This window comes from Peromyscus maniculatus, chromosome 21 (genome assembly GCF_049852395.1).
Source record: "Peromyscus maniculatus bairdii isolate BWxNUB_F1_BW_parent chromosome 21, HU_Pman_BW_mat_3.1, whole genome shotgun sequence".
Lineage (NCBI taxonomy): Eukaryota > Metazoa > Chordata > Mammalia > Rodentia > Cricetidae > Peromyscus > Peromyscus maniculatus.
Window position 1 is genome coordinate 64,446,138 of NC_134872.1, and position 72,089 is coordinate 64,518,226.

Here is a 72,089-nt window from a genome sequence, read left to right on the forward strand (position 1 = left end):
ATGAGTGGGGTCTCTGATTCTTGTGACTTCTCTTTGGCTCTTTACCTTCTGTTGGTTTGCCTTGTCCAACTTAGATGTGATGGTTTTTATTTTGCATTATTATATCTTATTCTGTTATGTTTTGTTTTTATCTCTTAGAAGTCTGTTCTTGTCCAATGAGCGACAGAAAGGGAGTGAATCCAGATGGGAGTGGAGATGAAGAGGCACTGAGAGGAGTAGAGGGGAGGGAAATTGTAATTGGGATATATTGTATAAGAAAGTAATCTATTTTTAAATAAAATGGGAAAAAGAAACAAAATTAGTATAAACATACATAAATAAACCTAATGTTTCAGAGAGTTTCAGAGAGAGAGAGAGAGAGAGACATAAAGAGAAAGAGAGAGAGAAAGAGAGAGAGAGAGAGAGAGAGAGAGAGAGAGAGAGAGAGAGAGAGAGAGAGAGAGAGAGCTTCCTGATTTCAAGGTAAGAGGTCCAGACAGTTGGCTCAGCAGTCAGTGGTGCTTCCTACTCTTGAAAAGAATCCCAGGTCACTCCCCAGCACACATATTGGGGAGGTCACAGCAGCCTGTAGTTCAGATACAAGTCATCAGACACCAACTGCACATAGAAATACAAACATATACAAAAATAAGAATAAATAAAATAAGAGTTTTTCCAGTATAAATTTGACTGTTTGTGTAGTTCATATTCACAAAAAAGTGTTTTCACAAACATTATGTTAATAATTGTGTTAATAATAAAGAGTTTTCAAACTTTTTATTCCATTATTTTGCTGTCATTTTGTTTATTATAATTGGCATTGAGTGTTATTAATACTCTGTATAAAAGGGACAATTCTTGTAAGTATAGTATTTCCAGTGTGTTTAGATTTTTTTATTTTGTTTAGCATGATACATGCATGCCACATGAATATATTATAGAGATTCAGCTGTGTATTAAAGCTATATACTTTGAACGGCTAAAGGTCTGTCCAAAGACAAGCCATTTATTATGGAATATTTGGTGTTATCCAGATTTTATATTTCAGCTATCTTTTGCTGTGAAAGTCTTGTGTGCCAAGATACTATAGACCATTTGGAAAACAGCTGAGCTTCTCAAACACTGTTCCACTAGGTACTAACTCCCCTGCTGAGCCTAGAAGACCAGCAGGCTTCTATATACATAGCTTTGTTTCTTGTGAAAATGAAGCTCATACCATACCCTTCCTCCTTGCCTAGGGGCTTGGCAGAGAGATTGACTGAGGGACAATAGGGTGTTTTACATAACCAAGTACAGTAAGGACTGGAGTAGAATTCCAGGGGCAGACATAATATCTATCGCATGGCCAGAGAGAGAAGAGGAAGAGTGAAGGGAACAGAGGACATGGAACCGTGTGGCCAGAGAGAATTGAGGAAGGCAGAGGTTCTGTAGAGGGTAAAGGAGATCTCTTGTAGAGTTTATCGGGGCCATGGTTAAGGAGCCAGGAAGGATATAGATGGAGAACCAAGAAACAGTGGACAAAGATCAGGTCAAAAGCATAGGTGCTTACTAAAACTATGAGGACAGGAAAACTGGACACAGAGAGGAGCTGAGTGTGAGGACAGAGCTGAAACTGTGTAGATAGAATTGACTTAGACAAATAATGCAAATGGACTAAAGAACTCAGTGTGCTTAGATTCATTTGATATCCCTCAGATTAGTATCCTTAGCTGCTTGTAGCATCTGTTCTGGACCCTGGTAGAAATCTCCTCAAGGCAGGCACTTTTTGGAATTCATTAGCTACTGGAATTTATTTAAGCTTTTATGAAAAGCAGCAGTTAATTTGTGGTCCTGAGGACTGAATGTAGTAACTCTTTATTTTGCAGTTGACAGGAAGCCTGATATAAACTGTCTTATATCTGTCTTTTCTGTTTAAAAATATTTTTCCTTCTCTCTTGGGAAAGCATTTAAGAATTTAGTAGACAAACAAGGAATACATAGTGTTCTTTCTCATAATTTTCAAGGTGGTTTTTACAAATTTATAAGCCTTCATAAAATGAATTAAAATTTCAGGGTTTCCACAGCACTGCCAACATTTTACCTCCCCTGTAAAGTTTCTGTTACTTATGTAGGTGATTTTAATTTTAACAATTTCTCAGATTCCTAAGGCTCCTTTGCAAGGTCTTTTGGATGTTATGCCTGTTGAGTTTATTTTGTTTTAATTTTGATGGACTTTTTCTTTTCTCTTTTATCATTAATGTGGTTGCCTTTCCTAATCTGTCTTTGTTCAGTTTCTTAAACATGTTCTTTCACATTTCCGTACTTTTAGGAGGTTTTTGTTTTTTTTTTTCATAGTAATACTGAAATTCCCTTTTATTCAGGATGAGTTTATCATATTTTTGCAACATTAGTTGAAAAATATTCCTTTTCTTTCTGAATTCCTTTGGTCTTTTTGTAAAAAATATATACATATATGTATGTAACAACAATTAATGGGGAAAAAAGGCTACATATTTGAAATGGAGCAAGTCAGGGAACATGGAACAGTTGGAAAGAAGAAAATGAAGGAGGGTGATGTGTAGTGGCATTCCTGCTGAGCTGGCTTGGCTCCAGAGAGCAGCACCTAGCCCTAATCCTTCCTTTGTTTAACCACACCTTTCATTTCTCTTACCTTTTGTTTCTTTTATCAGCCTATGTGAATCTTGTTTGAGAGTCAAGGATCAGAGAGTCCCCCAAGGATCAAAGGGATATACAAAACTTGGTCCAGGAAACCCGGAAAACCGAGGTGGGGCCTCAAATGTAGCTGTGTGGTCACTACATGAGTGTGTGGGTTCACGCGGATCCATGGAATGAAGACACAGAGGCATCTTAAGAATGAATCTAGCCTATCATGGCTGCAGGGGGTCCAGCCTGGAAGGACTGAAGCACTCTTCCCTTCACCTAGGGCATATTTATTTACTCTTTTTTTAAAGTTTAGACAGTTAATTTCCATACCTTCAAAGCAACCCAAAAGGAGCTCCCAGAGACCAAATGCCGGGTGCAATTTACTTGAATTATCAGGTACCTAGGTTTTCTGGTTTCCTGGACCAAGTTTTGCATAGGCCTTTGATCCTTGGGGGACTCTCTCATCCTTGACTATCAGACAAGAAATAACATAGGGTGATAAAAGAAACAAAAGGTGTGGCTAAACAAAGGAAGGATTAGGGCTAGGTGCTGCTCTCTGGAGCCAAGCCAGGAGCTCAGCAGGAATGCCACTACAGTGATGCAGTTATATTATAATCTCAAAAAAAAAAAAAAAAAGAAAAAGAAAAGAATAAAAAAATCATTACTGTTGTGCCCAGATCGTAATCCCCAGAGAGACCACCAAGGATGAGCATAGCAGAATGCAAAAGCAAGGTTTACTCATCTCAAGCCATCTCAAGTGAGGAGGGAAGAGTTACTCTTTCTTGGGGAAGTTAGTTTTTATAGACAAAACCCATAAAATTTCTTAGAGGGGAGGGGGTTAGTACGGGTCCATCCTTGATTGGTCCAGTTTTTCCCGGGCCTGGACTTTATCTTATTCTAGCTTATTTGTTTGCCCTGTCAGGAGTTTTACAACTCATCTCCGGGGTCTGGTCATGTTATCTCTGGAGAGGGGCATCTTGTGGTTAATTGGTTACCATCAGACATCCTGACTTTGTTCTTTTGAGTTCCTGGGGCTGGCGCCATCATTTCTGGGGACTTGAAACTGGCCTGGGTCTATCTATATTGAGATATCTTTGTCTAAGGCCCCCTTTTTGAGACAATAGAGTGAGGGTCTTGTGCCTAGATCGCGTTCCCAAAGCCGCCACTGGAGACTTTAGGTACAGAATTCAAAAGTAAGTTGTATTCTAAGTTTACGAGCTTCCAGGGAGGCTCTTCCAAATCTCTCACTCACAGCAGGGAGGTTGGAAGGAGCGCTTCCCTTTCTTTGTGAGGCTAGTTTTTAATGGCACATACCATATAATTTATTTTAACCCGCCTCCCTTTTTTAAGTCTTTTGGTTGGATATCCTGACTCTGTGTTTTCCAAAGTCCCTGTAGCAGATACAGCCACCTGGGGAAAAGGGGTCTAGGTTCTTATCTACACTTAGGAATCCTGGTTTAAGCTTCTCTTTGCCTGTAGGGGATAGAATGGGGGGTTTCACTGAGGTATCACAGTGACTATTAGGTCATGATGATAACAGTTTGTATGAATATATACTGAATTTTATCCTGTTGTTTTTAGTTCATTTTCAACACAGTTGTTGTTATACCCTTCTAAAGTATTGTTTTACATGGTAACATTCAAATTTATTTTCTGCAAATTTGTGTTTCTCATCATCCTTTTCCTCCTCTCTATTATGATTCTTTCTCCATGTATTATATATATACATGTGAGAGTATAGTAAGATATGAATATATGTGAATCTCAATAAAATGTGATTATCTGTTACTTTGTATTTCCACATTGATTTCACAATTATATTATCTACTAAGGGTGTGTGCTACCTGAGTTCTTGTTTACTTAAAATGGCTGGCCTTTCCCCCCTAATCTCCAGGCAAGCTTTTTTTTTTATTAACATACAAATAAAATATCACCACATTTCCCCTTTTTTGTCTAAATGTCTAATAAAAGTTAAAAATGTTATAACTAATATAAGAAAATCCTTATGCAATAGGTATAATAACTCTATACAATATATATAAACAATAAATATATGAACAATGTCTAGTCTATTTGCATTGACAAATTCAGAGAAAATATTCCATTATCTATCTTATTTGGGTGAATAAAAAATGTACCTAATTCACTTTCTATTCTATCTTATATTACCAACAGAAAACTATCTTATAACATCTTTCAAACTTACACACTTTACACCTTCTTAGTGAGTTTCTTTCCTGAAATTCTTTTTTTTTTTTTTTTTTTTTTTTTTTTGGTTTTTTCGAGACAGGGTTTCTCTGTGTAGCTTTGCGCCTTTCCTGGAGCTCACTTGGTAGCCCAGGCTGGCCTCGAACTCACAAAGATCCGCCTGGCTCTGCCTCCCGAGTGCTGGGATTAAAGGCGTGCGCCACCACGCCCGGCTACTTTCCTGAAATTCTTAACAAGGAAAATTGTTACTACAGCTATCTAATCTTCAACTCCCTCAGAAACCAAAGATGGAAATAATATTACCTAGTAAAACAGAAAGGGCAAAGAAGTGACTTCCAAAAAAATGTGAGTTGACAGAAACAGCCAGCTGCCTGGACGGGTAACCCAAGGTATCTCTGAACCATTTTTGGCTTATGGGCTTAGCATATCTGACAGACTCATTTGTGAAGTATACAAGGCCTACAGTTTGACATCACATTCGGTGAGAGTAGTCCATGTACCAGATAAACTTGTAGTTTATCTGTCCTGTCATGATTCAGGATTTTAAATTCTGGGAATTGCTGGTGTTTTTGGAGTCTGGCTGCCCATTCTTCTCAGTTTGTGGGTGGCTTCATCTCAGCATCCCATTCTTCTTGGCTTATGAGTGGCTTCATCTCCTTATTAAATGACAGTCTACCATTGAGAGGTTAGACTCAGTCAGCCTAGTTACTCGTACAAGAATAGCTGCTCTAGCTACTCTTCTGCTGCACACCAGAAGCCATCGATTTACTGCCTATTCAGCTGTCTTCAAAGAAAGGGCACTGTATGTTTGGGGGATTGCAAAGCCATTTTAGCAATGGTATCATACTGTCCTGGCCTGAGAGGACACCTGTTGCCAAAGCTGCAACCACACTTGTCTTGGCAAAGATCGGTAGTCCTTTGTTTTGTGTCCTGTTTGTCCATTTTGGATAGCATACTCTCTTCAGTTGATGAGAGGGCACTTTGTTGCCCAGTGGCTAACTTTTGCCACAACAAAAGTTAACTCCATATGCATTTTTCTCAATGCCCATATCTTCTCTGAAGTACTGAAGTAGATTGGTGCTGCCTGGGTAGACCTGTCTCATAGTCATTAAAAAAAAAAAAATCATGCAACAGTCAATCTCCACCATCACTTGGCTCGGTCGGGGAGGGGGGAATGGACCTGCCTGGACTGAGTCTACCAGGTCAACCCCGGTCCTCGGGGGAGACCTTGATCTGGAGGAGGTGGGAATGGGGGGTGGGCTGGGGGGAGGGGTGGGCGAGAGGGGGAGAACAGGGGATTCTGTGGCTATTATGTTGAACTGAATGGTGTTGTAAAATAATAATAATAATAATAATAAAAAAACCAAAAAAAAAAAAAAATCTGTGTTACTAAAACATTTTAAATGCCATAATCTATAGATCTCTGAAGAGTTTGAAGATGACCTATCCATCTAAAATATATCTCTGCTTGATCTGGAAAACATTGCTAATATGACAACAAGTTCAATTGTAATGTCTAACTACTAACTTTCATTTCTTTATATCCTAATAGTTGGTAATAATAACATTCAAGGATTAGCAAATTACATTGTTAAATGAACTGTATAGGTACAATATCCTGAACAACATTAGAAATATATGTACAGCATTTTCTAACAGTATCAATATCAATATATATAAATTGTATACAACATTTGAAAATCCAATCCAATGTAAATATTTAAAACAAGTAGTTACTTTACAAAACTAGATTCAATAATCTACCTTTTTCTCTTATCATATCCATATTCTCTCTTTTTTCTTTTCTGAGTAGATTAAAAAAATCTACCTTTTATCTTACATTTATATATCTTCCCTTTTTTCTTTTCAGAGTAGATTCAATAATCAACCCTTTTATGCTATTATTCTATATCTTTTTATTTTTCAGAGTTGATTTAAATCTACCTCTTATCTATATCCTCTTTTTTCTTTATCTTTTTTTTAAAAAACAAGAACCCTGAATCTAATCTCCTTGTTTTAAATCTTTTTTTTTTGACCATTAACCATAACAACTTGTTTTGTTTATTAAATGACATCCTAAACAAGGACAGTATCCATGACTCATTAAACAACCAAAAACACACACCTCACCTCTTAGGAATGAGGGTGTCATGTTCTTAAAATTACTTCTTGTTGTTTGGGGATGAAGGCATCTTTAGGGGATCCTGAAAAGAAAAATTTTGGTTAAATAGTCAAGTCCTGGGAAAGATAACTGCATCATTTGTTGTCCAGTCTCTGCATAAGGCAAAAATGCAAGGCTTGTTTCAAGTCCTTGCTTGAATTTTCTGAGAATCTGGATCATCTCAGCTAGCCATCTTGTAACTGTTCTGAGCAGTTTGCTGTCCAAAGCTGATCTTGGGTGATATTTGTCATTTAGTGGTATTATTATTGTCCATCTGGAATTGTCATTGTGGGGCCCCATCATCTTTATGGAGACTTCAAATTCGCTGTTAAGCCTGGTCATGATTTCCTACAGAAAACTGATAGAGACTCCAACACAAAAAAAAACATGTATAGGCAACTAAATGAAACCCTTTTTCTAGAATTTGTTAGTATTCTATATGACCATTAATATCATAAAAAGTTATATTTATATATATATATATATATATATATATATATATATATATACATATACACACATATATATACTAGTCTTATAAATTTTGATATAAAATTCATACCCTAAGAAAAGTTTAAAAAACCAAAATAGAATCAAAGAATTGAGATTAGTGGCAATACAATAGTCCTTTAATTTTTTGGTTTTCTTCTGTCCCATTTCAGATGACTCTTTCTTCTGACATGATACAGAGATTTTGCATTTTCTTTTTAACAACATGCTTTGGTTTAGAGAAGGAGAGAGCCATTCTCCAACTCCAAAGCCAGCTTTAATTTTTAACTGAACTGGGACTACATAAAGAGCATTTGTTTTAAGTTTCTGTAGAAAAGAGCAGAAACAAACATTTAGGAAGACTTACAAAATTTTATGTGTCATATACCAGTAGGCCAATTTACTCTTTTTCTTGGGACACTTTTTTCTAGATGATTTGTCCTTTTTCTTCAGATGTCTTATTTGTTCAGTGTCCTTCAGATTCTTTAGCCTTTATTCTCCTGATAGACAAAAACAAAAACCCTTCCCCAAGCCTAACTTTGGGGAGGTTCACTTTTGGCAAGCATTTGTTAGTGGTATAAGTTAGTTTAAATTGGATGGTCATGGTGGTTGATGAAATATTACCTCTTCTAATTAAGAGGTCTCTCTTGTTCAAATCAAACATTTATCAAATTTGATGGTATCCACTGCTTATCTTCTCCTGTAGAAACAAAACTATACAAATCCTAGACTGACGTATATTTTTATTTATATTTACATTCAACCTGTGTGTATATATATATATATATATATATATATTTACATACACATATATGTGTATATGTATATATATGTTGAAAAGAATTTACAAGTTCTCAAATTGTTTATAAAGTGTTTCTAATAACCACATGACACATTTATTTAACTTCTTCAATGTATTTCATTTTTAGTGTATAATTTAGTAATTTAATATATAGCCAATTATTCATGTATATTTACAGTTTTTATAAAGATGTTTATGCTATTTTATCTAACAAAATTATTTTTAAATCAATATTTTGCATGAACAAAATAATAATTGTTTTCCCCAAGAAAAGAATAAAAATGAAAACTATAGAAACTCAATTAAAGAAAGAGACCTTATTGCAAAATCAAATGTTATATTTCATGATTCCTAAAATATTGAATATTATTTATAATCTACAAAAATTAAAAAGTGGACAGAAATCAATTTGGTCTTCACTAGATTGCACTAACAATGCCATATAACATTAATGACTTAATTCATAAGGTAAGATGTTAGGTATTTTGTTATCAAGGAAGAAATCCACTACTTTAACATTGCATATTAACTCTTGGTATCATGAATGATGTATGTGCAAACATATAAATTACTTTAATTTGGGTTACCATAAAAGAGAAATGACTAGGAAAAAATGATCAAGTCTTATTATTAATAAAAATTTATTTATGAACGAGGATTCAATGTCTGGATTGGAGAAATGGCTCAGTGGCTATGAACACTGGCTTCTCTACTAGAGGACCAGAGTTCCACTCCCAGGACACAGGGCAGTTTACAGTTATCTGTAACTCCAGTTCCAGGCAATCCCATGCCCTCTTTAGTTTCTGTAGGTAACAGGAGTGTACATGGTACAAAAGCATACATCAAAGTAAAGCATTCATACAAATAAAAATAAGGTCTTTTTAAAAAATGGAAACAAGATATTCATTCACAAGTGGTGAACAAACCTAAATGTGATACAGGTTTTTCTTTGCAATAAAGAATCAGTGGTCATCCAAACCATGCAGCCTGGTCTGCAGTGTAGCCTAAAATGAGAATATCATGACTTTGGCCAAGTCCTATCCTATGGTTCAAGCTTTGCAGAGTGCTTTACAGAGACAATGTTAATTGAGAGTATGAATTTTAAAATGCCATTTCCAAATTAAAATTATTAAAATGACCATAATTCATGATGTTTAGTTGTTACTGTTGCTCACAAAAACAATAGGCATGTGCTTGACATAGGTGTGTGCTTGACATGGCATGTGTATGAGGAGAGAATACATCTTATTTACAATATAAAATTATTTATTTCATAATTCATATTTGCTATTGGGAAGTGTTTTTCTTGCTCAACTTCTATGTGGTTTCACAGATCGAAGTCAAGCAGTCAGGCTTGCAAAGCAAGGACTTTCTCTACCCACTGGCCCAGCTCACTGGCCCTTATTTATGTTTAGAACATCTTAGTGATAACATGGGATTCAATTATCAATATCATGTATTATTGAAGGATACATTTTAAATATCAGATTATCAAACTAAAATATCATAGTTTTATATACTCTACATTTTGAATACCATGACATCTGCTTTGCTTGTAAATATGAAGATTAAATATCTGAACTTTGTTGTAAAGGAAACATGGATACAATGGGCAATAGTTGATAATGTGGCTTAGAGATTTCACTACACTCTGGAAACAAGAAACAAAATAGATCAAATATTATGTATTAAATGTAGCAAGTGCATCCATAAAATAACAGAAATATTTCACATAGGGTTTTTTGTTTTTGTTTTTTGGTGGTTTTTTTTTTTTTTTTTTTTACTAATATGGTGTTGAATTAACAATGACAGAATGTATTGCTTCTTCTAGATTCACAACTAGGTTTCTGTCCAAGATCAAGCCTTCCTCTGAGCTATACAGAAGTAAGTAGCCTTAAGTGGCTTGACTCTAGTCCCCAATCTTTTTATTTGGAACTACAACAAAACGTTTTAGGTATCTGTAGGGTACAGATCATATGAAGGCATAAGAAATTTGAGTGCAGATTTACTTTGTGTGCAAAAAATAAGTTGGTGAGCCAGGCAGGGAAGGTTGAATGCTTGGAAGGATGGAAAGGAAGGAAGAAATGATTATCTACATTGTAATCTTAAAATTAATAGAAAAACTACAGAAAAACCCTATGTACATTACTTAAATAGATGCACACATCATGAATCCCAGCACTTAGGTCGTCGAAAAGGCAGGACAAACCATGTGAGTTCAAATTCAACTTGGTTTATCTATTTCCAGACCAGCCAGGGCTACACAGTGAAACCTTTTCTCAAAAAGAAAATAAAACAACAATAGCAAACAAAGATTGAAGAAAATTATTGTATTTTTGTTAACATAAAGTTATTTTAAATTCTCTTCTGTGATTATGAATTTTGTGAATATAACAGATTAATTTCCAGGAAGCAATATAAGTTTTCTTTGACAAGTGAGAAATCACTTCATAAATTTTGAGTACATATTCAATCTAACATCTTAAATTGCCTGACAAAATTGTCAAACAAGTCTAACCATTCCATGTGAATGATAATTATAAGTTTGTGTGTTCTAAGTTATTACACATAATGAATGAGCAAAGATAGGTAAACTATTCTTTTAAAATGGAAATATAGAGCTTACAAAAATATAAACAATAGCAAAATCTTCATAAACAGATGCAATTAATTCTTCATTTTGTTTTCAATGGTTACATTTATTTTTAATGTAAACACTTGTCAAGTTGTTATATGCATTTTATTTGTTTTTATTTTTATGATAGGAGCTTTTGAGAAATTTTTAAAATTGTAGGACGAAGAGTAATAAAAAAGAAATGATTTCTAGATGCTGAAGAAATATATAATTGTAATTAGGGCTGCATATTTTGTTATTATTTCCTTGCTTTTATCCATGAGATTGATTATTTCTTCCCATTAAATCTGTTATGGCATTATTTCTTCATGTCTTTCTATATTTCAAGTGTTTCATTAGATAATTAATATGAGATCTCTCAAGTTTTCAATATAGGAAATTAGTGCTGTGAACTTGCCTCTGAAAACTGCTGTCATTGTGTCCCACAAGTTTAGATATGCTGTGTTTTCAATTTCATTCAAGTAAAAAAAAATAAAAGTTTTAAATTTCAAATTGACCCAATTTTTGTTGAGTAGTAAGTAGCTCAACTTCCATGAATTTGTATGCTTTCTGCTGTTTCTGTGGTTGATACCCAGCTTTAAACTCCCGTGGTCATGTAGGATGCATAGTGTCATTCCAATTTTCCCATATATGCTGATACTTTGTTTCCTAATACATGGGAAATTTTGGAGGAAATGTCATGCTCTTCTAAGAATAAAAAATGTCCTTCAGTGTTTTGGTGGAGTCTTCTGTAGATATATGTGTATTATTTTACTACAGCTTTTTTCTGTTTAGATTTTGTCTGGCTATCCTGTCTATAGGTGAGTGTGAGGTATTATAGTCATCCGGCATCATTGTCTTAAGGTCAATATGTGATTTTAGCTGCAGTATTTCTTTTATACAGTTGGTTGTCCTTGGGTCAGGTGTATAAATGCTTAGAATTATAATATCCTCTAGATAGATTTTTGAAAAATTAATATTCATACATTCTCTTAGATTTTGATGTTATCTCTTAGAAGTGGATGTTAATGCTTCAGATTTACATATATTACTTCATTCAGAATAAGCACAGAAATTAGGTACCTTGTAGAGGATGAGGTGGGAAGACATTATCTTCCATGGAAAGGATAAGAAAATACAGTGTTCTAAAGAGATAAATGGAAAATTAGAGAAGGGGGATTAAATAAAGAAGGAATGATATGGCAGGAAACTCAGGGGAAGGGCTCCTAACTCTAAAGTGCTTAAAGTAAGTATGGATACCTTCTATTGTAGCAGCTTACCAAATTTTAAAATTATATGTATGTTATATTATTATAATATGCAATATGTGTATATTGAAATGGGTGAAGCATTGTCATAACATCTTATGTCACCAAGTAAAACCTCATTAAAATAATGGTTTAAATTTTCTTTAGTTGTTGGCCAAAGGAGTTCCCACCCCTAACCCTCTCAAACATCACAGGTAATTTGTTATTCCTCACAACCTGGCTATACGACCTTATTGCTAAGTGGCCTTATATATTTACTTTGGTCGTTGAATATGAAGAAATTGAGTTGTTATCCAAACAATATTCAAACATTACCCATACTGACTAAATTTCATGAACTGTAACATGTTTTACTATGTAGGTGGTAGATTACTCCAAGGTAAAAGCATCTTTCAAACACAGCAGGGCTGATACAGATATTAACTCTCAGAGACTGTGACAGCATGCACAAGACCTGAATAATTTCAAAGCAGACAAAAATCTTAGCATTGAGAATTCAGAAAAGTACACAAAATCCCACTACAAATCAACTAACTCTTTGCAATTGATTCCTATAAGAAAGAGAAAAGTAGTTTTCCTCAATGGAATGTCACTGGGTATGTCAACCATACTCCAGGACACTCATGCCAAGAAATAGTTAGCCATAGGAAGTAGACTATTTTAGTTGTTGATAACATTTTGTTTTGGTAATTTTGTGTTTTATAGCAATTGCTTTTGCTGTTATTTGTTTGATATGACTTTAGGTTTTAGATTTTTTTGGGGGTGCATCTGAGAGACACACAGAGAGAGAAAGAGACAGAGAAAGGACTTAAAGGTAGCTGGGCATGGAGGTTGATAGGATTTGACATTAGTTAGGCAAGAGGAAAGAATATCATAAATAACATTGCATGAAAATAATTTAATTACAAAAAAGCATATAAGTAAAACCAAAGCAAATAATAAATTATAAGCCAAGAACATTTTTATGTTTGAGATTGTCTTACTGTGTAGTTAACACTGGACTGTAGCTTTTAGGTAGTAAACTTTGTCTTCCATCTTATAATTCCATTGCTTCAGTCCCTCAAATACTGATATCGATAGACATGAGCTACCCTGGCTAGCAATTTGTAAGTTATAATGTAACATCTTTTAGATGTTTTCTGAAATGTTTACTAACCCAAATGAAATCCCGGCATTGATTTTTTTAGTGTTATTAATATTCTACTGACAGAAAATTATGTATCAAAAGAAACTCATTAAATAAAGTGTTATCAAGCATGCAGCATTGGCTTGACACTCATCAATATTCCTCTTTTTTGACAATTAATTGCACATGAATGTGTATGTGTTCCATATCTAGAAGTAAAAATCTAAGTGTGTGCCATCCACACAGTATCAAGTTAATTTGAAATAATGTTATATGCTGAGTTTTCTCGAGTTATTAAAATCTGGAAAAGCTTCTTTGAGCTACGTAATGGATTATTTGTTATTATATATTAGGTATCAAAATACAGTCAGAATAATGTATTAAAACATCTGTGTAATAATATCTTATATCTATAATATATTATATATATAATATATTTAAGATATAATAGTATAATGACATTGGATGTTATATTATTAAATAGACTAGCATGTGTCTCATTTTTTTAACTTGGAGCCACAATATACAAAATATTTGGATATAAAATTATATACCTGGTTCTGTCACAAAGATGACAAAATTTGTAAATAATAAATCAATTATATTTATAAATAAATATTTATTGTAGTCTCCTTCTTTCTACACAGAAAGATTTATTCCTCAAGTAACTCCCAAGATTTGTTGTAGCTATGTCTGGAAAGTAACCAAATGTGAACTATTGTGGAAGAAAAAAGGCAGTGCTTGGTTTCCTATCTAGAATTGAGAGAATGCAAGCATGTTTGGCACAAGTGCCATCAACAGAACTGTTAAAGAAAACAGGCAGTATTCATTGCCCACAGCACCAGCGCAGGAAAATGTTAAATGAAAAAATATTTTTAGAAATCTGAGATTAGAAAAGAGGCTAAATGCTCTGTACAGTTCTTAAGCAAGCAGTTAATATCACTACGATTTAATATTTTCAATGGCCTTATTGTCTTCAGCTAATAATGTTTCCCTCCAGATGTATACAATTTTTGGATGTTACAACCTTTCTAGCTATTCTTCTTCACTGGTCGTTTTTATTTAACCCTTTATATTTTATATGGTTTAGCATTTCCCAAAGTTTAGTTGTATCTGGGCAAGGGAAAATCTGCCAAGAGAATTCCCCAACCTTCCCTTCATCTAGTCCCTATGGTATGTCGGTGGCTTTATTATCATAGACCTAGTTAGCAATGTATTGTATTGCTCTGGCTGCCATGGATACCAATAGCTACACCTCAGACAGCATCATAGTATGTTTTAAGGGAAAAGCCAGCATACAAACATTTGATGACAGAGATTTGAGTTTCCTGTTCACATTGTGTCCACAGTCAGAGAGGATAGAGGGAAGGATGCTGGCGCTCATTTTACTTTCTCCTGTCTATTCAGTATAAGTCACCATCCAACAGGGTGGTGCTGCTCACATGAATATGGATTTTCCTTCCTCAGTCAATATTCTCTGGAAACATCCATACAGACATACCCAGGAGTGTGCTTCTATAATGATTCTAAATCAAGTCAAATTGATAATAGATATAAATTTTAGGATTTCTATCAAAGTTTCAATATCTACTTACTTTACTTGGCACATAGTAGACAACCAATTATTTTGATGCACAGAGATCTTCTTTAATTATGTCAGTGCCCTCAACTTGCATGTGCTTGCATTGTCCATGAGGCTCTGCATAAAATATCAATATAATATTATTTACTTCAGCGAGGATAAACAACTTTTAAACCTCAAAAATAGCATAAATTCACTGGGACAGAGCTGATATTTCATTCTTAGAATTATGAAAATGATAGTGTTATCACATATCACTGTATATCTATCTATCTATCTATCATCTATCTATCTATAATATATATATATATATATATATATATATACACACACATACTTTTCTAGATGTTTTATATTTGGAGTGCTAATTAAGATACTACTCAACCATTAACATGAATTAGATCCTTTAAAATTCTGAGATGGTTCAACATTCAATTAGTACAACAAATAATCATTAAAATGAAGGGGGCTCCTCTGTTTTACCTCATCATAAAATCAAAAATTATATAGAATTTCAATTTAATTGCATTTTTCATATATATAACAGATTGAATAATTTACAAATAGTACTGAAAGCTTTGAGTATTTGCCATCTATAAAAATTCAAACTGAATTTAGTGACACATGGGCACTGAAAACATCTTAGTAGAAAATTGTCGATGAATAAAAAAAAATAAGAGTACAGAAAATATCCAAATGGCAAAGTCTAGGGAATGTTATACTAACAAGAGTTAGTACTGTAAAAGTCTTTCTGTTCCATAAATGGAAATGAGCAGGTGCTATTTGTTTTATTAACAACAGAAATCATAGTGACACAATCATGGGTAAATACAACTACATTTGTGAGAAAATCAGTATTTGATGCCAGGTGCAGGATAGATATTTCTTACAGATATTTTCAGAATCCCACTGGGCAGTAATGTGCTATAGTTTACAAAAAGGAATAAAAAGATTTCTGACTATGAGTGTTTATTGCTCTTCTAATGTACAATAGTTAAAGGGTGATTTCTGAGAGCTCCCATGTCTATAAAGACTTCATTTCTTTTTCTTGAGAGCAAATTTTCCCATCTTCAGTATCTTCAGCATTCCCTGTATACACGGTGTTCAAGTCTTTATTTCAGGCTTTTTTAAGATTATTCAACATCAAACCAAAAAGTTAGAGTTTCCTTATTATGTGTAGCATGAATATGATGACCCTTGCACTCTAGCCTTAGTGTTATCTATATATAGATGTGTTATCACGCCTTAAGAGAATAGTGATAACTATCTAAGTGATAATATTTATTTTGGCTTACAGGTTCAGTAATTCACATTCAAAGTCAGCTGGATCCACTGCTTAGGGACTGACAGAAGGTAGATTACCATAGAGTTAGAAGTATGTATGTACTTCATGGAGGCCAGGAAGGAGAGAAAGGGAGATTTTAGGGAGCAGGATAAACATACAATTCAGAAACAGATCATCACTCCCCTCCTTTATAGAATGTGCCCTTTTTAGAATTCTACCACTTCTCAAAGTTTAATGACATCAGTGGATTAAAACATGTTTCCCCATGCTCTAACTCTTCTGGACACACTCTCCATTCTGGTTTGCTCTCTACTTTTGTGATAAATATCATGACCAAAGAAACTTAGGAAGGAAAGGATTTATTTTATCTTCCTGTTCATACTCGGTCATGAATGGAGTCAGCATAGGAGTTCAAGCAGGGTCTTGGAGGCAGGAACTGAAGCAGAGAATGTGGGAAAAGGCTGTTGACTGGCTTCTTAGGCTACCATTCTTCTTGTTTGTTTGCAGTTATTTTTCTCTTTTATTGAAAATAGTACATACTGATTACAGTTTCCCCTAATTCTACTCCTCCCAATTCCTCTCCCATTCACTCCCTTTCTTTCTGTCATTAGAAAAAACAGGCATCTAAGAGATAACAACAAAGCAGCAACATAATACATAAGATGAAACAAAATTCATCACATCTAAGTGGGACAAGGCAAGTCAACATAAGGTCAACAGACAAAAGAAGGCACTAGAATCAAAGACCAACTAATTCACATATTCAAGACTCACATAAAACATTAAATTGAAAGCTATAATGAGGACCTGGTACAGATCCATGCAAGCCCTGTGGTTATTACTTCAGTCTTGGTTAACTCATATGAGCTTTGTTCAGTTGATTTAGAGGACTTTGTTCTGCTGGAATCCTCCACCCTCTCTAGCTTTTACACTCTTTCTGCCTCCTATTCTGGAAGGTTCCCTGAGCTCTGAAGGGAAGGATTTGATCAAGACATGCTGCTTAGGGATGTTTGTTCCAAGTCTTTTTCTCTCTGCACAATGTCTGGCTATGGGTCTCTTATGAGGACTAGTAAGGGACCCACCTATGAGTATAGCAGAATATCATTAAGAGTCCTTTTTAATCACTACTTTTTTTTAACCAGTAGTATTTGGTTTTACCCTAAGGTTCTGGGATATCTAGTCTCCTATTCTTGGTCACCCAAGCAGTATCAGTTATGGGGTCCATTCTATGGAGTATGCCTATTGATTGATCACTCACACAAGATTTGTACCCCCATTGCCCTGGCATATTTTGCATGCAGGGGAGCATTGTAGATCAAAGGGTTTGTGTTTATGTTTCTCTTTTGATAGCTTGCAGAATACCTCCCTGCACAAAAGACATTAGAATGTAGGAATGAAGGCTCCATAAAAGTGCCAGCCCTACCTCCCTGTGTTCAATGAGTAGTGTAAGTGTGGTTTTCAGGAATAGGACCTTGTTATCCATTTGGGAGAGCAATGAAGTGTCTTGCCAAAACCTTAGGGATTTCTATGAGAACTCTTTGTCCAACAACTCAATTGGATGACACTCAGTTTGTTCGAGTATAAGAAATTTTATTTGGTGGCAAGACATGGTCATTTGGAACCCCATCTCCCCCAGTATTTGGAGACGTCATTAGGATAGCCTTTGTATATTGTAAGAAGTTTCCACTGCACTAGCTTTCCATACCACCACTCAAACGCCTGATAATTCTAGCTGTTTCTCCCTGCAATTCCTCCCTCAAATCCATCAAACCTCCCATCTGATCCTTCCATTATGGTCCACCCCTCCTCCTCTCCACCCATAAAGGTCTATTTTATTTCTCTCTCCCAGGGAAATCCATTTGCCCCACCTCTATACCTAACAGTCCACAGTTTTATGGTATGTATTTGATTATATGTAAATATTAGTCATTAAGTAAACTATAATCAACTATTATTCTTACTCATTGCAGTAGCATCCAGCCATCAACAGCATGATGCACAATCATCTGGGCATTCTCTGTTCAATCACTAATCAAGAAGATACACCACAGGCTTCTACATATGTCAATCTGATGGAAGCAATTCCACAGGTGAAGATTCCCCTTCCCTGATGACTCAAGTTTATGTCAAATTGACCAAAAAAAATTGATCTAAAACAAATTGACCAGCACAACCTCCTGACACAAAACTCCTTTGATAAATGTAGATAGACTATCTACACTCATCAAGGAAGCTATTATCAAGACTAACCTTCACAGGATGACCCTGGAGTTATATGATTAGCTTAGTCTGTTTTCAGATTGATGGATATAGATATCCATAAAAGGAATGTCTAGGCAACATGTTGAAGATTTCTTTCTCCAACCCTTCGGCTATCAAGTCTGCATCATTTTTCTAAGACAATTGATTGTATTAATTATGCAAGTTACAAATACAACAACTATCAATGAATTGCTCTCACTTTGTAAATTACACCAAGTTCTCTAACAAATTCTGTAATTTTCCTTTCAGTATATACTGTAAATGAATCAATATTTACCTCACATACTTGTTAGCTCCTTGGTCCAAGCTGCTCCAGATCTTGAATATTTTATTTAATTTTTTATTTATTCACTTTTCCTGACTTTTCACATGTTATTACCACACTGACAATATTAAAACGCAAGTTTGTTCATGTCATTCCTTGCTCAAAATCTTCCAGTGGCTGTCCATTTGATTCTGGTTAATTTACATTTTCTGGTTCCCTTTTTGACTTCTCTGCACACCCTGTCATCTTCTCATCCCCAATTACTGTGGTTTCCATGATGTTCCTCAAAATCTCTAATCAATTCTCCTCCAGAGGAAAATGTCCTGGCTCTTTTCTCTGCTTTCAGCATTGGTCCTGACTTCTTTATATCTTGACCCATATCACCTCAAAACTGACATTTTCTCATTTCCAGCTTCAAAGAGCCATTCCTTTGTGCATTTTTAAAAATACATTTCCAGCTTTGCTTGAATTCTCATCCTGTCCTAACACCCAATCTATGCTATTGAGTTTTGTCCTATGATGTCCTCCAGTAAGTGCATGACTGCCATGTAAACAAGATTTAGTATTAATCACTATGGGATCTTGAAAACTAGCAGAGAGTCTACTATAGTTAAACTCCTCCATAAATAAGCTTTGGCTGAATGGGTTTTGAATAAGTATTTGTTTAAATAAATTACTAATGAGAAGATGCAAATTGGTTGTTCTATCTGATTCTGAATATCCTTTAATTTTATGTCACTTTCTTTCTGCCTCTTCTATAACAAAGTAACTTGTCTTTCTTGCTGTATCCTCAGTTTTACTGGAATTAACAAAGACACCGTGATTGTCTCTTTATAGAAAATCAAACATTTTTGGTTTATTCTTGATGTTAAAAAATTTATTATCAATAAATTGTACTGTATTAAAAACTAAAATTGATTGTTTTAATTTACTGATAAATTTTCTTTAACTTAGTGTTTTACTAGAAACACAAGAAAATTTTTCCCATATATTTTACTTGTATTAGTAATGAATAAGCAGTCTATGTATGTAGGTATAAAACATTTATACAGCTATTCATTGACCACTGAAATAAAGACTGATATGCATTTTAAAAGCTACATTGGAGTACTGTTAAGTGCTCAAGTATCATGGTTATTTTAAGGTCCATGACTCTTAAATTTTTAAATTTCAGTGTTTAGGAAGTAGCTGTAGATGAAACATTTGTTGCTAGTTTCAGTCAGAAGCAAGGAACAAATTCACAAAGAGGTAGGTATTGATTGCTCCTTTCCAGGGTGCATTTTTAAAGGAGTGATTGAGAATAGGCAGAACATCTACCAAATAGAGCAAGCTAAGGTTTAATGTGCCTAGTGAGGAAAGCTGAGGAGATGAAGCATGCACTGCCACCCAAGAAAACCCACTAGTGTTTTGCATTATTCACTAACAAGAGTATGCTAGGCCACTATCACAGAATAAGCATTTGTTTCTCATCTGCTCTGAGAAGAGAAATATTTCCCAGGACTAATGTAAGGAAGGGAAAGAGAATGGTTTAATACATAGAAAAATATGATCATGTTCAATTGTTCTTTATGAGATGATGAAACATTATTTTAGAAAAACAAAACATATGGCAGGATCCTCTACAAAGGTGGTACATTTTCTGAGAATTCAGTAAGAAAACAGACATCAAAAATTTTAAGAGAGTTTAATGTGAAGATAAGATGTAGACATGACTGATGCTCAAGTAAGAGTATGAACAGTATCACTGTCTATAGCATATTAGAAGAAGAAAAAGCCTACCACCTGGAGACCAAGGAGTTAGAACACAGAGATGAAGTAACATATTAAGCCATATTAGAGTCTCACACAAAATCAAAATTCTGGCTTTAGTTAATATACAGGTATTTCCCCCTCATGCTGGCTATTACTATTGATTCCTAAATTAATGAATAAAAATTAATACTAGAGTGGCTGTACAACTTTACACTCCTACAAGCAGTAGAAAAGTATTCCCCATACTCCACATCCTCTCCAACACAGGCTATTTTTAGCAATTTTGATCTTATCTATTTTGACAGGCATAAGATTGTATCTTCATTTGCATTTTCCTGATGACTAAGGATGTTGAGCAATTCCTTAAATGTTTTTTGGCCATTTGGGATTCTTCTGTTGAGAATTCTCTGCTGAGATCTATACCCTATTTTTCAATTGGATTATTTGGTATTTTGATGTCTAGTTTCATGAGTTCTTTATATATTTCCAAGATCAGTTCTTTGTCAGATGTGGGGTTGGTAAAGATCTTTTCCCATTTTGTGGGTTGCTGTTTTGTCTTATTGACCCTTTCCTTTGCCTTACGGGAGTTTTTCAGTTTCAGGGCATCCCATTTATTGATTGTCGAATTAGCATCTGTGCTACTGGTGTTATATTCAGGAAGTAGTCTCCTGTGCCAATGCATTCAAGGCTACTTCCCACTTTCTCTTCAATCAGATTCAGTGTGACTGGATTAAGTTGAGGCCTTTGATCAACTTGGACTTGAGTTTTGTTCATGGGAAAAATATGGATCTATTTTCATTCTTCTACATGATGATATCCAGTTATGCTAGCATCTTTTATTGAAGATGCTTTCTCTTTTTTCATTGTACAATTTTGGATTCTTTATCAAAAAGTAGGTGTTCATAGGTGTGTGGATTTATGTCAGAGTCTTCAATTTGATTGCATTGATCCACATGTCTGTTTTTAACCAATACCAAGATGTTTTATTACTATAGCGCTGTAGTAGAACTTGAAGTCAGGGATGGTGATGCCTCTGGAAGTTCCTTTATTGTATAAGATTGTTTTAGCTATCCTGTTTATTTTGGGGGGAGATTTCCATTTGAAGTTATGGTTGTTTCTCAAAAAATTGGTAATCAATCTACCTCAAGATTCAGTGATAGCCCTCTTGGGTATATACCCCAAAGATATCATACCACAATCATACCATAAGGACAATTGATCAATTATGTTGATAGCAACATTATTAGTAATAGCCAGAATCTGGACACAACCTAGATACCTCTCAACCAAAGAATGGATGAAGGAAAATATGGTATATCTGCACAATGGAGTATTACTCAGTGGTTAAAAAAATGATATCATGAAATTTGCAGGCAAATGGATGGAACTAGAAAAAACCCTGAGTGACGTAACCCACCCCCAGAAAGACAAACATGGTATGTACTCATTCATAAGTGGATAGTAGATATAAAGCAAATGATGACCAGACTGCAATCCACAGCTCTAGAGAGATTAGATAAAAATAAGGACCCTAGGAAGGATACATGGATAGCCCTGGGAAAGGGAAATAGATAAGATCTCCTGGGGAAACTGGGATCATCCAGTTGGGGGATGGCTGGAAAGGGAGAGCAACAAGAGAGATACCTTGTTAGAGGGAGCCATTGTAATATTAGGGAAACCCTGGTCCCGGGGAAAATTACAGGAATCCACAAGAATGACCCCAGCTAAGACTCCTAGCAATAGTGGAGAGGGTACCAGAACTGGCCTTCTCTTGTAATCAGAATAGTTACTACCCTAATTGTCATCATATAACATTTATCCAGTAACTAGATGGAAGAAGATGCAGAGATCTACAGCCAAATATTGGGCTGAGCTCTGGGAGTCCTGTTGAAGAGAGAAAGAAAGGATTGTAGGAGCCAGAGTTTCAAGATCATAATGGGAAAAACCCATAGAGACAGCTGACCCAAGCTTGTGGGAGGTCATGAACTCTAGAACTATCAGCTAGGGAGCCTGCATGGGACTGACCTAGGCTCTCTGCTTGTGGGTGACAGTTGTATAGCTTGGTCTGTTTGTGATGCTCCCAGCACTGGAACCAGGACCTGTCCCTGGCACATGAGCTGGCTTTTTGGAACCCATCCCCTATGGTGGGATGCATTGCTCAGCCATGATGCGGAAGGGAGGAGCTTAGTTCTGCCTCAACTTGATATGCCATGCTCTGTTGACTCCCATGGGAGACCTTACCCTTTCTGAGGAATGGATGGAGAGTGGTGGTGGTAGAAATGAGGTGACAATACAGAACAGGAAGAGAGGAGGGAGGGGAAACTGTGGTTGTATATAAAATAAAAAATTTAATAATAAAAAAAAATAATACTCAAGGCAGCCAATGAGTTTGTTCAGTGAATAGAAGTGCTTACATCACAAAACTGACAACCAAAGTTCAATCTTGGAACCCAGGTAAAACAGAAGAAAGCTAGACTCAGTGGTGCACATCTATAAGCCAAACACCAGTATTGAAATATGGAAAGGAGAGACAAGAGATTGATTGCTGTGGGATGTCTTTCTGTACACTGTGAATATGCATTGGTATGACTGGTTAATAAAGAAGCTGCTCTGGTCTATGGCAAGTCAGGTTATAGCCAGGCAGGAAATCCAGGAGAGAGACAGGAAGACGAAGTACAGAGTCAGGAGTCACCAGCCAGACACAGAGGAAGCAAGATGTCAATGTAGAACTGAGAAAAGTTACTAAGCCACATGCATAAACATAAAAAAGAATTATGGGTTAATTTAACTGTAAGAGCTAGTCAGTAATAAGCCTGAGCTAATGGCCAAGCAATTATAATTAATATAAGCCTCTGTGTGTTTACTTGGGGGACACAAGTGGGAGAGATTTGTCCCAACTACTGGCCAGCTGGGACACAGGAATACTTCCTACTACATTTGATGTCTCCTGTGGTACATAGCAAGGCAGAAATGGAAAAAGGCCTACATCAACAAGGTAAATCCAACTACCAAAAGTTGCCCTCTGACCTCCATATGAGTGCCATGACACACACCTACAAATAAATACACACATATAAACACACCATCCAAACACATGGTAACAATAATAGTCATAATAATAATAATAATATATCATAATACACATATAATATAACTAAAATTGGTAATTTTCAGAAATTATTGAGGTCCAGCCTCTTTAGTTTCCTTCCCAGAGGCCCAGAAGAGACATTACTAATGGTGAGAATATCCTCAGGAAAAGGAATCTAAGTATACCAAGCTCTTACATCCGGCCACTTTACTCCTCTGAGATTAAATTCTATCCACACCACTTCAATTCTGTACCTATACTTAGCTCCTTTCTGTCCCTTCTCTTCCTGTCCTCTCATAAGTCTAACTCTTTTCAGTCTCTGTCCTCATATTCATTCTTGTTCTTCTCCATCATGGTTCTTCCGATTCCTCTCCCGGAACCAGTTTCTCATTTACCAGCAGCCTGATTCTTACCATAGATTGCAAAGCTTCCAAGGTCCCTACAAGAGCCATGATAGCCAGCTTCATTTGCAATCCAAGAGGACAGTGAGTAGAGGAGGTAGGGTCAGATAAGGCCTGGAATAAGTCAGAAAGGGAAATTATGTGCTCAAAATATATTCTTATAAGTGGTCAGGTGAAACGTTAGAAGCGTCTCATAAATGTGCTCAAACTACAGTCTTACAGGTGATTAGGTAAAAGAGTCTATAAGTCACTAAAATAAAACTGCCTCTATTTTCCTCTGCTGCCATATACTGGCATGGCGGGGTGACTCTGCTTGGAGCTAGGAATCCTGCCTCTTGGCTACACTGCACCTGGAAGGGAAAAAAAAACAAAACCCTTTCATTCTGAGTCAGTTGTTCTGGAATAGCATTTGGGCTGTGAGAGAAAGAAGGGTCTGAGCTGTATTTGCACAAGAAACAAAGCTATGCACCTACATTCTTCTGTCTCCTAGGCCTAGGATGCTTGAGAAGAATTTCAGGTAAAATACACTGTTAAAAGTTCTTAGGGAAGTTATGAGTGGACATGAAATTCACAGTAGAAAACAGCTGATATATTAAAAGCCAAATAACGCCAATTACTCCTTGAGATTTGGTTTAATCCTCTGAACGAATGCCTTGATTTTTTCCAAGTAGAGCTCTATCATGTTCAGCTGAATTCTTAATACAGTCTGCAGCTCGTAACAGGTAATTATACAATGATTATTGTTTTCTTTGTTATACTTTTTAATTTCTGTCTAAAGCTAGTTCTTCCTTGTTTATGTACCTTTCCTATATGTTTTTCTCAAAACACAGAATCATCCACAAACATCACCAAGCCTAATCTGCCTGTTCCACAAGCTGCCAACCTCAATGACCACACATTCACCTCCAAAAATTGTGTTAACTAAACCTACTGTAATTTTAATTTCTAGACAATAAAATTGTACTTACATTATTTTAGTCAATATTTTCCACATTAACAATATCATTAAGGTTTAGAGGGAAGACCTGAAAAAACATAATCATATTATCACCTCTTTCAAAGTGGTCTGAAGAAATTACTTAAGTATGAAACACAGTAATAAGTTCAAATACAGGTCTGAAGTGAACAGAAGCTTTAATAATTTAAGAAATTTATCTTATAAAAGTGTGTTCATACGTATATTTATATCTAGATATAGATATAGATGAGAGAGAGAGAGACATAGATAGGGAAATGAGTGAGAATCTGTATTTACCTTGATGGCTGCACTGCATAAGAGAGGTGATTTCCATATTCCCAATATTTGTGAAGAATTTCCTGGTCTTTAAGTTGTCAACAGGCCTATCAAGTGGATTTTTGTTTTCTTAATGTTGTTGATGTTGTTTTAAAGACATACTTTTTATAGGAGACAAATATTTTTAAATGAATTTCTGAGCATATTTTCTAGAAAGATGGAGGGACATCTCTTCCCTTGAATTTTTTTTTGTTTCATACCTCCTTTATTGTGACATATTTATAATGTATATCTGTACCATTTACATTTGTGGAAAATCTATCCTACCTTGGACATAACCCTCAATAATGGTCATCTTGCATTACTTAGCAGTTACCAAAAAATTCTAAGAGAGATAATCCAATTAAAACCACTGGATAATTTCTCAACTCAATGTCTTATGATCCCTATTCCTGATAGCATTAGACATAAGATAATTTTATATTCCATCTTTTCAAAATATGGAAATATATATATATATATATATATATATATATATATGTGTGTGTGTGTGTGTGTGTGTGTGTGTGTGTGTGTGTGTGTATGTGCATTTTATAAAACATTTTATGACATTTGGAAAACTAAAAGGAAAATGCTTTCATGACATTCTTCCATGTAAGAAATTGTTCTTAGATCTCTACAGAGAAACTTGTGGCTTGTAAATAATGACTAAGAGCTCCAGTGAAACACTGAGAAATACACACATTCATTTCAAAATCAGGAGGATTTTTGTTTGTAAGAAATACAGTTATCCATGACGGTTATCATTGTTCAGGTTGATCTGCTAAATTTCATTCAACCAGACATAATTCTGTTCTCATAATGAAGAAGACTGTTATCTCTTGTGGCTACTGGGGAAAAGCCATTCCTCAACATGTGGAACTGTTTGTGAAGTCTTACACATTTGGAGCATGGTAAAATATGCCTAGAACATAATGCTTTCTATATTATTCACAAAACAAAAGCCAAAGAATGAATAAAATTATTTAAAACATTTTACAATAACTGAAAATTTGAAATTATAGATGTTTAACAAAACAGGAAATAATTTTGTATTTTACTTGAAATGAATACTGTCTAGAAAATGTTTTAAAAGAAGCCTTCAGAAATTGAAACATGCTGTGGACAGAAATGTACATTTCTTTCTTTCTTTGTTTCTTTCTTTCTTTTTTTGAGAAAGGCTGTCACTGTTTAGTCCTTGCTGGCCTCAAACACACTGTGAATTCCTGCTCCTGTCTCCTTGAAGCTGATAACACAGGTGTCAGCTATTACATCTGGCCAAATATTATAGTTAGGAAGAAACCATAAGCTAAAAGCAAGGCAAATCTAAAATCTCTGCTAACATTTAAATATCATTACTGCTTCTCCATAAAGTAAGAAATTTAATATTTTATAATGCTTATATAAAAAGTCACTGTAAGGCAGTTATTTTTTCTATAAAATTTGACAAAGTTGGATTTATTTGCAATGACTATATTAACAGTAATGAGTGTGTGTGTGTGTGTGTGTGTGTGTGTGTCTGTGTCTGTGTGTCTCTGTGTATGTATGTTTGTATGTGTGAGTGTGTGTGTGTGTGGCTTGTCTATGGATTTAACAGTGGTCTAAAGGTGGTACCATATTAACTGCAACTTCAAATTTTGTAACATGACTTACTCTGAAACAAAGAATATGGGCAAGCAAGCATGGATTATGTACAGTTTTATTTGATGAAGTGAACTAGATTTCCAGTGAAAACCTGTAAATCCTCAGGAAGGCAGCAGCTGTCTATTTTAGTTACTCCCTAGGGAAATATATTTTTTCCTCATTCTATGCTTAGCTTAAAACCTAAGCAAATTATTTCAGGACTGGAGGCTTGTGCATGAGTGTGGAGAACAGCATGAAATATGCTCTTTTAAGTTCACGTAATTTGAAAGATCGCATAAGGCATAACCTTCATGTCTGTTGCTGAATGTGCCTGTGGGGCAGAATAAAGTAGGAGAGAGGGCAGAGGAGAGGAAGACAGAGGAGAGAGAGAGAGAGAGAGAGAGAGAGAGAGAGAGAGAGAGAGAGAGAGAGAGAGAGAGAGAGAGAGAGGAGAGAGAGAGAGTTAGTGTTATGCTTAGGTAAGTAAACTGTTATGCTATAATTTTAAAATTGGGAGCTAATGTTTAAATTGATCAAATCTTCATTTTTGTTTAAATTCTTAAGTCTTAATTATAGCTTGATGGGAAGCCTGGAAGTATAATTCAATATAGTAATATATTAGACATAATCTGTGCTTTTCTCCAACTTTCTTCACATGTTACTTGAACTCTGTCACTTTTACAGTTAGGTAGGTATTGTTTTCCTTGCAAGTGTAACCAGAAAGCAAAATATAATTTAAAGTGTTATGAAGAATAAAATAGACAATAAAGTTTTACATTCCCACAAATTTATATTCCAAGTTTCATTGGGTAATATTAAGGTGTTATGAAATAAATTAGAGTTGATAATTAGCAAGATATTAACATGTGCAAGCATATTTTCATCAACTTGGCATGTCTAGTGCCTTATATTTCTTCATATATATATAATACTTTTATCTCTATTTATGTGTGTAAATATATCTGTCTAGATTCATGTACTATAAGTTATCTGAAGCAAGTTAGCTCAATAAATACAACAGGCTTTTCAGAACTTTATTTTAAAATTTTTGGGGTTAAAATTTTGAAAAGCAGAGCCAGCTCTGGAGAGTACTCCATGATAATTGAAGAGAAGGAACCAAAAATGAGTAAATAACACCATAAAAATATCAAAGGTTAATGAGGAATTCAACAGTTGACTTCATTCAGAACTGTTTGCTTTCATAAAAGCACAGTGAGCCTAGGACAGCTAATGGACTGTTTGCCCACTGGAGCTCCTCTGGAGACCTAAGACCTCCCATGAGGCTCACCTCTTAAGCATCCACAACACATGCCCACATCATTGTTGCCAGGATTGAGCCTCCAACACATGAACCCCAAAGGCACAGTTTCAAACTAGTCCCTTCCTCAGGGGGTCCATCCTCATTGCTATTGGAATGAAAAGAATGCCCACAAGGAAATCTCAGGAATGAACAAATGCAGGTGACCTTCATGATGGAGTTCACAGCCATCTACTCTTTCTTTTGTTCTTTTCTTTCAATTTTCTTCATTTCTTCTTTCATTTCTTTTTTAATTCCCCTTTTTTGTTCTTTATGTATGGTGAGAGAGTGTGTGTGTGTGTGTGTGTGTGTGTGTGTGTGTGTGTGTGTGTGTTGTTTTTCATTAAATTCAGTAGCTGCCCCTTAAGCCACTGCTTTCCTAATTTGCAATAGCAACTCCACAGCTACCAATAGCGGTGGCCATAGCCAAGAGAGAATTTTGTTCCCTCAGGAACTGGTTCTATCACAGCCACAAAAGAGAACTTTGTCTAGATCTCTACTCATCTATACAACTCAGGATTCAAAGGTTGATGTGAAATTTTGCTCACTTGGGGAGGCTGAATAGCAAGCAGCTAACCTTCTCTCCTAGCTCAGTATTCCTCACAAACAGGGTGTCCTTCTGCTCACCCCCAAGTAAGAACCCTAGCTACACACTGTCTTTCCTCCATACCACTTTCTGTCAGCTAGGTGCTGACTCAGCCTCCTGATCCTAGGTTGATTTTATTTAATCAAATGAATGTAATATATCTTTGTATCATTAAACAAATATTCCACAGCATAAATAAATGTAATACATCATAAATTAATATTCCACAACATGTGCATTTGTGTGTGTGTGTGTGTGTGTGTGTGTGTGTGTGTCATTTGTAGTTGGAGTATATGTTTATTGCCTGTACATGTGTGTGCAGGTGGCTGGGCCACATATATGTATGCAGAGGCCAGAGGAGGACTTCAGATATCTTCCTCTGTGATTCACTTAATTATTGCCTTGAGACAGATCAGTTTCAGTTAGGCTGGGTTATCAGAAAGCTCCCTGGATTCCTTTAACTCTGCCCTTGCCCCCATTATGCTGAGGTTACAGATAAGGGAAGTCATGTCTGACAATTTGACATGTACATGAATTTTAGGGGCTTGAATTTTGAAGTTAACCTCATACAGCATGTCCACTTACCACCTACTTTCAATTTAGAAGACTCATGAATTTTATAATCATCAGCAAGAGCAGAAAACAAAAATAATTGACACTTTTCTTCCCTTTTGCCAATCAAATTAAAATAAGTATGGGTGTGTAAACATGGGCACATACACACACACTTAGGTATCCACATACTACCTGCTGTGGAATGTCTTTCTGTATGCTGTGAATATGTGTTGTTCTGACTGGTTGATAAATAAAGCTGTTTGGCCAATAGTGAGACAGAATAAAATTAGGTGGTACATTCAAACTGAAGAGAGGGAGAAGAAGAAAAGAGAGAGAGATTTTTAGTTGTGAGCCTAAACTTGTTTCAAAAAACAAAAAAAAGAGAGTGAGAGAGAGAGAGGGAGAGAGAGAGAGAGAGAGAGGGAGAGAGAGAGAGAGAGGGAGAGAGAGAGAGAGAGAGAGAGAGAGAGAGAGAGAGAGAGAGAGAGAGAGAGACAGAGGTAAACCTACCTCCCAAGGAGCAACAAGATGCCCACAGACCAGTAACACCATGGCCGGCCACATGGCAACATAGAGATTAATAGAAATGGGTTAAGTTAGAGCTAGCTAGCAAGAAGCCTGCCATTGGACACAGGAGAAACATCCAGCTACACCACTAACACTTACAATATCTTCCAGCAAATTTTAAAATGCTGATCCTTCTTGTGAGTAAAAGCCCTGTGGAAGCATGCCTTAGTGAATAGATGAATTCTGTCTTAAGGAAATGAATGTCATGATATGGAACTACAGACAATTACTCATTTCAGTCATCCTCTCACCAAAAATCACTGTGAAGTTCATGAATTTCTAACTCACAGTCAGGCATAGAGTTACAATATAGTGATCCATCACTTTCTTATTTTAAGATTATTTGAATAATAGAAAATATAAAGACAGCAGATATTTGTCCTAAAAAATATGTACAAAAAGTCAAAAGAGTTGTGAATATTAGTTTAGCATTACTAATAAAAGGTGTGTGCAAATCTAAACAGTGAGTTGTAATCTTACATGTCTTAAGGTGGTTCTAATATTCTTTCTGTTGTTGTGATAAAACCCTTAGACCTCAAACAACTTGGGGCCAAAACGTATATATTTCAATCACTGAAGGAAGTCAGGAATGGAGACTGGGACCATTCAGCACTTATTCATCATTGAAGGAAGCCAAGATCCTGAATAAAGGAACAATGGGGGAATGCTGCCTGTTGGTTATCTCTCTGTCTGGTGCCCAGAATTTTCTTAACTATCTTCTTTATGCACCCCAGGCCCACCTGATCAGTGAATGGTACCACCTAAATTCAGCTGAGCCCTCTTACATCAATTAAGAGTATAGATTTTAAGAATTCCTAGAATACAAAAAACCAAAATGAAAGTTCTGTGAAGTGAGGGGTCCTTTATATAGCTTACTCTAGTGAATCATTTCACAGGAAATAAAGTTATAACAAAATATTGTGTTTTATGAATTTCATGTGTTAAATACATGTGTCAATAAACTTGAAGAAGTCATTAAAAAACAAAATTATATAAGGCTACAAAATCTAAAAAGTGAAATTACATAATCAAATGGTATACTGGCTTTACCAAATCTGAATCATACCTTAGCAAACATATTTTGCAGATAGATTTCATGGCTTCCAATTAATTTTGCTAAAGTTTATAGTAACAGAGGTACTATAAATATCCAGGGAGGATTTGTCCAAGTGAGATTCAGTAATGCAAAATGAGAGTCTTTGGTGAAGACCTGGCACTGAGAGGAACATAAGGGAATGCCATAGGTATCCTGTGAAGAACTGATGGGGAAGCAGTTGGGGATGCAGTGGCTTCTCAGGAGCAAGGCAAAGAAGTGTAATCTTTTGCTATGATGCATACAATGTACTCTGCCACAAGCTAGAAAAATCCATGATATTCTTGTCTGAGCATTACCTTTTTTCATCTTATCTCGTCAGATAAACTACTTTCCATATAGATTTATATGTCAGAAAATATTTTCAGGAGTCTACATCTTCAAAATTATATTATAATGGTCACCATCATTTATGTATAAACTTGCCAACCAAGTGTGGGAATAAATTATATTTTGTAGTTTCAAGGGTGGTAATACAATATTGAAAGACAAGAGTAATACTAACATTCAGAAATTAGGGCATCACCACAGAACTTTTAAAACACATTTGACCCTGCATGTTTCAGTAGAAACCTATGTGATTAAACGTATTTATTTTGTCAGTCACCATTAGTGTTATGAAGTTATTAATTTCTCTTCCCCTAAAGCATGAACTGCCAAGAGGTATGTCTCATAACATTTTGGCCACATGATCAAATACATTTCTATTAAATATTAACTATGATAGACTCTAAATATAGTTTATTTTATATGTCTTTATGTATAAAATATATAGTAATAACTCATTTATATCTACCCTAGTTCATTAAAAATATATTTGTAATTACTTCTATAAGATTAACTCTTAAGTTTCTCTCTGAGGCTGGTGTGTTTATAGATAGCAGCATTGATTTAAAAAATAAGGAGAACACAGAGTAAGTAGAAAAGTGTGTTATTCAAACATGCATGTATGGTGATGGGTTGTTTTGAGAATTCATTCTCCTGGGGATATTTTTGCCATCACTGCTACTCTCTTCTTCTCAGCTCAACATACTGGAACCAGCCCCCCTTTCCAGTGCTTTCCCTGTCTTTTACTCCCTAACCCCATTTCCTCCACCCCACAGCTTCCCTCACTCCCACTATTCTGCAGTTATTTAAGTCTTCATGTATTTCCTTTCCAACAGTTTTATTTTAAAAATGTTTCTCATACAATATAATTTGATTCTGTTTTCTCCTTTCTCAACTCCTTCCAGATCCTCCCTTCCTCTGGACTCAATCAGCATTAAGTGCTGTTTTTCTCTTTCTCTGTCTCTGTCTCTCTCTCTCTCAAAATCCCCCTTTAAAAATCTATGACAATGTTCTTCCTTGCTTGCTTCTATAGACGTACATATCTTCCTACACAGCTTGGCAATTATTGAAATCTAATTGGTTCATATGTACTCGAATTTCATATCCAGATGGCTAATATTTAAAATAACCTCTTCCCTTTTATACTCGAGTATCACAAAAATGTTAATAAGATATTGAAATATTTAAATTATAATAAACACTTTTAACATGAAGTAATTACAATAAAATGATTATCTTCAAAATAGTTCAAAAGCAGTAAGAATTTTGACACATTACAGTGTCAAATAACTAAACTTGTATACAACTCAATGCTTATTTATATTTTTCTTTACATTATTTTTGAATATTTTTAATATTCCTCATTATTTTTATTTTTATATTCTTTATTTTTTAAATTAAAATATAGTTAAATAATTTTCTTCCTTCTCTAGCCTTCTTCCTACGAATCCCATGCACTTCCCTGGACCTTTCTCAAACTCATGCCCTTACTTTATTTATTGTTGTTTTATATATCTATGTTGGTGTGTGTGTACATATATTCTTAAACATATAAACAAAACCTATTAGAATCTGCTCAGTTCATGTAATGATACTGGTATGTATATGCTTAAGTTCAAACATAATTTTTTGAAAAGACTGTAAGTCTTTCCACTGCCTTTATGCTCAGTTATGACTAGTAAGATGTAAATACTATCTGGAGAAACTAATTCAAGAAGAAGAGAGGGTTCACATACTTAGATGCTCCTTGAATTAATATTGACATATTAAACAGTGTAAGTGAGAAAGGTGTGGCCATACAAGCCAGTAATCACAATGGAAGTCATCTTCAATTATTGAACAAAACACTCTCCCAATGTATATACATACATTTATAAATTGTATAGCTCAGATTTATAATCACAGTATATTTAAAAATAAAATACATATAATAAATGGAATATTTTCCAATACTCTTAAGAGATTTTTAAATACTATAATATAGCATTTAATATATAAAAGTTGTTAAGTATTGCATAAGATCTATTCATAACTATGCAAATGATATTTAATGTATTGTAGAAGTTAATAGCCTTGATATCCTCTATAATCAGGTTTTCCATTTTTAAATATGGGCTCAGCTACACAAGTGCTCTGAACAAATACTGACACTTTTTATTCCCATGTTATCATCTGTAAAATAAATATAATAATGACATTGATATCAAGGATATGCTGCAAAGCATTAATGAGAAATTACAACTAACTTACTTTCCCTTTTTGTGGAGGTCAGTTTAAGACAAAGACTCATGTGGTTAAGACTGGCTTCAAGTGGTCTATATAGTTGAGAATGACCTCAAACTCTTGGTATCACTGGCCCCATCTATAAAGTGCTGAGATTTTTGGAATCTGCCACCATGCACTTGTCACTAAACTTATATAGCAGAAATTCTAATGCAGTAGAGATTTGATATAACATGCATATTTATTAATGATAATTTCATGCTTTTACTTGTATTTGTAAATACATTTGTTTATATGCTGTAAAACTTAACTTTTACATATTTTTCATGTGACCGCAGATTAATTCGTCATAATTATACCTATTATAACTACCAAGTATCTATTGCATCAAATACAGTCAAATCATTGGTTAGTTAATCACCTTCCTTATTTGTTAGGTAAAGAAGCAGGACAGATGTTTTGAAATTATTAGACCATCATTGTATGTTTAGGAAGTGAATAAAAAAGAATAGGAGTTTTATACTACAAATATATAAATCTTCTCTTTCTTACTGTGCAGCTCTGCTTAATTGATCCTAGGCAAGGAGGGGAAAATTAATTAAATGCATGATAAAAAAAATTTAGATATAACCAAGGCTCCTAGAATATCCTGAAAGAATGGTTTTTTTAAAAAGTAAGAACCAGATGGGAGGAGTGCTTTTACATGCTTTCTTCTGTACATGACACAGCTATCATATTCATAAATTGACAGCAGCTGTGGTTACTTGTGTACCTTCTGTATGAGACGAGGCCAGGGAAGATTCCAACATAGATGGGGTGTTGCTTTTGTGCCTCCAGCTTCTCTGAGAAGTCATTGACAGTTGGTAGATTCTTTGGGAAGGAGAGTCATTCTTTTTGAGGGTGTGATCACAGGTGGGCTTCTTATCTTCAGTGGATAGCCCCACCAACACCCAGGAACACATGGGCAGCACTATTGGACTTAGTGGATTATTTCTTTAAAAAGGAAAGACCATGTGAAGTTTGGAATGGGACATATTAGGGAGATACAGGAGGAGCTGAGAAGAAAAAATGAGGGATATCATTGTACTTCATTGTATACACATTTATGAAATTATCAAGAATAAAGGAAAAGTATTTTCAAAAGAAGAAATTACAAAACCTGAAAATGTAAACACAATTTTATTTTTTATTTTGTCTCAAATCACCTTTGTATTAAAATAATGAAAACTATTTTGTGACCTAAAAATAGTTATGTTAGATATGATATCTAGACCCTGTATCCAATAGTAACTCTATGTTCCTGACAATATTAATATCATCTCTTCCATCTGCCTTTTATTGTCACATGGGATTGTTTTCTCACAGAAATAAATAAAAGTCTAGTCAATGAAACAAATGAAAATGAAAAGTAAATTGACTACAATTGTGTGAGCTGATGAGTTTAAAAATGAGTGAGTGAATAAGAGTGAGGAGGGAATGCTCAGATTGAGTGAATGGGTGAACACTGAAAGGCATTTCTAATGATCTATCACATGATTCGAAGGTTTCTTATTCTATGTGCCTAGGAAAAGTATTTATCCGATTATTGCACATTATTGTGTCTTTTTTTTACTCCATTAAGATTGAATTACATATTTTTTTCACTAAGACAAAAGTTGCTTTCATACTACAAAGTCTACCAGGCGCCTTGATGTCATCATCTTGACCATGAAGATACCAAGGAAATAAAATATGATTATATTGAATCAATCCAACAACAACAATAAAAATCAAGATATCCAATCTTCTAGGGGACTCTCTACCAATGAAAGTGAAATAGAGGAAAAGAGCCTATTTTTTACTTCTACTGCCTGAGAGGGAGAAGTTCATTAGAGGGGATGAAAACTGGCACTTAGGTGAGCCATGCATAGACCTGGATACCAACAATAGGAGAATTATTCCTCAAAGATATGTCATACAGGGTTGGCAGTCTTTGCAATGTTCCACACTATTTTCCTACTATCAACACTACCACAAGTTCCAGACTATTTTCCTCTGAGAAATTCTTACTAAGAAGACAAATATCTAGGAAAAACCTCAATAGCTTTCTTATAATCAAAACAATGTTTTGTTTATTCTCTATTATGAATTGTTTTCCAACAGTATTAGCACAGTACTCAATCCAAAGTTCTCTCCAAATTGCATTCAATAGTAGTATCTCCTTCACCAGAAAAATGGCTGATAAACTTGATGAGATGGTTGGCTTGATATTTGCATTATAGTAGTCATGTAGTCTAAAGAAATAAGCCTCCATTTTTCCTTTATCAGGAAAACAAACAAACAAAACAACAAAAACAAAAATAAACTAGATAAAAAAGCATCTTCTCACTTCCTGGGAACCCACCGTCCATAAAAGCTTGTTCATTTCCCCCACCTCCTTGTCTGAGCCATCAACTCCTACAGGCATTCCTTGGGAAACCACAGCCCATGCCTGTCAGGGAAGCACTAGGGATCTTCAAATTTTCACTCTTCTTCCTATCCTCCAAATCCAATCATACAGTCTCATCCCAGCTCTGTGGAAGATGACAACTGGCTGTCTGATTGCCTCCCTCTACATTCCCATTCACAGAGGACTAAGCAGATCTTGGTGGCACATCCTGTTTTCCTTCCTTCTATGGATCACTTTGGCCCCATCCTCAACCCTTCTGGTCTGTCTCCATCTACAAGTGTCAGCTCCCCATACCACATTTTAACTGGTGCCATCCACTATTGGCCATACCTGGCAGAATCTCAAAGCATTCCCTATCAGGCAACCCACAACTGCCACAGCCTCTTAAGAGGCAGAAAAGGCCACAGAAACCAAAGATTGGAACACCTAGTCAATAAAAACAAGACAGATATAATCACCTAAATATACAATCATCCCAACCCCAGATGCCTTGACAAGAGAGTAAAATCACAATAAATATTGGTCAGTGCTGTGGGATATCTTTCTGTATGTTGTGAAAATGTGTTGCTCTGATTTGTTAATAAAGAAGCTGCTCTGGCCTATGGCGAGTCAGGTTATAGCTAGGCTGGAAACCCAAGAGGGAGACAGGAAGAGGAAAGACAGAGGAGAGGAGATGCCAGCCTGCTGCCCAAGGAACAACATGCCAGCAGACTGGTAAGCCACAGAACACATACCAAAACATAGATTAATAGAAATGGGTTAATTTAAGACATAAGACCTAGCAAGCAAGAGGGCTACCACAGATCATAGAGTTTGTAAAGAATATAAACTTCTGATTATTTTGTAAGTAGCTGTGGGACACAGAAAAACGTCTAACTACAGGTCAAGACAATGTGTCTCATTAAAGGCCAGTAACTCTTAACGCCATCATCTGTGAGCAATGTAACATAAGTGACACACAAACCAAGAACTCCAAAATCTCCTTATGAATATGATGGGGGGGTCCTTAAAAATAAAATGAATAAATTCCTTAAGGAAGTCTATGAAAGTACAAATAAATAGTGGAATGAAATGATGAAAATAGTTCAGTACTTGTATATGGATTTCTAAACAGTCTTATTAAATAAGAAACACGGAGCTAAGTATAGGGGTGAAAGCCATAGAGGTCAGAGAAATAGGGATAGCCACCAGCTAACCTTAGCTCACCACTGTAGCTTCCCCCGAGAGAACTGAACCAGCTTCTTCCTGTCTAACCTGCACCTTTATTGCCTTGCTGTTCTGCCTTCTCATTGACTTTTAACCCAGGTACCTCACTTCCTCATCACTGCCTATCTATACAGACCCCCAGGACTCTATGGTTGGTACTGGGATTAAAGGCATGTGTCGCCATGCTTGGCTGTGTCCTTGAACACACAGAGACTCTGCCTTCCATGTGATCTGATTAAGGGCATGTGCTACCACCCCCTGACTTCTGTTTGTGTCTGTCTATGACCTCTGATCTCTAGGTAAACTTTATTCATTAATATACAGATAAAATCTCACCACATTTCAGCACAAAAAAATATCACCACAGGCTTGTAAGTGGAAACAGAATCAACATAGAAAACTCAAACTGATGGAAACTGAAAATGAAAAATTTAGTAACTCTTGAACAGGGACATGTAGCAGGCTTTCTCAGACCTCCAGGCTCCAAATAATGACACATTGACTTATTATTAGTTATAAATGCTTGGCCTTAATTTAGGCATCCCCCCACACTAGGTTTTTTTTTTTTTTTTTTTTTTTTTTTTTTTTGACTTAGATTAACCTATTGCTCTTCATCTACATTTTTCCTTGTGGCTTTTTACCTTTCTTTCATTCTGTATGTTCTACTTTCCTGCTTCTTCCATATCTGTCTGGGTGGCAGATACCTGGCTGGCTGTCCCTTGGTGTTTCCCTCTCTTTCTTCTTTATTCTCTCTTGAGGCTAGATTCCTCCTCCTCCTTTTTCTCTTTTCCTGCCAGCCCCATCTATCCCTCTGCTGCCTAGCAATTATGTGTTCAGTTTTTATTAGACCAATCAGGTTCCTTAGGCAGACAAGAAGAAACAAATGTAACACATCTTTATATAGTTAAACAAATGCAGCATAAACAAAAGGAACACACCTTTACATAGCTAAAGTTATATTCCACAGGAGGAACATCAGGCAAAACAGAACAAGCAAAGTTGTAAGGTAGCATATCAGACATTGAAGACAGGATACAAGAAATTGATATCTTTATCAAAGAAAATACTAAATCTAAAATAATCCAGGCATAATAGATTCAGGAATCTAAGATTTTTGGAAAGAATAAATCTATGAATAGCAAGGATAGAGGACAGAGAAGAAACCCAGGTCAACAGCAAAGGAAATATTTTTAAAAATCATTGAAGAAAAATTCCCAAATCAGAAAAAGGTAGTGCCTATCTGCTGTGGATATCACTCTATATAAATAAAATGGTGTTTGGCCAATAGCCAGGCAAGAAGTATAGGTGGGACAAGCAGAGAGAAGAATTCTGGGAAGTGGAAGGCTGAGGCAAGGAGACGCTCCCAGCCGCCACGATGAGAAGTAAATGTTAAGATACTGGTAAGTCATGAGCCATGTGGCAACTTATAGAATAATAAAAATGGGTTGATTTAAGATATAAGAACAGGGGCTGGAGAGATGGCTCAGCGGTTAAGAGCACTGACTGTTCTTCCAGAGGTCTTGAGTTCAATTCCCAGCAACCACATGGTGGCTCACAGCCATCTATAATGAGATCTGGTGCCCTCTTCTGGCCAGCAATCACACATGCTGTATACATAATAAATAAATAAATCTTTAAATATATGTATATATATATGAACAGTTAGCAAGAAGCCTGCCATGGCCATACAGTTTATAAGAAATATAAGTCTCTGTGTGTTTACTTGGTTGGGTCTGATTGGCTGCAGGATTGGAGGGTGAGAGAGATTTGTCCTGACTCTGGGCCAGGCAAGACCAGGAAAACTCTAGCTATACCTATCAAGGCAGAACACCACCAAACCGAGTAGACCACAAAAGAAATTCCACATGTCACATAATAATCAAAACACTAAAGGTATATAAAAAGAATGTTAAAAGCTGCAAGGGAAAAAGACTAAATAACTTATAATAATAATAAACATAATGTAATAACCCATGACTTCTCAATGGAGACACTAAAAGCCAGAAGAACCTGGACAGATGTTCTACAATATTCTAAAAATACTACAGATGCCAACACAGACCACTATCTCCAGCAAAACTTTCAATCACAATAGATGAGGAATGATATTCCATGATAAAACCAAATTTAAGAAGTATCTGTCTATAAATCTAACCACACAGAAGGCTCTAGAAATAAAACAAACAAACCACTTCAACATAGAGAGGTTAAACACACCCAAGAAAACACAATTAATAAATAGTATCAGTCCAGCAATCCAAAAGAATGCGGGGGGGGGGTGAACACTACAGTAAAATAATGGGAGTTAACAAACCCTGCTCGTGGATAACTCTTAAAATAAATAGTCTCAACCCCTACCCCAACAACAACAACAAGACACAGACTAACAGAATGGGTTGGAAAACCAAATCTGTCTTTCTATTGCATCCAAGAAACACGCTTTAACATCAAGTAAGATATCACCCCTCAGTAAAGGTTAGAAAAAGATATTCAATGAAAATGAAACAAATAACATGCCAGTGTAGCCATTCTAGAAGAGATAAGGAAGGACACTGCATTCTGAGGGAAGGAAAAACCCACCAAGAAGGTATTTCAATTTTTTACATTTATTTACCAAACACAAGGGCACCCAAGTTCATAAAAGAAATGCTGCTAGAAGTGAAATAACATATTGAGCCTCACACAATGACAGTTGGAGATAAAACAATCAATACAAAGAATCAATGAAACAAAGAGTGGCTTCTTTGAGAAAAATCAATATGATTGGCAAGCCCTTATCCAAATTAACTAATAGGCAGAGAGAGAATATCCAAATTAAAAAAATTAGATTTAAAAAAAAGTGGTCACATAGCAACAGACAACTGGGGAATCCAAAGAATCATCAGTACATATTTTGAAACTCTGTTCTCCATGAAATTAGAAAGGAAGGATATGTTTTTCAATATATACTGCCTACTAATAATAAATCAGAATCAGATAAATAATTTAAACACACCTATAGCCTTCAGTGAAATAGAAGCTGTAATTAAAAGTCTAACAACCATAAAAACCCAGGGCCATATGATTTTAGTACAGAATTTTACTAGACTTTCATAGAAGAATTAATATCAGTACTCCTCATATTACTATACAAATTAGAAACAGAAGGAACATTGCCCAATTCTTTTTATGATGTCAAAGTTACCCTGATGCATAAACCACATAAAGACCCAACAAAGACAGAAAATTGCAAATCAATTTCTTTGTGAAATATATATAAAATACTCAATAAAATACTTGGAAAAAGAACTTAAGAGCACATCGAAACACAGTCTACCATAATCAAATATGCTTTGTCCCAGAGACATATGGATTGTTCAACATGAATAAACTAAAAAATGTAATCCATGCAAAAAGACTAGAAGTTGAAAACCATGTGTTTATCTCACTAGGTGAGGAAAGGTACTGTGACAAAGTCCATCATCCCTTCATGAGAAAAGTCCTGGAGATATATAGGGATATAAAGGACATGCCTAAATACAATAAAAAAACAATTTGCAGCAACCCTGTAGTCAATATCAACTTGGAGGAGGGAAATTCAAATCAGTTCCACAAAATCAGGAACAAAACCAAATAAGACAGTTCTGCTAAGGAAACAAATCAATAAAATGACGCCTAAGGACATTTTGCAGTCATCATCACAGAAGTTACCAGCTGCAGAAAATGGTAACAAATAAAGTGACCCATAGACATACAATATAGAGCGAGTGAGAGAGCTTGGAACACTCAGCTTTAAAAGGGATGTCTCAATCACATTCCCCATTCAGGGGTTCTCAGTACTTTAAGGAAGATGAAGCAAAAAGTGTATAAGAGCCAGATGGAATGGAGGACACCAAGAAATGAAAGTCTTCTAGATACAACAAAGCTGGCACACATATAATCTCACAGATATTGTGGCAGACTCCACAGAGCCAGTATGGGTCTGCAAAAGATGGGATCCTGGCACTGAAAGAAGTGAACACGTGCTCTCATCCCTAATCTAGAAGCCACCTTCATTGGTAACCATTTTGCAAACAAAATATTAGTTTTACTCTAAGGGAATCTCACTGGAGAAACATACCACACTTAATACCAGGTCTTATGCCCAGCAATAGATAGATGAACAACATAAAACTAATTCAATGGCATCTCTGGAGGTTTTTGTCTCATAACGTTATGTCAGAGTGCTCCCTCTCCCTCTCCCTCTCCCTCTCCCTCTCCCTCTTCCTCTCCCTCTCCCTCTCCCTCTCCCTCTCCCTCTCCCTCTCCCTCTCCCTCTCCCTCTCCCTCTCCCTCTCTCTCTCTCTCTCCCTTCCCTTCTCCCCATCCCCTTCTCTGCCTCATTCCTTTCCTCCCTCTTTTTTTTCCTTATATAACCTTTGGGTATATACTATAGATTCTGGTTTTGACTTTAGATTCTTGTGTACAAAATGTGCGTGCATTTTCTCTGGCTCTTTTTCTTGATTGGTAGTTTTGTCATATTCTGATATGTTTGTTTTGGATTTATCACATATTTTCATTTTATTTTTTATTTGATTATTGCTCCTTGGTTGTTTGATTTCTATCAACAGATGGAAAGAGTAGTGGTAAGGAAAATCACAATCACAATATATCGTATGAAAAGCTATCTCTTTCCAATAAAAGAAAAGAAAATATGCACCATCTTAAAAAACAAAATTAATATGCTCTATAATTAATCATAATAGGCAACTATGTTTATTATAATTTTCTAATTTTAAAAATCATCTTGCAAGTTTCCAATGGTGGTATAAGCTGGCAGCCTCACACTGTGTCACTGCCCCCCTTTGGTTAGTTTCTACCTTGGGTTATGTGGATCATGGTTTAAGCTCCATATAAAATGCCATATAAATAAATAAGATAAAGCTATGAGCATCTCAACTCTCTTGTGACGTGGATAAAATTCTCCTTGTCTTCTCTAGCACAACAAAAATATGAAAGAAATAGCTGCTAGAAAATTCAGGATAGACATTACATTGTCAAAAACATCGCTTGGTTTTCCATGAATTTCAACTTGCAACTGTGCCCTGTTCTCTACATTCTTTCCCTTCTCGCTTTGTTTCTTTGACTCATTATTTGGCAACTCTAGAGCATTGATTTCCTTTTTGGTGGCATCTGTTCTCTGATCTCCTGTGTCTCTGAGTGACTGATGGGTGAGGTACGTTCTCAAGGTAGCAGCAGCATTGCAATGCAGGCAACATAAAAAAAATGTGATGGCAGAACTGGCATACCGATTCTACTCAGCTTCACCTCGATGATTTGTAGGGCCAAAGCCAAAGTACGATAAAATGTACTTGTGCCCCATGAGCTACCATGAGCTGTTACTTGTTGGGACATAGAAAAGGAGGCAAACTACTGAGCAGTTATAAGTAGCATCGGAGTCGATATCCAGAACCTCTGATTTCTACATGAAAAGTGAGATGAATTTCCATACTTAAGAACATAAAGAGTTAGCCTTGCTAGTGTTGGAGCCTAGGCTACCAAACCATAGAAACGGTGGGATGTGTAGAGATTTGTTAGAAGTGTTAATGGAATTGACCACACAATCATGGAAAGACTGAGTCTTGAGACTTGAGGGCCAGGAAACTAGATACAATACAGAGGAACTGATTTGGAGAAGCTGAAGGTAAATACTAGGGACTTTGATTTCTGAGTGCTAACTCAGAGGAATTCCCTTCCCAAAGAAGAGACAGTGGATTTACCTTTAGCTTTTTTCTTTTGTACCCTCCACAAACTATGTAACACCCAACCACATTGATGAGCAGATCTTCTCCTTTCAGATTACTGTTTCAATATTAACCTTTTACAAAGACTCCCTCACAAAGATACTTGGGAATGATTTGGGAGCCTTGAGGGCAACCTTAATCCAGTCAACCCATAAAGTATCACAATTGGTATTTATATAATTTATGGGAAATTTCCTCTAGAGACTATAGGACAGAACCTATTCAATAAAGGTACTTTTTTATTGTTAACTCTCCAAATGTTGAATGAAGGTGCTTTTGCAATCAATTAAATTCTATGTCACTGAACTCAATTCATTTTCATTCTTTTTATCTATTTATCCAGAATTTGTTTTCTCATTAAATCAGCCAGTTATTACTATTCTAATCATCTGAATGTATTTGGAACATTAGAAGAAGAAGGAAAGGAAAAGGAGAGATTTTTAAGGGACAGGTTTATGTAAAATTATCTCCACTGAGCGATTTACACCATTAACATAATGAGATACTGTGTACAATCTGAAGTAGTAGGATACGAAAGGGTTTTCATTAGCACATTTCCCATCTCCACTCACCACAGCTTTCCTTTCTGCCCCTTAGGTCAAACTGGATGAGCTGGCCTCTGTTCAACACTTTCTGACTCTTAGTAACCCTTTCCCAGTGGGAAGTCTGGTTGAAAGTCTAATGTGACCAAGGCTTTTGTGTCCTCTCCTCCTAAGAGGAATCCCAAGAACAAAGTATCAACAGAACTATAGAACAGGTGACAAAGGATACAAAAATAGATGAAATGGATTTCTAATGCTTTGTGTTTTTTTATATATATATTCTTTTGTTTATTTTCTTTAAGAGCAGCTGAAGGGATAGGTCATCTCTGTTGTGGTTTTCTTCATTGGTCTATATTTTAAAGTAATTCTACCCATTTGTAAATCTACACTAAGAAAATGGCTTAGTTATATTCAATAAAACTACACTTATTGTTTCCAATTAATATTTCTATAATTTTTAAATGAACCTAGAAGAAATTAGTTTTGACTGTGGGGATTAGAAGAAGTTAAATATCTGAAACTTTTAAAGAGGGAAGAGAAAGGAGAAGGGAGGAGAGGAAAATGGGGGAAGGAGGGAGTCATGTCCCAAGGGAGGTCTGGAGACTGCTGCTTCAGAATCAGCAAGAAGAAAGCCTGCAGAAAACGTCTATATTTGGAGGATGAAATAATTACATCATATTTTACTAAGATGGCACAGAGACTTGAGAAATAAAAGCAAAATACTGAATTTTTTCGTGTATTTAATTTTTTTTCTAACCTGCCATTGATGTACTTTGACAAAGTGCCAAAAAATGTTAGCATTCTGGCATATTACTTTTATTTCAATCTCACAAATATATGCTGGGGCATTTTTACCATCTGCTGCGCAAACTTCTGCCGAGGGAAGGACAATAGATACTTCTGCACATCCGTGTCAAAATGCAGTTATAGGGGATTTCCTGTACTAAAGAAAATGCAGCCACAATAAATGGGATGACAAGAAGGTTATGAGTCAGAACACTACAGAAATAAATGTTGAAGTGTTGTTTATTTCACCTTGTTTTCAAAATATTTCATATATTTCCTCAGAAACTGGATACTTCCTGCTGTTACCCAGTACAATAAATCCTTGTGATTCTATTATAGAGAGTGATTAATAGATGAAAAAAACATATTTTAGACCACATTCATTAATTAAATGTATTGTGGGTATTCCCACATTGTAGCAAGTAAAAACTTGATAAAAAAGTAGTTTATGTTAATTAATTTAAATATTTGTAAAAAACAAACCATTTATAAACACCAAACTGTTATTTTTTTAAAAAAATGTGCTATGTTGCCTAAACACAAACATTTTGTTATCAAATTTTTCATGGCATGCATCCAAACAGGGTTTTATAGTTAATTGTGTGCACTCATAATATTCCTGGTCTGGCTGATAGTCTGATCTAGAGAATATATCAGTTTCTTTGATGGAAAATTCTCTCTTTCTTCACCTCTTTTTTTCTCTTACATACATCCACCTATGCTGGCTCATGTGCACACACATACACACACATACACACACACATCCACACCTTAAAAAAAAGAGGAAGAAGAGGAGGAGGAGGAGGAGGAGGAGGAGGAGGAGGAGGAGGAGGAGGAGGAGGAGAAAGCGGCATCACTTTGTGCCCTTTTTTTAAGGAAGGTTTTTCTAGCTCACTTTCTCTCGCCCACTCCCCCTACCCCCAAGTTGACCACAGAATTTGGCTATAAAACTCATTTTCTGGAAGAGTTCTGAGATTTCTAACAAAGCTTAGCAACTCTCCTGCTTTAATTGTGAAGTGCCAAATTTCGTCATCAAAACTGGAAATTAATTTCTTCAGTGGGTTCTTCAAAACTTTGTGAATTAAAGAAAATGATGTAAACATAAATTTCTCTGGCTGTATAAATATGTATGCATTAGAACTCATAAAAATTTGACAGATACATTCTTTCTTTGGCAACACTTCATTGAAATAGTTGTCCTAATATAAGCAAAATGCTTTAGATATTTACATTTAAGGCTAGATATCTGTATACACAAATTTGCACATACCAATAATATACTTTAAAATATCCACAAAATGCCATTTTTCTGCAATGATTCCAAGACCCTAAGAACATCAATTTATGAACATTTTCAAGGTAAGTTAGACTGTAAATTTCACCAGGTTCTGTCAATAATGTAGCAGAGGATGATTTTGTAGATCCATAAGGACTACAATGCCACATGACATAGGGGTAGAAATTGGACTTCTGTGGTCACAAGTCCAAGAATTCTGACAATCACCAAGAGCTGGAGCAGGCAATGAATCACTTTACATACCTCCTCAGTGACTGCCGGGTCCTGCTGCATTTTATAACTAGTTTCCAAAAGTAATGAAATATGTTTCTATTGTTTTGAGTCACAAAAGTCACAGTCATTTATTGTAGAACATTATTAAATATCTTTGAAACATGAAAATATAAATAAAGCATTTTCACAGTTTTGAAAATATCAGTATAGATTGATAGTTAAAACAGGACTATTTTTGTTGCTGTTTAGAGAATTTAGGCCCTTGGGTAGGGCAGCTAAGCACTCTACTATTGAGTTGAACCCTCAACCTCTGAAAAGCATGCTTTTAAAAGTTCAACAATTTATATTGATCATTCGGAAACATGCTCTGCATTAGTACAGGACAACAAGGTCTTCAAGGGCCATCACAGAGGCAAATAAGCTTGACCTTCTTCCTCCAGGATTTTGCAATACTAATATATTCCCTGTATGTCTTTTTTCCCCTAAAAAGAGCTAGAAAGTTAATCATACAGCTTTAGTGTATAAAACATAAACATAGACAAAAACATAAACAGATATACTATAAGCAGTGTCTAGAGAGAGAATGCTGTGCAAAAGAAAGTATGTGCTATCTTAAACCTGGTTCCTTCTTTGTGATTATTTGCTTTTGCTTATAAAAGTTTTGGGACAATTTCCTGTGACTGGCACTGGAGTTTTTATTAGATAGTCTATGGCTTTTGGGGGGAGCACTTTCAAACTTATGATGTAATTACAATTGATAATAATGTTTACACACACACAGAGAGAGAGAGAGAGAGAGAGAGAGAGAGAGAGAGAGAGAGAGAGAGAGAGAGAGAGAGAGAGAGAGAGAGAGAGAGACTTGTGTACCTTTGTGGATCTTCAAAAAATATGGCAAGCCACACATGAGTAATGCCTGTCCATTCTGCTGAGATGCCATGACATGGGAATGCACACAAGCTCACAGTCAGAATGAGGTTTGAGGGTACAGGAAACTCCATCCAGTTTAGGCACAACAAAAGGGGATGTTTCTTTCAGCTGAGCCTCAGATGTCCCAGAGCTTATTGCTTTTGTACCACAAGCATCTAAGAAAGCACAATTGATACCAATCAAAGAACTTTCAGCTGGAGGAAGCAGATGCTGTTTCTAAACTAGATTGTTTATGATTATGTCTTCTGAGCAGTAAGTAAGTGAAACATCCACAAAAAGGTTTCATTTTCACATGCTAGAAACTGGTGACTTGTTACCACATCCCTGAAGCCTTAGACTTAATATTTCCCTTTTGTGTTATCCCTTACACAGCCTCTACTGATTGCCCGTAGTTGATTTTTCAAAACTTATTATCTACCATACTTAACACTTTGGACCCAACTGAAGATTGTTTGTGCTGCTCTATTTGTCCTTATTATCTTACAAAAATAAAAATCCAATAAAGTAAAAGCTGGTAAAAATTGTTATAAGAAAGCAGTTACGCCCAGAATGTCTGTAGTTCCTCAGAAATGTTGGCAGCCTCTTATTTTGCTAGTAATGCTGTACCAGGCCCCCACACCTTAGCATACTTTATGTGATATTGAAGTACCATTCAGGCCCTGGGACACAGCATGTAGGCAGCAAAACCTGTTAAAATGAAAGCAAAGACTTACTCTATCAAAGTCCATAGTTCTGAGAAATTCCCTAAATATACTAATCTTGTATTTTGACTTCTGTATTTTTGTTTTTGGCTAACCCTTCTTGCCAATTGAGTTGTATCAACTAAGGATGTGGCATTTGTGCTTAAAAGCTCACCCTTATAAAAGGACAGGGACTGAACTGGGGACCCAAACACCCAGTGTAGTCTCCAGCAGGCTGATGAAGACTCTGTGTTGACATGACATCATGTCTATGTGGTTCTTTCTTGTGGATATCTCACAACAGTGCATGCTAAATGAATATGTATATTTCAGAGATCTTTGTGTTCACATTTAAAACTAGCTGAATGGCTTCTGCTTGTGAGCTTGAATTAATATTTAATTATATCTGAAAGAGCAGATGGGCAGTTCCTTGTTCTCTGTGTGTAGAACTAGGCACAGACTAAATGTACTAATTGTATAAATTATTTTTAATGATTAAGGCATAATTCTTTCCTTCCTTAAGACACTGAAAATGAAATCTTTAAATGCAACTTCCAAAAATAGTCTTGAGGACTAGAGATGTATCTCAGTTGGTAGAATAATCACATACAATACAAACAGCCCATGATTCCCAAGCACTAGCTAAAGAGGTGTTTTGGCATAGACATGCAGTCGAATATTACTGAGTAGGAAAACACTGGATAATCCTGAGTTCAGGTTCTGCCTTGGCTACATTACAAGTTTGGGGTCAGCCTTAGCTAAACATGACTCCATCTCAAAACACTAAAGTAGCTTCGCTATTTTCTGTTTATGTTTAGAAAAGCATGTATCCTTACCTCGGACCAGCTTGAAGATAAAATCTAGTTTGTGGTTGAGCGGCAAGAAGAGATATGAGTTATGTGCAGAGATGAAGAAGGCTCTTGGTTCTGATTCTTTATTAAACCATCTGAGAACACAAACTCTGGACTTTCCTCTGTCAAAAATTTTCTGACTTGTAAATTTCTTTCCTTTCAGTAGCACCATCACCCAGTTACAACAGGAAGCAGATATCACACTATTTTTTTTCTACTTTGTCATCTCACCTACATCTTTCTTCCACATCTTCAAGAAAAGAAAATGTTTAAGCATAAGGAAAAAAGGAGAAAGTGAATGTGGGAGCATATCTGAAAATATCTCCATACACATATATGCATGTATTATATACTTTAGAATGTATTGGTATTACCTTGTATAATAAAAAAGATCTTCAAACCTCTGAATTAGTCAAATATTTTGAGATAAGAGAACATCCCCTCTGATGGATCTGATACAACACAAGTTATCTTTTAAAAAGTGATGTGCAAGAAACCAGAGTCACAGATGTGGTATAATTATGCATAACAGTGACCTGGTCTCAGTAAGTGGGAAGAAACCATAATCTAGAAAGAAAAATGCCACATATGAATCTATGTCTTTCCTGAAAGATCAGCACCATCTTAATTTAATCATCAACCCAAGATGACTTTGGACTTCTGAGCTAGAGCACATAAGAAAATGGTGGGATTGGACTAAGCCACAGCATTAAAACAGCAATTGAGAACCAGTATAGCAATAGTGGATGCTTTAACATAATTTTGACTTCCACTAGAAACATAGTCCACAGATATGTTGTTCTTAAAGGATCCAGAATAGGTGTGTAAAGGAGCCATTACTTGTTTCTTTGTGTTCTTCTGGGAGCTACAAATGAACTCCTGATACAATATTATCTCTGTACCATTGACACAGTCCTTTGCCTAAATATTTGTTTCTCAGTTTCAAAGACAGACTAAATATTAATGTTTTAATTTTTATCTTACTTCCTTGCTGTAAGTACTTTTTGACTGAGGAAGGTGCTAGTCTATGTAAATCCCACCTCATTCAGTCAGAAGCTGAGACATATGATTTCTTTCCACTTCTATCGTACTGTGCACACAGTCTTAGAAGAACATATTGCTTGATTCCTTTATATTTATTTTTATCTGCCTCACGAAATAGTCAAGTAACCACTTGCTCAAAAAATATGCTCTTCTGAGTTCTGGGAGAGACCTTATTTTACCTCATTTAAGAGGTAGAAGAAAACCATTGTGTTTTGGTCTAGAAGCTTAGTGAGAATGGAACACCTCTGTTTAACACAAAGAAGCTCGTTCTTGTCAGAGACCTGCTTATTTCACAAAGGAAACTGTGCAGTTATTTGTTATTTATATAGTAATTCTAATTTGTTTAAGGTGATTTTTAAAGGACGTCTTTTATATACAGCCACAGTCAATGTGGTAACACTACTTATGACCCTGGAATTTGCAAAGACACTTGTGTGTCATGAAATGCAGAATATTAAAAGATAGAAGCCATAGTGAAAATCTATTATATTTATAACTGTAAAAGTCATTCTCAGTAGAAAAAGAGATCAGGTCTAATGAGATGCCTTCCAGAGACAGATGATGGGATTCCATTTACAATCACCATGCACTCAGGGTCTGAGTTTCAGCAACCCCCTGAGCCAAGGTCACTGTACCTCCAAGACAAGTCAGGGCTTCAAGAAAGTATTATAAGAATTAGAATGATTCAGATTTTTATGATGCTTTAAATGGTGCTTCAGTACTAAAACGTAATAAAAGAAGCCAACTCTTGTGCTTCATGCTTCTAATTTTAGACATTTAGGAGGCTGATTCAGGAGTGTTGCTCCAAGTTTTAAAGCACCCTGGGTTACTTAGTTAGTTTCAGACTGACACAGGCTACATCATGAGACACTGTCTCAAAAGAAAAACAAGAACAAAGCAGAACATCAGCAAGAAAGAACCTGCTGAAATGTACAATATGAAAAAAAAATACAAAATCTGCAATGACAAAATAGAAATTGCGAAAAGGACTGGATCTAGAAACTGATGATTGAAAGGAAAAGCCAAATAGGCTGCAGACTACATACCCATTAAGGGAAGTAGCAGCAACAATGTCTCCCCTCACATCTGAAAGGAAGGAGAGAATAGCTACATAGTACAGAATAACTCAGAATAAAATGGAAGGAGCTAGACTTATCAGAAGCTGCACCCGGAATCAGCAGATCAGGTGTCAAAGCTCCAAGGACTGTTTTCATCTAAATTGTATATCTCATTGAGCCAACTATCTTTGTTTTGTTGGTATATCTTTTGCAGAAAATTACCATTCAGTTTTCAACACAGCATAGCTCTAAAAACACCCAAAATAGAACTGAAGTGACTCTTTGACTTGTACAGGGATAGTCTTTGTCAGATTTTTACTTCAATTTTATTAAAGGCTCCGCACCAGGGGAGAAGAAGCAGCAAAGCCATCCATGACAGTTCTATAGAGATGCTTGCATTTTTATGAGAGCGTGGCTTCGAGATATAACTTATAACTGTTGTAAGGAAAACTTTCAGCCTGGCTGTGAATCAGAAGGGGATTTAGAAATCAGGAACATTCTGTGGATTTAATATATTTAAGCCTTAGATTTGTATAAAATAATTTGTTGTTTAAGATGATGAGAGAGAAGAGATTACTGTGGTGCATATCTAAATAAAAATTAGGCATTTATATTTTATAAGAAAATGGTATTTATTAAACCACAACAGTAATTATACTGAAAATTAAAAATTAGCCATCTTGGGGAAAGCAGTGTACTAAATACAACTTTCAATCACTTAAGAGCACTTGCTGTTTGGGATTCCATTCACTCAGTTGCATAGGGGGAAATAGCCTCATTAATTTGCCACAAGACCCTCTCTATGATTCTGTGCATCTTCTCATTCTCATCCAATCAGTTTCTTCAGAGATAGTTTCTGAGCTCAGTCTGTGCTTGTCATATTTTCACTCATTTGTGGATGTTAACTGTAAATCTCCAGTAGAGATTTTGCTATGTTGTTTGTTATTTCCCTGAATTTGGAGCAAAGAATTAGTTATTTCTTTATTGTATGAGAACATGTCAAACATTTTATTCATCAACAAACATTTATTTAGTGATACTATTAACTAGATAAGTACTAGTTATATAGAGTTGGTTGACTCATTGAGTTTTTTTTTTGTGGTATTATGTTCCCCAAAATATTGTGCACCCTAATAAACTTATCTAGGGTCAGAGAACAGAACAGCCACTAGATATAGAGGCCAGAAAATGGTGGCACACATGCCCTTAATCCTAGCATTCCAAAGGCAGAGATCTGCCTGGATCTCTGTGAGTTCAAGGCCATTGGAAACAGCCAAGCATGGTGACTCACACCTTTAATCCCAGGAAGTAATGGCAGGAGGCAGAAAGGTATTTATGTTGTGAGGATGAGGAACTATAGCCTGGTTAAGCTTTTAGGCTTTTGAGCAGCACAGTTCAGCTGAGAGGCATCCAGTCTGAGGAAAAAGGATTACCTGAGGAATTGGCAAGGTAAGGTATCTGTGGCTTGTTCTGCTCCTCTGATCTTCCAGCTTTAATCCAATACCTAGCTCCAGGTTTGTTTTTATTGTAAGTACCTTTAAGATTCATGCTACATTTTTTTCCCTCAAAGCCCTCACATACCAGTGAGTCAGACATGGTGGTTCCTTGGAAAGTCAAAGTGATTGTAGATGAAGATCATTGCTCTAACCACAAACCACTTCAGAAGCTTCTATAAACAGACTGGCTATCCCAAGACTTAGGCACAGTATGGGGCTCTGCAAAACTGGAATATTAAGTGTCATGAAGAAAAGTGACATGCTTGAGGATTTAACTGACAGATCTGAAGGCTAAAGTGAAATGCCAGGAGGGTGTAAGAGGAATATGCTGTACAATGGAAAGACTCGATGGATGGATGCCTATTCAGCCTTTGGAACATTATGTTTCAGAACACAGAACATAAAACCCAGGAAATGTTTGAAGGAAAAGCTTGGCAGAACAGGAAAATTTTAGAAGTGGCTCCCTGAAATTAAAACAAACAAACCAACAAACCACAAAACTATTCATTCAGTGTTGTCAACTATTCCACTTCATTTATCTACGGTTGGAAGTTTAAAAGTAAGACAAAGAAGAGGATTAAGAAGGGTGTCAAGACAAGCTAAAGAATCGAAGGGTGGGCTTCTTGGTGGTGCTGAGTTATAGATTGTAAAGCCGCTTGGAAAAAGGCGCTACCTCTCTCTCCATTTGGGCACTCTGAGTCTGAGACATGCATGCTTGGAAGCTGGATAGATATACTGTTTTTGGAGAGTAACAGCAAAGTCTTCTCACAGAAGGAAGTTCACTTCTGCACTCCATCTGTAAGAACATATAGTGCTTCTTGCACCAGAAGAAATGTTTCAAGAATGCGTCAAACAAATTATCATGTAGAGAAACATTTTCTTTCTTCATATATTATTGGTAAGAAAATACTTGCTCTTCTGACATAGAAAATGTATTGAATTTAAAACTCTATTTGTTACTGGAGACATAAACACCACTATGTGTTCCTCTGTGTTCTCCCAGTGTAAATTACATAAAATAAAATGTATGATTTTGGTTTTGTTGACGAAAAGCAGTTAAGGGATGTCACCACACTCCTGACATAAGAATCAGTGTTCATTGTCAGCTCCTGCAAGCTTTCAAGTGCACTCTTAGATTCCAAAGTTGTAAGGCTACAATATTCTCCATAAAACAAAAGCAAGTAATACCACAAAATGCACAAAAGTAACACTCCTATTTTGTTTAGAAGTGATTTGAATTTTTGAGGTCAGAATTGAAATTTGAGCAAAATACCTTATTATATTAATAAGCATAATTTAACATTGTAAAAACAAACATTTGTAAAATAGACATGTATCTGCCAACACATTGCATCTAACTTTTAAAACATGGAGAAATATACAGAAATTCTGCATATTTATTTTTAAAATGTCCAGTTTTTATAGAAATCCAGCTTATGTTCTTGCCAGTAAAATCTTAACAAATATTATTATAGCCTTGACAAATGTAATCGACATTAGTAAACTGAATAGATAAATATAAAGCTCTGATGCACTGTCCAAATTTTTATTCCTTCAGAGAAAACCAGAACTACTACAATAATAGAGAAAAATATTGTTGTAATTGTAGTTGGGGTACATCCTTGAAAAAAAAATGCTATTGCCTTCAAAGCTCTCTCACTTGGGATATTATGCTGTGGTGTAACACAGATACCTTGAAGCAAATGTGCTGCAAATTTCATAGCAACTTTATACTTTTGACTAGAAACAATGTTCTCAACCCTAAATTTAATACTTCTACTTAGAGTTCCTTTTATGAGGATCTTGAAGTGCTTGAATCATTTTATGTAAAGTCCAAATTGATAGATTTGAGAGGACTGAATCTACTAGACAAAAAGTGGCTGCTGGCAGTGAGGTTGGGTTGGGAGGCTCAACAGAAAATGCTCCCTGCTTTCCCTACTGTTGAAGTTCCTTTGTTATCCAGGAACAGATAGCACTCATAGATGTAAAATCACAGTGTGTGGATGTCTATAACAGCGAGTATTGGACCAGGCTATGATACTACTGAACACTGAACACTCACTGAAACAAGATAAACTTAATGAAGTTATATTATGGGTCAGTTAAGAGTCATGTAAAAGTTGACAATTATTATGTCACCCAAAGGCAATTCATAGTTTTATATTAGAATTTAAAATATATTCACCATAAGGAGCTCTCTTCTTTCAATTCACTCTATAGCTCAAAGTACATTTATCTGCTGATCACAGTTAGAAGCAAGGAACTAAAAATAGACTATTAAGCTGTGTAGTTAACTCTGCCTATCTATCTTTCTATCATTTATCACTAATTATATATCATCTATCTCAATCATGTGATGAGCAACAGCCTAGAGTATATTCTCCTTTATCTTGAATAGACAGTGGGGGAAAGCCAGCCAGCAAATGAAAACTCTTGTGGTATTTTTTATTTTTTTTACAATATAGAAATTAGTCAATCAATGTCCCTTTGGTTCTATTCTCACATCCTTTATACAGAGCTAGACTTTTTATGAAGAAAAGACAGAAAATGAAGATCTTCCCCAATAGTGTTTGACTCTAAATTTCTGCCATATGTATGTGCAGCCGATGCTCATTAACATTATAGATTTGCAGAGTCTGGCTAAGTGCTACATCTGTAATTTTTAGTTTAAATTATAGCAATATTGAACAGAAGATACACAAGAGCACTTATTTCAAATTATATGTCTTTTCTTTCCAAAAATGAGATATTAACTGCATCCTGCCTTAGTGCTGTTGAATATTTGCTCATATTTCTTAAAGACAGGTATTTAAATTAGTATGTTCCTTTTGAAAATGCCATTAGTGAAGACATTTCATTCCTTTCACGATAACCCCTTTTCAAATAAGTCTAATAAGTAGTTCCACACAGAACTGACTTCCTTTTGAAATAATGAGGAGAAGTAATGAGCAATAGATATTTACAGGTGGAAGTGGCAGCGGCTCCACTTGAGAATTAACAGGTTTGGGTGACAATTGCTGTAAGGATCTCACAGCAAATTCTCTGGAGCAGTCATGCTCCACGAGGTGAATAATATGCTTTGGATGCTTCCCTAAATATGTATTTACATGAGTGATCATAGTAGCTATAAAAAGACAATTATATCAAAGAAGTGAGTAATATACTCTTTATGAGCCTTGATCTAGTAGTACCTATTAATTTAGTTTCAAAACACGATTTTCAGTGAGATTTTCAAATACAAATTACTTTTTATTTCAGAAGGAACAGCCTAAGAATGGTATGTTTTATTGATCAAAGATGTACTAATAATGATTACTCTCTGAAACAAATCATATCTATTATTTTCTTAATGGTCTTTGTTCAGATAACTACTCTGGCAATGCATTTTATTTTGTTCTTATGTATAGTTTAAGTAATGGTTGGTGACAATTAATCATAATATAATTTTTAAAAATGATCAATTCACAATTTAACATCAAAGAAGAGCTCAAGAATTGATATGTCAGGAACATGATGAATTATGGCCAAATTGATAGGCATAAGATTAAAATAACACTTACTTAATAACTTGTATGTTTAGAATTCTTACTATGGGATTTATTTTGCTTCTACATATTTTGGGAACCTTTACATATGAGTCCTGTCTTTAGAAGGAAAAGAAATCAAGCTACTGTGCACTCAGCTTTGTCTGTGAATGTGTTTGATGAACATATTTGCTCAATATATTTTAGAACAGAATATAAACCTCAGAAACTTATCTTAATTTTAATAAATGCATATGCGCTGTAACTATTTCCCTAACTATTTATCGAGGATGAATTTTACAACTTTTATATTAGAATATTTTTTAAACTTTAATTCTATTTATTCTTTGTGTCTTTCACACCATGCATCTCAATCCCATTCATTTCCTGTCCCTTTGTATCCCCACTCTGTTCTTGTAGCCCCAGCCAAATAAAATTTAAGAGAAAAAAGAAAAGGCAAAAAAACAATCCTGTCATGGAAGCAGTAATATGATACAGTAGGTCACACAGTAATGCTTTTGTCTTTATATGTGTACTTGCAGATGTTCAGAAGTCATTGGTATGATTCAAGACCTCTGATTTCTTCTACACTATTGATGCTGGACCCTCACTGGAACTCCTCAGCAGGTTATCCTGCTGTTGCCCTGTGTTGTGGAAATTCTGCAGCTTTGGGTTTGCAGGACCAGTCCCTTCACATGCTCCAGAAGATCACAGATGGGTGGATGTTGGGGTGGACCAACCCATAACCCTGATTCTTTGCCTGGGTAGTTGCAGGGTTGGTCAGCCACCAGCTGTCCCTTGTCCTCACCACCAGGGTGAGCTCTAATGCATTGCCCTGGCAAGTTCACCACTTACAGCAATGAGCAAGGGGTGGGGTTAGATCTGCTTTCAGGTCCTCAGGGTTAGATGTGCCACACCTACACCTTTAGGGCCAGATCTACTGTGTTATATTTTGAAGTGAAATGGTAATACACTCTCACCTTTGTATTTTCAGAGTCTTCTTATTACTTGACACCATATAGACAATTCGCATTTGCAGCCATATCTTCATTTCTGTTCTGTTACTCTGAGTCTGTTGCATATATCATAAAGCGACCTGAAGCATGAATCTTAAGAGGTCTTATTAATAAAATCAAACCTGAGGCCAGTTATTGGGGTGAATGCTGGAAGATCAAAGAAGCAGAACAAGCCACAGCTTGTTCTCACCAGTTCCTCAGGTGATCCTGTTTCCTCAGACTGGAAGCTTCTGAGTCCTCATCCAGAATGAATCTCATCTGAACTGCTTCTCGAAAGCCTAAAAGCTTAACCAGCCTAGTTCCTGATTTTCACGCCTTATATACCATTCTGCTTTCTGCCCTCACTTTCTGGGATTAAAGGCGTGTGTCACTATCATGCCTGGCTGTTTCCAATGTGGCCTTGAATTCACAGAGATACAGACAGATTTCTGCCTCTGGAATGCTAGGATTAAAGGCGTGAGTGCTACTATTTTCTAACCTCTGTATCTGGTGGTGGTTCTGTTCTCTGACCCCAGATAAGTTTACTAGGGTGCACAATATTTTGGAGAACACAATACCACCACAGCAACCATTCTGGCACATGAGTGCACAGTGTGCATAGCTGTGAGTATAAGCACTTTCAGACCAAAATTAGTTGAAAGTATTATATTTTGTGTTGATCAAGTTCATATCTTACTCTTGTCCTATTTCCCTGAATATTTCAGTGTACCAACTTTTAAAGCAGCTTTTTATACTTCTTAGTTACTATAAGTGATATAAAGTTACTTTAAATTATAAGAGAGGATAGCTTCATGCCAATATTCTCTCATTCATACACAAGAAACTTCAGTATACAGCTCAGGGGATGCTGGATTTAATACCTTGTGAATTACAAGGTAAATTTGTGTTGTATTTTATTAGTCAACATAATTATAAAATATATAGTTATTTGTTTTAAAAAGTTACAACTTCCAAAGGCTGGAGTTATGTTTCAATATCATATAGTTCCACCCACAGCACCAAATTTAAAACTAGTCAGAGTGCAGTTTAAAAAGGAACAATTAACATTTGTTTAGTAAAGCAATTACTAATATTTTTATATCCAAAAAATCTGATATTTCACACTGTTTTCCTGTACTATTGAAGTGACATCATTGTCCATTTTATATGTATAAGAATTATAATTATAAAGTTGTGGAACATCCAGGAAGCAATCAAAACTTCTACTGTTTAATTCTAGGCAGTTACATTAGAGTAAGCCAACAGTCCTATATCTAACCTCCATTTTATTTTGTTGTAATCTCCTCCTATTTGATTAATCTATGACCTCATCGTTACTGTAAAAATACATGTAATAGTGTTGTTAATTATTATTTTGACAGAACTGAGCATCACTTGGGAAATGAATATGCCTCTGTGATGTCTGTGGGAGGTTATCTTGATTACATTAACTGATATAGGAAGATTGATTTTTATTGTGGACAGGACCATGCTTTGCCAGATAGTCAGGACTATAAAATATGGAGAAAGTGAGATAATCAGTCAGTAGCATGCATGCATTCCTTTCTCTCTGCTTCTTGAATATGAACTCAGGGTGACCAGCTGCCCTGAACTAACTCCAGATACTATGACTTTATTGCAATAATGAGTGATAACCTGAAACTGTAAGATAAAGAAACCTTTTCCCCAATACATTGTTTTTCTCAGAGTATTTTATCACAGAAAAAAAAAAAACTTAAGATGATCGAAACAACAAACATAAAAATTTTCTAGCACACAGTATTCATTTCAGCCCTGTTGGGCCTTGATATGAAGGTTTGTGCCTAGCCTTACTGCATCTTGTTATGCTGTGTTCAATTGACATGCCTGGGTGACCTGCCCTTTTCTGAAGGGAAATGGAGAAGCAATGGATCTGAAGGAAAGGGGAGGAGGGACGGGAACTAGGAGAAGTGGAGGGAGGAGAGGCTGCGGTCAGAATGTATTGTATGAGAGAAGAATACATAAAAAGAAAAAGGAAAAAGTCTCTGGGTTTCAATGACCCACTGCCACAAATTTGTAACTGAATGGTTTTTGCTGTTTATACATTTAAAAATTCAAACATTTCATCTGAATTTGATTGTGATATTTGACTTGAATCAACATGATGAAAATAATTTTTTTAAGTTAAAATACAGTTACATGATTTTCCCCCTTCCCTCTCTTCCTTGAAACGCCTTCCAAATAACTCCTTTGCTATCTTCCAAATTCAAGGCTTCTGGTCTCTTTTTCTTTACTTGCTGTCACATACAAGCATACATATGAAGTACATGTAATATATATCCTAATTATATGATCACCATCTTCTCTAACTATTTTAATAAACAGGCGAGGTAGGAAAATAGGACTGAGGAGAGGTATCAAGATTGGTATATGAAAGAAACATTGGCACAGGGCTAGAAACCAACACCTGCCCCTGACAATAGAGGTTCCTTTTAACAGGATAGCATGGGAAAGGGGAGCACTTTGATCTTTAGATTTTAGAGAAGATTGACAGTTTGGGAAAGACTCTGCTTTCCTGAGCCTCAGGTGCCTCCCATCTCACTGGCCCAATTCAAGTCTGGAAAGTGATTTTCTCCTTTCAACTAAATGGCTTGTGTTTCTAACTCACACTCATCCCTAGTCCAGTTTTGGGTACAGGTGTGGAGAGTGTGGCAATCTCAGCTAGCACCACTAGACTATTGTCCATTCCTAAAATACAGGTTTCTCTTGTGAGCCTGCCCTGTTATTCAGTATTTATATACATGAAAAGAGTTTTAGGAGAGGCTTGGACCTGCCTCAGCTGAGTGTGCTAGGCTTTGCTGACTATATTATTTTTTTCTCTTAAATAGACAGAAAATATATGCATGCATATTTTATAACATGATATATATATGTATATATGCATATATATGTATATATACACATATATATGTATATATATAACATGGTAGATAGATGATAGATAGAGATAGATAGATAGAAAGATAGATATAGATTTTATTCACAAACAGTAAAATGGTTAAACATAATTAGAATATCCATAATTTCTTGGATTTTATATTTTTGAAGCAGGTTCTGGTGTAGCCCATGCTGGCCTCAAACTCACTATGTATTTGAGAATGACTTTGAGATCCTAGTCTTCCTGTCTATACTTCCCAGGTGCTGGAGTTACAGGCATATACCATCATGCTGTTTATAATGTAGTAGAAGGGATCATCCCCAGGGCTTTTTTCATATATGGCAAATACTCTGCCAATTGAGCTACATTCTCAACTTTTCCTGAAGTTTCCCTTAGATTTTTTTTTCTCCTTTGAGTACTTTCCTTCATACAAATGCATGCCTGTAATGATTGATAGGTCATGATTTCACATAGGTCAATGAGTTGATCAATCATAATTTTGATCAGCACATAGTCAGTCATCTGATGTTTCCACACTTTGCCAACACTCAACAGTTAACTAACATCAGTGTTCTATGGCAGAATTGCTTCCAGTTTCACTTGGCCAGTTGCATGTCTAAACAAGATGCAACGACGGGCTCTAGAACAATGTATAAATTAATCAGAACAAAAGACAACTATTTTTGCATTATTTACATTTATTTTGTTCCCTCACTTAAAGATAATGGTAGAAACAGGCCCTTTGTGAATGTTGTGCAAGCTGGATTTGTGCACTTGTGGCTGGGACCATTAGATTCCCATTCACCTAAGGACTGTCAATCACTGATCCTTCAACATTTCAGGCATCTATGGATCCTGTTTATATCAAATCTGCTTTTTTTTATTAAGTATTTTATTTGCTGTTACATTCTTACAGTGCTACATAGAGGTACATATGCATTTTTCTTTTCAGTTCTACGTATCAACCACGGATTCCCTCGTTCTCCCCCCTCCCACCCCAGCCCTGTCCCCATTCCCACCTCCTCCAGGGCAAAGCCTCCCCCAAGGACTGAGATCAACCTGAGAGGAAGAACAAGGAATAGAAGACCATGGTAAAGGAAGACCCCATGAGAATAGGAAGAAGCAAAGTGCTAGAGAGGCCCACAGAAATCCACAAAGATACCCCCACAATAGACTGCTGGAAATGGTCGAGAAACAGCCCGAACTGACCTAGTCTGGTGATGGGATGGCCAAACACCCTAATTGTCGTGCTAGAAACCCCATCCAACGATTGAGGGATCTGGATGCAGAGATCCACGGCTAGGCCCCAGGTGGAGCTCCGGGAGTCTAATTAGTGAGAAAGAGCAGGGTTTGTATGAGCGAGAATTGTTGAAACCAAGGTTGGATAAAACACAGGGACAAATAGCCAAACGAATGGAAACACATGAACTATGAACCAAATCTGCTTTTATAAGTCGCACAGTGATGGTCAAACATCCACTGTTCTCACCTATCTATTACTTCTTCTTCTTCTTCTTCTTCTTCTTCTTCTTCTTCTTCTTCTTCTTCTTCTTCTTCTTCTTCTTCTTCTTCTTCTTCTTCTTCTTCTCCTCCTCCTCCTCCTCCTCCTCCTCCTCCTCCTCCTCCTCCTCCTCCTCCTCCTCCTCCTCTTCCTCCTCCCCTTCCTCCTTCTTCTCCTCTATTTATCATAAGTGGCAACTCACAAAGATTCCATTATTATCATTGAAAATCAATTAATTGCCCTGGTATTAGCATTACACCTTTTTTTTTTTGAGGGGTGCAAGAAAATTAAGGGAAATGCTGAAAAGGCTTTCAATCATGGTATTGTTTTCTCCCTCCTCATCTTACCTTGATTTTAAAGTATTCTAGCATAGGATACAAGGAAAACATTGAAACCTGTAAGGTCATAAATGTGTGAAGTTTAATCATCAGAAATTTCAGGGAAAGTCCATCTTACTCCTTAGAGTTCTTTTATGAAAAAGATAGATTATCCTGGGCAGGCTGCACAAAGGGGATAATGCACACTGTACAGGGAACTCTAAGTTCATCCACCAGTACAGAGCATAGCATGGAGTTCCTTCAGAAAGTATATGTAGAACCACTACACTGATCCAGAATTCTTTTCTTTATTAATGTCTCATCTCACAACTTAGCAGCTTTTATGTTCTTAAAACAAGTTTTTTCTATGTAATAATAAAAATATGCTGATAAATTCCCCAAATTTTAGGAAAATGTTGCTTTTGTGAGTAATTGAATATATTTTAACTTCAAAATATATTAAAAAAGCCCCATGGATTTCATTAAAAAATATTCTCCGTAGTGCTAAATGCTCCATCTAGTGGCATAATTGAGCCCTGGTATATTTTATCACACCAAAAATATAGTAATATTTCTTTCTTCATGTATGCTGTTTAGTTTGTGGTTAAGAAAAGGCACTGATAATTTTTCTCCAAAATGTACATAATCCATACATCTTTATTTACTGTTCATTTGAATCTTCTTGATATCTTAAATTCAGAAAATTATACAACAGACTGTACATTAGTTACTTTTCAATATTTTCCCAATTCTGACATAAAATAATTGAAATCCAAGATCAGAAAACTGTTTATAAACAGACAAAAATAAGTTTAACTCTGTGACTTACATATACATCATTATATTCATACAAAGTCTCCAGTGGTAGCTATTAATTTAGAACATTTTAAAGATGGGAAAAGCAAGAGAGTAACTTAGTGTTCAGAATACTTAAAAAAAAAGAAAGGACACGCGCGCACGCGCACACACACACACACACACTCACACACATATATATACATACATACATGCACACATACATACATACATACATAAGTTCGGTAACTCCTCATCTAAGATACTATTGGTTAGAATATAAACACATAATTCTTCAAAGAACTTGAGCAAATGCGTATTATCACACACCTTTGGTTCTGAAGAAAATATCAAGTTTGGAATGATAATATAGTTTCAGTAACTTTGTAAAATAACATTCTACAGCTTAATCAAATTTTAAAGTTAAGAGAATCATGAACTTATGTGGGGAAACAGGAATTAAATACAGCTGCGGCAGTGGCACACACCTTTAATCCCAGGCCTTGGGAGGCAGAGCCAGGGGGATCGCTATGAGCTTGAGGCCAGCCTGGGCTACAGAGCGAGATCCAGGACAGGCACCAAAACTACACAGAGAAACTATGTCTCAAAAAACAAAAACAAAAAAAGAAAAGAAAAGAAACAAATACAATGCTTATTACAGTTTTATCACAATCAGAATAGAATGTACATCATCTCTTTTTATTTTTTATTTAATACATTTATATTTTTCTGGGTTTTTTTGTGTGTAGTGTGTAGTGTGTGTGTGTGTGTGTGTGTGTGTGTGTGTGTGTTTAAATAAGTGTCATGGTATACATGTGTAGGTCAGAGGAAAAACACAGGAGTCCACTTTCTCCTTTTACCATGTGAGTCCTAGGGATAGAACTCAGGTACTTAGGCTCAGTGGGAGGAACGTTTACTCACTGAGTCATGTCAACAGTTCCTTCACCTCCTCTTAAATACTTCATTCATTTATTTTGTTTTCTGTTACACCTGGGGTGGGGGGCTGGTCATTTTCATTTTATTCTGAATTCACCATTGGCATAACATTCTTTATCTTGAAGTCAAGAATTGCCCGTGTGAATTTTATAACCAAAGAAATGTGAGCAGAGTTGATAATGATCATTTAAATAGAATTTTGTCAGGTATCATGTGAAGAACATAATCCAGAAGGATTATTGCCAGCGATGGGAGAAGGGGAGATTTACTCTTGAAATCATAAAAGGAGACTAGTACAATAAACAGAACACTCAGACCATCAGACCTGCACATATCTCAAGGGTTGTACTAATTGGTGATCTGTTTGTTTTTCTTATTCAGGGAGTAACCTGGGCTTCAAACAGAAAATGAGATGAGTCGCAGTGGCATAGTCCACTCCTTTTCACCAATGCTGCTGTTTTTCCGAGGCATATTTTTCGAGGAGGTTCTGTATCTTGATTCATGCTGAGGCTCGGCCAAAGTTCAGGAGCTTGGGAGGAGAGCAGCTTAACTAGGGAATCATGCCTCAGTCTAATCTATATCAGTAGGCTGGTTTTTGGAACATAAAGAAGAGAAAATTTCTTCAATGCACTTTCATTTCCACCCCCAACATCTCCAGGTTCACAAAGTTCAGATAAAATCCAACATCCATCAAAACAACTACTTGCCATAGGAACTAGCAAACTTTCCTGGCAAAATTTCTACAACTGGGGATATTTGACAGGCAGGAGCAGCCCCTTTCTTGGCAAGCATAGATTGCTTCAGCAGACTATAAATAGATTTTAACAAGGTACACTATATTTTTGTTTTGAGCTACTGAAAACTTAGTTCTAGGTTTATGCACCCCAACTTCATGGAACCTAATACATTTGATTGCTTTCCTTGGACATTAACTATTTTGTTTTTAATGCTAGGCTCTTATCCTGTGGTACTGTTCAGAGGCAATATAATGGGTCCAAATGGGAGGGGACAGATTGAAAGGTAGCCTTGATGAAGATACTAGAATGAAAGCATTCTCTTTCTTTCTTTTAGCCTCTAAGAAACTGTGGGGTGAGCATGCTTCTTCACCACAATTTCCCACCTCTAGGCACTGTGCTGCTCAGAGAGAGAGAGAGAGAGAGAGAGAGAGAGAGAGAGAAAGAGAGAGAGAGAGAGAGAGAGAGAGAGAGAGAGAGAGAGAGAGAGAAGTAACCAATGACCTCTGAAATCATTCACAAATTAATCTTGTCTTTAGTAAAACATTGATTCTTTCAGGTATGTTTACATACTGACAGTATTTGATTAATTTTATCTATCTATCATCTATCTATCTATCTATCTATCTATCTATCTATCTATCTATCTATCTATCATCTATCTATCTATCTATCTATCTGTCATCTATCATCTATCTATCTATCTATCTATCTATCTATCTATCTATCTATCTATCTATCTATCATCTATCTATCTATCTTTCTATCTATCTATTTTTATTTCTTGGCCATACTAGGCATTTACACAGGGTCTCACTCATGGTAGGCAAGCACTCTACCACTGACCTATGTCTTCAGTCCTGTTTTTTACTTGTAATTTTGAGACAGTCCCTCACTAATTTGCTCATGTTTGCCTTGAACATTTGATTCCATTCTGCCTTCTGAATCTCTCGGATTATATTCCTACACTAACAAACCTGATATTGGGTAGCTTTAATGGGACATATAGCTGATGTTATTGGTCTTATAATGACAATAAGACTTGTATGCACTACGTGATAGGTTATCCTAGCAAATCTTGTTCTTAGAAAATATCTGCTTTTATTTCACAAAAGGAGATATTTCGATCCTGAAAGTACATTATTTGGTAATGAATAATCAATTAGGGAGTTCATTTCCCAAAATATTGTAAATATAAGCAAAATGAAAGAGACTTAACAGGTTACATTTTTATATTTATATATTTATGTGTTTTATATTTATATATAACTAGGATATGAAAGAAATTAAGACCATGTATTATTGGAGGGGGGATGGCAATGATTAGGAGAAGAAAGGGAAAGGGGAATGATGTAATTACATTTTAATTTCAAAAAATAAAAACAAAATACATCACATATGCCTGAAAATAAAATATTAAAATTATACAAGATATTAAATAATCTTTATCATATTACATGTAGAACCCCAGGCCACCTTGTATAAGTCAAAACATATCATTTAATACAATTTATGAATAACCAGAAAAATTTTTAATTAAAAATTGTTTATAAATTAGTGTATATAACCATTTACATAAAATTTGGATTTTATAGACATAGGTACTTGTTATACTTTTGTCTTGGTATGCATTTTCTAATAATAATCATTATTTTATTACAATATTTACAAATGTGGTTCTCTAGAGTAATAATGATGAATCTAATAATTTGATGAATAATAAGTAGTTAAAATTACAGAACTCAGGCTCTTCAAGTAAAGGATCCATGATCAGTTTACAGTTATACAAACACATTTCAAAGTTCAGTGTTTAAGATTCATGAGACAAGGACATTCTCCCATGAAACATTTGGAGTTAGATTAAATGAGTCAAAAAAGAAAGGGACATGATTTGACAATAACTCCATTTCTATGTTATTGGGGCATGCTTTTGCTGGCCAAAGGTGCACTTGATATTTCTAGTTAGTAAAAATGAAGGAGATAATTACATGTGAGAGAAGAAATGCCCAACATTACATAAACTGTGGTTTTTAGTACAGAAAGAAAAAAATCCAGTACAGAATAATGTGGGAAGTTAATAACATGTTTCAATATTGACATTTACTTTGTGTAAGTAGATCACAAATAATGCACTATGTAAAATAACAAAATCATCTGAAAAGCTAACTAAATAAATTAATTAATATCATGCTTCAATAAAATATATGAAAGCATTTACATTTACTTGGAAAATTATACTAACAACCTAGCATAAGTGGGAAGACATTCCCTATATCCACTATACATAAGAGACCAGGATGTTTTTAATTATTTATTTTAATCATTTTTTACCTTAGCTAGATTCTATTAAGATCAAAAGAAAATGTTTACTGTGCATTCAGTCCTCTGAGATTACAGCTGATTTCAATTTGTTCAATGAAAAGCTAACGGGAACGCTGAATAGTTATGATGTCAGGATTTTGTGGCTCATTAACTTTAAATATAGGCCAATTAAGTAAACTAGGTTGAGTTTGTCAAATAAGAGTAACTGGTACACAATTCCACTTTATTAAAAATGTATACAGAGCACTTGGCATAGTGCCAGGTTTTCCTATATCAAGTGCATCATATAACTATGATGATCATTTAGTCCACCCAGATCACAGTGACTGGCAAGTAGGCTGTTTTGTGTCAACTTTTTTCAACAGACTAATGACAGAATTTTGCATGGGTAGTTTTTATATTTTTTAGTTGGGTGGAGGAAGCTATTAAAGAACAGTACAAAGAACATAATTTAAGAGTTGATAGCAAGTGTGTTCTGTAATTTATTGCTCACATTGTCATCTGTTTTTTGTCATGTATCCTAACTTTTTTTGACTAAGCAGCAATCTCATTCACCTTGAGCCAGGACATAGCTTTGTCTTCTGAAGTGTGAACTGTCACAAAAGAATACTGATTATGTAATTTCGTGTAAATTACATTCTCAGGCTCATGAAATGAGTCAACATAGTGCAACCTGTGTGGTTACATGCTTTCGTATGTTTCATATGTTCTTTGGTTATATGCTGAAGATTCACAACAGATTGTGACACAGATATACCTAAAAAAGAATTGTATCTTTAGAGTTTTTATTCCAGTAATTTATTTTACAAAGTAGATGTCAGTTTGGCATCAATTAAGACATGCCAAGCTATTTTAACTCCAGTATCTAAAATTCATGGTACATAAAAGATTTAAAATTAAATAGCCTTTTATATTAGTGCAGTTGTGTGTATGTTTGAGGAATTTCTCTAAAATAAAAATAAAATAAAATCTGATGACATAAGTCATGACTAAATATATTTTTTTGCCAGATACTAGAAAATTTCTTAAAATATTTAACCATAGCCAGGTCATGGCGGCACACACCTTTAATCCCAGCACTTGGGAGGCAGAGCCAGGCAGATCTCTGTGAGTTCGAGCCCAGTCTGGTCTACAAAGTAAATTCAAGGACAGGCTCCAAAGCTACACAGAGAAACCCTGTCTTAAAAAAAAAGAAAAGAAAAGAATAGAAAAAGAAATTAACCATAAAGGATGATGTCACTATTTTATTTTACCTTACTTTTTCTTTAATTTGTTTGTGTCTGAGTATTTTGTCTACATGTATGTATGTGTACCATTCATGGCTGTTGCTGATAGAGGTCAGAAGACAACATCAAATTTCCTGAACCAGCCATGCAGATGCTGGAAATTGAACTAGGGACCTCTGTAAGTGTGCTTAACCACTGAACCATCCTTCCAGTACCTATTTCCTTTCTTTTTCCCTTAGTTATTTTTCTCATCCTTTTCACAGAATACCTCACAAAAACAATGTCAAGGAAGATAGATAGATTCTGGCTCACAGTTTAATGGGATCCCGTCTGTCATGGTGGGAAAGCTTAGACAGTGGACAACTGCTTATTTGGCACCAAACAGGAAGCATAGGATTCCAAACAGAAGCAGGACAGGATTCTAACCCCAGTGCTTAGCTGTACTGTTATCCAACATCATTCTTTTAGGTCCCAACTCCCAAAGGATCCAGTGTTTCCAAATGAAGACCAAATGGTTAAACAAACACATAACCCATGAATGACATTACACATTTAGTCCATAAAGAGAATTAAGTGAAACTTAGGAATGAATGTAATCAGTGAGTTAGAGAAACTTGATTCTTGACAAAAGAATAATCAATCTGCAGCATCAAATAATCAATCTGCAGCAGCATCTTAATACTCACCAAGTAATCACTGTTTATGTCCAACCTTGAAAACAAATGATTCAAAGTTCATTGTGATGTTTTAAACACAACTCTCTCCTTCCTCATTAACAGATAAAGTCTGTAAAGACTTGACAATTTCTATGACCCCATATATCTTGGCATTGCACCCAGATGCATATTTATTGTATGTTTCCTCATTGTTGTATAATTAAATTACCAATTGTGATTTAAAATCTTTCTTCTCATTTAGAAATTTACTTTGTTTTCTTCAGTTTTAAGAAAACCTGTGAAAATATCTGTTTTTCCCCTTCTCTGGACTCTGACTGATTTTTCTAATATTAACTTATTACATTGGAGTTTCTAGGAATTAATTTTTTTTTAATTTATTATTTTCTACCATTATTTGCTCTAGTATTTTTTTTTCTACTACTTGGATAAGGAAACCAAGGTGAAGAGAAAGCTACTTGTTTCAAACAAAAATGGGATAAATATTGATGAATTTTTAAAGATTTATTTTATTTTTATTTGTGTGTGTCTGTACATGTTTATCTTTATGTTGTGAGTATCCATGGAGGGCCACAGATGATGTCAGATCCGTTACTGCTTGTAATGTACTAATGGACTCAACTTGAGTCTCTGAAAGAGCAGTATGTATTCCTTATCTGTTGAGACATCTTTCTAGTCCTAACTGGATGGTTCTTTGGGTACTTTTTTTGTATAATATAATTTCATGATCTCTAAACTCTGAATACTATAATAAGGAGGATGAAATACATATCTATAATAATGTGAGTGTCAGGAATTGTATTCTTTAGTATAATAACCAGAGTACTTGAGTCAAATGTAAGCTGGTCTTATTTATTTTAATGAAACTAAATAGGACATGTTTTACATTCATAATATCAAAATAAAAACCTGGATGGAAAGTGATAGGACTCACTTTGAAGCTAAGGTTAACATCAACAACATGAAAGAAGAACATTGAACTTGGTAATCTAGACTGTGTTTCTTATTTGTTTCTATCATCCATAGGAATAGCATAAGGATAAGAAGTTATTTGTTGAAACATGATACTTCTGGGGTCCTTTTAAAAATTTCTGACAAAACTTGTCTCTGAGAATGATAGTATCCCTTTTCAAATCCCATCAAGTTCATCACTTAATAGTCTACATATTATTAAAAAAAATACAAGAGTTGTCATGGCAACCTGGAGAGAAAATTTCATCAATACAATTCATTGCATATAATGTAGTATTTTCTTCTTTGTAACAAAAAAAAATCTCTTAGTAGCTATACTCAGCATTTTAATAATATACTTTATATTAGAAAATGTGCACCCCAGAGTTAAATAAGACCTCTCAGATTCTGACACTATTGTCCAGCTACACATTTTTTCCCCTGAGGTGAAGTCACCACCCTGGTCATTGGCTGTATTATCCATGCCCCCAGGCTTAAATTAAGCTCTGGAGGAATTCTTTCTTTACTTAGAATTTTGCTGAGCATAAAAAATTAGGTTAATCCTACAGAAAAGCTTCCGAGGAAAGAATTCAACATCAAAGGGGAGCACATCATTCAAGTTATAGTATTTATAGTGGGCAGACTGAGGGACCAGAAAATGGGATGAAGGTCTAGAGCATTTTGTCACGGTAAGAAGGGTCATAGAAAGTATCCAGTAGTGAAAATACTTAAAAAAAATAAATGTTTTAGAAGTCATCATACAATAATTTTTACTATTTTCCTAGTGAGAAAAAAGTAAGATACATTTCTGCATATGAATAAAAATGTGACTACATCAATAAAGTCAAAAGTTTTGTACATATTTCTGACACTGTTAAATTGTTTAAATAGTTTGAAATAATAGAAAACCTAAACTAATACCCAATATAGTTTATAAAAACATACAGAAATTCTTTCTGCCCTCTTCATCCTGTGAGTCAATGATATGTGAAACAAGACTTGTAAATATACTCACATACATTTCATTTTTCCTTAGACAAAAAGTTAGAATTTGGGCTATGTATTAACAAAATGTCTCTCACAACTATATTGAATTATTTATGAAAATCTAAGAAGCACATGATTCTTCGTTGCCGAGGATAAACAAAATTTTTCTATCACGGTTCTCCGAAGATTTGAATTAGAAATAACTTAACTAAAACTGGTGAGACGTTGTTTTTTTGACCTCTAAAAGTCAAACAAAGAATTGCCACACATACATTCACATACACACATGACAGAAAGAGAGAATAAATAAATAATGCAATAATATTTTTAAAAATAAATAAAAAAGCATTGGAAATAAAAATGAATTTTGTAACATTGCAATACATGGAGTCAATATAAAAATGGATATTTTATATAAACAGAAAACTTTCTGAAGACAAATGAAGGAAAATATATGTTTTGTAATATGAAAGATATAATGTTATATTTAAATATTTTACCAAGAAATTATATATTCACTTACAACTACATATCTATGAAACCTGTATAAGAAAATTAGAGAACAAACAAACAAATTGGAAAATCTTTTTTGTTCATTGATTGAGAATTAATATTATTGAGTGATCTGCACACTCAATGAAATGTCTATAAAATTGCAATGTTTACTGGTGAAATGGCTCAGTTGGTAAAGGTGCTTATCACCACATTTGACCTGAATTCAATCCTTAGGAACATATAGTAGAAGGAAAAAAAATAAAACTCCTACAAATTGCCCTCTGACTTGAAGGAATTCTGTGGCACACACATACACACACACAGAGGGAGATAGAGGGTGAATTAAAAGAACATTAAAATCCTCAAGTCATTTTTGTAGTAATAAAAAAGTCCTAAATTTAATATTCAAAAAATATAGAATTTAAATGGTTTTACCCTGAGAATAGCACATCATTTTTGTTTGTCTAGTGCCAAATGGTGAGTCTTGAAAACATACACACACACACACACACACACACACACACAGAACAGTATATGGACTTTACAGGATATATATATATATATGAAGTACATGCACAAATGCGATAACAGTTATTGAAAAAGAAGAGGCTATGAATACAAAGAGAGCAGGGATAGGTATATTGGACTGTTTGGAGCGACAAAAGGGCAGGGATAATTTTAGTCAAAGTATAATCTCAAAACTTAACAAAATTTTGAAAATAATAATAATAAAGAAAAAGAAATACAATCCCAAAGACACAACACTGTGTGACTTCGAAATATTACATTACCATAATCAAAACACCACGGTATCGCCAGAAGCTTGTAACATATATGAAAGAACTCTAACAGGGGTTTGGAGCCTGGGCCCTTTCTTTTGTGACTCCAAAAAGGTCATCCCAGATGTCACGTTTCACTTTTCCATAGAGAAGGAAGACGAACCCAGCCTTTACCATATACACAGAAAACAAGAAGGAATCAGGAAGCTAAGCAAGTGCAGGCCAGACAAAGGTGGCTCCCAAGGAGTCTAGGCAAGTGCCAAGACCAAAGTGACTTGGAGCTAACCAGAGCTGAGCAAAAATAAGTGAGCTGCAAGATGCAGAATTCTACCATAGCTCCAGTGAGGAAACAAAGTGGGGGAGCAGACCCAAAAATCTGCACAATGAGGAGAAGGAAGGCATCTCTAGGAGTCCTTGGAGAAAGAGCAGTATCATTGGCCACCAGGAAGCAGCTATCCCCTGGAACTGGACATCCTACCCAACTCGCAGATCCCTCCAGCCTACATACCAATTAACATGCCATCCACAGGCTCTGAGGTGCCTAATAGAGCAGAGACTTTACTCAGTCTTAGTCCTCTGCTTGATATTACATTCTTGCCCTCTATCAACAAAGCTCACTACTCAGTCATAGCCTATCCTGCTATGCACCTTCTTTGGAAACATTGCTTTCTGTGGTGTTGTATTTGGGACCCTTTCCAATTTGCTGCTTCTGCCTTCCCTGTAGAGGATCCTGTGACTCGGCCAGTTCTTGTTCTGATAATCCCCATTGGCTGACCTGGCAGCAGCCGGTGTGACCAGTGTAGAGGATACCTAGATCCCTGCAAGTCCCTGACCCAACTGTCACCAGGTGGATTCTCAGCCACTTGAGTTCCACCTTACCTAGTGGTTCCTGCATAGGTTGGAAAGCTCTATTCACCTTGATTTCATCTGGGACTTGGGACCAAGTACATTGACAGATAAGGAGTTGATACCCATCTCCAAGACGAAATCCTATTTCAGGGCTTTATCTAAGGCAAGTGGGTTGACCACTCACTTCCCTGCTTCTACTCTATGCTGTTTCCCTACCTCTGATGAGGCACTAACTAGGAGCTAACCTGTACCACCTCTTGCTCCTCCCCACCCACCAAGGAAGGCACTGGTTCAATCTTTCCCACTGTTTACAAACAACCTCTAGACA